The sequence below is a fragment of the Coregonus lavaretus genome (assembly GCF_964263955.1).
Source record: "Coregonus lavaretus genome assembly, chromosome: 33".
Lineage (NCBI taxonomy): Eukaryota > Metazoa > Chordata > Actinopteri > Salmoniformes > Salmonidae > Coregonus > Coregonus lavaretus.
Genome location: NC_140020.1, coordinates 10,682,175 through 10,754,263, shown reverse-complemented (window position 1 = coordinate 10,754,263; position 72,089 = coordinate 10,682,175). Strand labels below are relative to the sequence as shown.

At 43.4% G+C, this 72,089-nt stretch overlaps 1 protein-coding gene across 2 annotated transcripts; it reads left to right on the top strand.

The window, feature by feature from the left end:
• Positions 1 to 32,549: 32,549 nt before the first annotated feature.
• Positions 32,550 to 62,586, top strand: LOC311108597 (mitogen-activated protein kinase kinase kinase 7-like). Of its 2 annotated transcripts, XM_084151254.1 has the most exons (17): positions 33,066 to 33,353; positions 33,916 to 34,026; positions 36,994 to 37,059; positions 37,432 to 37,477; positions 46,355 to 46,493; positions 47,209 to 47,337; positions 48,654 to 48,778; positions 49,618 to 49,748; positions 50,007 to 50,088; positions 50,213 to 50,337; positions 50,633 to 50,780; positions 52,126 to 52,206; positions 56,741 to 56,808; positions 58,025 to 58,127; positions 58,483 to 58,544; positions 59,007 to 59,122; positions 60,284 to 62,586. In XM_084151254.1, exons 1-17 carry the CDS (start codon positions 33,267 to 33,269, stop codon positions 60,462 to 60,464), a joined length of 1,800 nt encoding a protein of 599 aa, XP_084007380.1. In that variant the 5' UTR covers positions 33,066 to 33,266; the 3' UTR covers positions 60,465 to 62,586. The 2 variants fall into 2 exon arrangements, with proteins under 2 accessions (XP_084007381.1, XP_084007380.1); XM_084151255.1 differs by lacking the exon at positions 52,126 to 52,206 and having other exon boundaries at positions 32,550 to 33,353.
• The last annotated feature ends 9,503 nt before the right edge of the window (positions 62,587 to 72,089 follow it).

Sequence of the window (72,089 nt, the reverse complement as noted above, 5' to 3'; positions counted from 1 at the left end):
TCATCAACGCAAACAAAAGTTACACTTTCACAGAAGGTATACCTATTATCAGTTCACAAAAAGCTCTGAAAAGCACTGCCTAAGCGACTAGACGTGACTGTTTAATGTTTATCTGGTGGAATCAATGCTTTAGCAGGTGAGCAGGCAGCTTTGTGGGCACAGAGGGAGGTTGTAGCTAGGTCCCTAGACAGAACTGAAATTTTAATTAGCATTGCTAGCGGTTTGGGTCACCAACACAGACATTCATCTGAGAGTGCTCAATATTTAATTAAATGGCTCTTGCTTTACCCATTTATTCTCCCAGCAACACCTTTTATCCGGCCTCCCAATTAATCAGTGCAAGATAATTAATGAGAAATAGCTCAGTCAAAGCCAGCCCTCAATCCTCCACAAATACTGTGTCAGTGGTTCAATTCAAAAGTATTTTAGCACAGACTTTGTGACGATTGAACAGACAGAACTACCCCGAATGTTGAATACGAGATCAGTAAAGCTGCCAAAAATAGGATTCATTTTGTCAAATTGTTTCGGCAGGTGCCGAAACAGGGGAGGATCATGCTGTAGCACCAACTGTTCATTTGGTCTCCAATCCGCCAATACCCATGTTGCCAGTCTCGCCACATTAATAAAACCTGTCAACGACTGCTGCATGACTTCTGCCCATCACCAATTCTACAGAATTATACATTTTTCCGTCAGAGTTGGATCAAACAGTGTCAACACCCTTTGAAGATCCTTGTCTAAACATTGAGTTTGTTCTGAGCGTAACTCTTCAGTAATTTATTTTACTTGATCACAGGTATTATTTGGTAGGTTGACTCTGCTAAGTTCTATTTCACTCTCTCATTGAACTTTTTTGCATTTAAATGACTTTTTGTAATTGCCTGGGTGAATCATGAAATAACAAACACACTTCTCCTCCTCCATGTTGTCATCCTCCCTCTCCACTCTCAATAACAAGCAAACACAAAGTGTTCCAGATCCCTGTCAGGAATTTAGCTCACTGCAAGTTACTCATGTCACTGTTGGTCGTCTGACTTTGATTCATTTCTCTGTGACACACAGCAATTGAAGTCGGCTAGCCCCTACATCAAGTAAAATATTTACCAATTATTCACACAACCCTTGGGAGTAGGCCTTAAGAAGCACACGGTGTTAGCATGCTGCTCATGAGCTTGCACAGAAGTGTGTGTGGGATGGTGGTGGGGGTATGGTGTGTGTGGGATGGTGGTGGGGCTATGGTGTGTGTGGGGTGGAGGTGTGGGTATGGTGTGTGTGGGATGGTGGTGGGGGTATGGTGTGTGTGGGATGGTGGTGGGGGTATGGTGTGAGTGGGATGGTGGTGGGGGTATGGTGTGTGTGGGGTGGAGGTGGGGGTATGGTGTGTGTGGGATGGTGGTGGGGGTATGGTGTGTGTGAGATGGTGGTGGGGGTATGGTGTGAGTGGGATGGTGGTGGGGGTATGGTGTGTGTGGGATGGTGGTGGGGGTATGGTGTGTGTGGGATGGTGGTGGGGGTATGGTGTGTGTGGGATGGTGGTGGGGGTATGGTGTGTGTGGGGTGGTGGTGGGGGTATGGTGTGTGTGGGATGGTGGTGGGGGTATGGTGTGTGTGGGATGGTGGTGGGGGTATGGTGTGTGTGGGATGGTGGTGGGGCTATGGTGTGTGTGGGATGGTGGTGGGGGTATGGTGTGTGTGGGATGGTGGTGGGGGTATGGTGTGTGTAGGTTGGAGGTGGGGGTATGGTGTGTGTGGGATGGTGGTGGGGGTATGGTGTGTGTGGGATGGTGGTGGGGGTATGGTGTGTGTGGGATGGTGGTGGGGGTATGGTGTGTGTGGGGTGGTGGTGGGGGTATGGTTTGTGTGGGATGGTGGTGGGGGTATGGTGTGTGGGGGGGTTGCAGATAGTTGCTGGCCTTTACGAGTCATCCTGCCTTTGAGTTCCTTATCTTGTATATCCACAAGGACATTCACAGTGTTGGGTCGGGGCATGGCTTCATATTCAATCCTGGAGCCTGAGCACCGGAATGCTATTACAGTTCAATTGGGTGAAGATACACATACGTATGGCTAGATAGGGATCAATGTACAGCAGCACTAAAGGCTTTCTCTTCACAGTACCGCATCATATAGGGATGAATAAAACAACAACCGCAACAACTGACAATGAACACTAAAGGACATTACCATTTATTATGATGACAATTTGCAGAATTCACATTTGTGAACAAAGTTATAAGTTAATACATTTGCCATTAGATATGACCTGCTGAAACAGCAAAAACAATTATCTCTTCAAAGAAAGAATAAGTCACGGAAAATGAACAACGATCCCAGGATATTATTCTCTAATAGAAATGTATTAAATCTTCAAGGAGGTAGAGTTTCAAATAATGCACTGCTTGCATGGAGTATAATAGGCAAAGGGAATGGAGCGGCGATTAAAGCGTTTTACAGGCCCTATGGGTACATTTCACCTTAAATCAGAGCTTTCTAGAGAACACAAAGCCTCTGTTACAATGTCCCTGTGGATTAAAGTGGCATCAAACACTTTCAAAATGGTTTCTGCAGTCCAATGATAAGACGGCAGGCAGTAGCTATGTAAATAGAGTTAACATCAGGCACTTGGCATAAGCTAGTGGAGGGGAAGAGGGCTCTCTCTGTGACGTACATTACAACACTGTGAGAGCGACACACTCTGTGACCGTAATTCTGAAGCCTGCAACATGAATGCAAAGGCCTCTGTGTGTCATAGCAATTATAGGGAAGTATTTAATGAGCCCAGATGTCCTCAGACACTTTGGTATTCAACACCTTAATGATTTTCAGATCACTTTATTAACACAGAAATATAATATTATACTAGTAGTTATACAGTACTGTATAATAACATACAGTATCTGCCATCGGCAGTGATGCCAACTTAGCAATTTTGTTGCTAGGATTAGCAACTTTTCAGACTACACTGGCAACTTTTTTTTCAAACAGCACCTAGCAACAAATTTAGCTACTTTTAAAAATGTATTTGGAACTTATAGCAACTTTTGAAAAGTGACTCAAACGCTAAAATGCACGCACTTTCCCTCTAAATGACACAAAAACTGTCACACACTCAGTCACAACACACGTGCCTGGCTGCAAAAGTGCTTTGTGATTGACGTCAGCAGCAGGCGCTCAGCTCATGCACAGGCAGCAGCAGGCCAGCCAAGCAGCACAACAATCTGGAGAGAGCTGGAGAGCTGGAGAGTTAAGTTGCTTGTTCAATAAGACAGCATTACACCTTGTTATTAGCTTGTACCTATAATTGTTGATCAGTTAGGTAGCATGTTGACTAACTACCAATACACTGCTTAAAACTATAATTGTTCAGAATGTGTAGGTTTACTAGTTAATAGGAACATAAATAAAATGTAATTGTTCAATAATGTGTAATGTGTAATTGTTCAATAATTCAATGGTTTGTGTTTAAAAATAAAAATATCTGATCATATAAAATGTGTTGTGTTTATATTACCTTTACAAATAAAATTATGTGATAATAAGCAAACAAATCTAAACTAACAAATGTCAAATCATATTTGTCGTTGAGATGGCCAGTCAATTTGAGTAATGTTATTGTGTATTCTACGTAATGACGCAGTTTTACGTTATTACGTAATGACGTCATCACGCAATGACATCACAACGTCATTTAGCAACTTTAAGCAACAAATCGACCTGCCTCTAGCAACTTTCCCTGAAAATTAGTTGGCAACACTTGCCATCGGATCCTAGATCTCCATATCTGAATTGTGAAAATAGATTATTTTCATGTAATTTAGCAGACACTCTTATCCAGAGCGATTTACAGTTAGTGCATTCATCTTAACCCTCCCGTTGTCCTAGGGTCAAAATGACCTGCCACTGTGTTGAATCAACTTTATTTAATTTTAATTTTTTGGGGATCATTTGTGAGAAGGAGGCAGTGATACTTTCTTTAAAGCCTCCTTCTCACAAATAATCCAAAAAATATAAAAATTAAATAAAGTTGGTTCAACACAGTGGCGGGTCATTTTGACCCTAGGACAACGGGAGGGTTAAGATAGCTAGGTGAGACAACTGTCACGGTTTCGGCCGAGGCTGCTCCTCCTCCTTGTTCGGGCAGGTTTCGGCGGTCGTCGTCCCCGGAGTACTAGCTGCCACCAATCTATGTTTCATGTTCGTTTGGTTTTGTCTTGATGTTGTACACCTGTGTCTAGTTAGTCCTCATTAGTGTCCTATTTAGTTCTCGTTGTGTGTGTCAGGTGTTGTGTGTGATTGCTCTTCTGTTTGGTGTTCTGAGCTACGTGTTTCCCTCCGTTGTTTTGGAGAGGTTTTCGCACATGTTAGTGCGCCTATTGTTTGACGCCTGTGTGCGCCTTTATTTCGCCTCCGGGCTTGTTGTGCTCGTGTACTACGTGAATATTTCACTAAAGTCTTTTGGACTTAGTTTCTGCGTCCTGCGCTTGATTCCTGCACCACACCCACCTTCAGCACCCCTGACAGAATCACACACCTTTATGAATGGAATCAGCAGGAGCAACAGTCACGCCTGAGTCGCTGGAGGAGCATGTCCGCGGCCAGGATGACCAGATCAGACAACTGGGGACCGCTCTACAGGACGTCAACAACACCCTGCACCGATGGGAGTCCAGAGGGGTACCCACACCTCCACCTACCTTGCCACCCCCATCGGCCGGTCCACCAGTCCCAGGTCCGGAACCCAGTGGGATTCGGCTCTCGCTCCCGAGGGCGTATGACGGCACAGCTGCCGGGTGTCAGGGGTTCCTCCTGCAGGTGGAGCTCTACCTGGCCACTGTACACCCGGTGCCCTCGGGACACGAGAGCGTTTCCGCCCTCATCTCCTGTCTCACGGGCAAGGCGTTGGAATGGGCCAACGCCGAGTGGAGGAGGATGGACGCCACCACCATCTCCTACGCCGAGTTCTCCCGTCGCTTCAAGGCCGTGTTCGACCATCCACCTGAGGGCAAAGCGGCGAGGGAGCGTCTATTCCACCTGAGACAGGGGAGGAGGAGCGCACAGGCGTTCGCACTGGAGTTCCGGACTCTAGCGGCAGACGCAGGGTGGAATGAACGGGCCCTCATCGACCATTTTCGATGTAGCCTACGGGAGGACGTTCAACGTGAGTTGGCCTGCAGGGACACCAATTTCACCTTCGACCAGTTGGTCGACATGTCCATCCGTCTGGACACCCTGCTGGCCACCCGTGGACGTCCCGAGTGGGGTCCGTCCATTCCACCCTCCGGCACCTCCGAGCCGAGCCCTATGGAGCTCGGGGGTGCTGGCGCTAGAGAAAGGAAGAGGAGGAGCCCGAGGGGGCCTGTCCCCTGCACCAATTGCGGTCGTGGAGGGCACACTGCGGCCAGGTGCTGGGGAGGGTTCCCCGAGGGAGGAGACAACAGGCCACGCACTGGGGAGCCTTCCCAGGTGAGTAGACGCCCCACTTACCCAGAGCTCTCTGTTGCGCACTTTTGTATACCTGTTTGTTTTCCACAGGTTGCACCTCATTCCCAGCATAAGGCGCTAGTAGATTCAGGCGCAGCTGGGAATTTTGTTGATCAGAAGTTTTGTTTAGATTTAGGGATCCCTCTCCTGCCTGTCGACACGCCTTTTCCCGTTCATGCTTTAGATAGCCGCCCGTTGGGGTCGGGGTTGATTAGGGAATACACAGCGCCACTTAGGATGTGTGCGCAGGGGGGTCATGAGGAGACTATACAGCTGTATCTGATCGACTCTCCTGCGTACCGGTGGTGCTGGGAATTCCCTGGTTAAGTACCCATAACCCTGCTATTTCGTGGCAACAGAGGGCTCTCAATGGGTGGTCTGCTCAGTGTGAGGGGCGATGTCTGGGTGTTTCCGTAGGGGCGACCTCGGTGGAAAGTCCAAACCAAGTGCCCGCACTGCACATTCCGCCTGAATATGGGGATTTGGCTCTCGTGTTTAGTAAAGCTAGGGTGACGCAGTTGCCTCCTCATAGACAGGGGGATTGTGCGATTGATCTCCAGGCAGGAGCAGCGCTCCCACGGAGCCACGTGTATCCTTTGTCTCAAGAGGAGAGAAAAGCTATGGAAACTTACATAGCCGAATCTTTGAGACAGGGATACATACGGCCCTCCACTTCTCCCGCCTCCTCGAGCTTCTTTTTTGTGAAGAAAAAAGATGGAGGGTTGCGCCCGTGCATCGATTACCGTGGTCTCAATCAGATTACTGTGAAATACAGTTATCCACTCCCTCTGATTGCGACCATGACGGAGTCGTTGCACGGAGCGCGGTTTTTCACAAAACTGGATCTCAGGAGCGCGTATAACTTGGTGCGCATTAGGGAGGGCGACGAATGGAAAACAGCGTTTAGTACCACGTCAGGTCATTTCGAGTATCTCGTCATGCCATACGGGTTGATGAATGCTCCATCAGTCTTCCAATCCTTTGTGGATGAGATTTCCCGGGATATGCAGGGGCAAGGGGTGGTCGTGTACATTGATGACATTCTAGTGTACTCGTCTACCAGAGCCGAGCATATAGCCCTGGTGCGTCGTGTATTGAGGAGGCTGTTGGAGCACGACCTGTATGTCAAGGCAGAGAAATGTCTGTTTTTCCAGGAGTCGGTCTCCTTTTTGGGTTATCGGTTGTCCGCGTCAGGGGTGAGAATGGAGGTGGATCGTGTGTCAGCCGTGCGTAATTGGCAAACCCCAACCACTGTCAATGAGGTGCAGCAGTTCTTGGGCTTTGCGAATTACTACCGGAGGTTTATCCGGGGTTTTGGACAGGTGGCAGCTCCCATCACTTCCCTTCTGAAAGGGGGTCCGGTGCGCCTGCAGTGGTCAGCTGATGCGGACAGGGCCTTTAGGAGACTGAAGGACCTGTTTACGTCGGCTCCGGTGCTGGCGCATCCGGACCCCGCATTACCCTTTCAGGTCGAGGTGGACGCGTCTGAGGCCGGTATAGGGGCCGTACTCTCTCAACGGTCCGGCACGCCACCTAAACTCCGCCCCTGTGCTTTTTACTCTAAAAAGCTCAGCCCGGCGGAGCGAAATTATGACGTCGGGGACAGGGAGCTGTTAGCTGTAGTTCAGGCCCTTAAGGTGTGGAGGCATTGGCTTGAGGGGGCTCAACACCCTTTCCTCATTTTGACTGACCATCGGAACCTGGAGTACATCCGGGCAGCGAGGAGACTGAACCCTCGCCAGGCTCGATGGAGTATGTTTCTCGCCAGGTTCGTATTTAAAATCACGTACATCCCTGGGTCCCAGAACGGTAAGGCAGATGCGCTGTCCCGGCGGTATGACATGGAGGAGAGGTCCGTTGAGCCTACTCCCATTCTACCGGCGTCTTGTCTTGTGGCACCGGTGGTGTGGGAGGTCGATGCTGAAATCGAGCGGGCGTTGCGTACCGACCCCAGCCCTCCACAGTGTCCTGTGGGTCGGAAGTACGTTCCGCTCGAGATTCGGGATCGACTCATTTACTGGGCTCACACGTCACCCTCCTCTGGACATCCGGGTATTGGCCGGACAGTGCATTGTCTTAGCACTAAATACTGGTGGCCCACGTTAGCCAGGGATGTGAGGGTTTATGTCTCCTCCTGCTCGGTGTGCGCCCAGTGTAAGGCGCCCAGACACCTGCCCAGGGGTAAGTTACAACCCCTGCCCGTTCCACAACGACCATGGTCCCACCTCTCAGTGGATTTTGTGACAGACCTTCCCCTCTCTCAGGGGAATACCACCATCCTGGTCGTTGTGGACCGGTTCTCTAAGGCCTGTCGTCTTCTCCCTATGGCGGGTCTTCCTACTGCCCTACAAACCGCAGAGGCACTATTTACCCACGTCTTCCGGCATTACGGGGTACCCGAGGATATAGTGTCTGATCGAGGCCCCCAGTTTACCTCCCGAGTATGGAGAGCGTTCATGGAGCGTTTGGGGGTCTCGGTGAGCCTTACCTCAGGGTACCACCCGGAGAGTAATGGGCAGGTAGAACGAGTCAACCAGGATGTGGGTAGGTTTCTGAGGTCGTATTGCCAGGACCGGCCTGAGGAGTGGGCTCGGTACATTCCCTGGGCCGAGATGGCCCAGAACTCTCTCCGCCACTCCTCTACCAACCTAACCCCCTTCCAATGTGTGTTAGGTTACCAGCCGGTTCTGGCACCTTGGCAGCAGAGCCAGATCGAGGCCCCTGCGGTGGATGATTGGATGAGGCGCTCGGAGGAGACGTGGAACGCTGCACAGGTCCACCTGCAGCGGGCCATCCGTCGACACAAGGCGAGCGCCGATCTCCACCGCAGTGAGGGGCCGGTGTACGCACCCGGAGATCGAGTCTGGCGCTCTACCAGAAACCTACCCCTCCGCCTGCCCTGCCGGAAGCTGGGTCGGCGGTTTGTGGGGCCTTTTAAAGTCCTGAGAAGATTGAACGAGGTGTGTTATAGGTTACATCTGCCTGTTGAATATAAGAATATTAACCCCTCGTTCCATGTGTCTCTTCTCAGGCCGGTGGTAGCTGGTCCACTCCAGGAAGGTGAGATAGGAGAGACTCCTCCGCCCCCACTGGACATCGAGGGGGCTCCGGCGTACACCGTTCGGTCCATCTTGGACTCAAGACGCCGGATGGGGGGTCTCCAGTATCTCGTGGAGTGGGAGGGGTACGGCCTGGCGGTGCTGGGTGCCGCGGAGGGACATCCTAGACCCGTCTCTCCTGTCGGAGTTCCACCGGGACCATCCCGCGAGCCCTGCTCCGCGCCCTCCTGGTCGTCCCCGAGGCCGGGGTCGGTGCACGGCTGGAGCCGCGCATCAAGGGGGGGGTACTGTCACGGTTTCGGCCGAGGCTGCTCCTCCTCCTTGTTCGGGCAGGTTTCGGCGGTCGTCGTCCCCGGAGTACTAGCTGCCACCGATCTATGTTTCATGTTCGTTTGGTTTTGTCTTGATGTTGTACACCTGTGTCTAGTTAGTCCTCATTAGTGTCCTATTTAGTTCTTGTTGTGTGTGTCAGGTGTTGTGTGTGATTGCTCTTCTGTTTGGTGTTCTGAGCTACGTGTTTCCCTCCGTTGTTTTGGAGAGGTTTTCGCACATGTTAGTGCGCCTATTGTTTGACGCCTGTGTGCGCCTTTATTTCGCCTCCGGGCTTGTTGTGCTCGTGTACTACGTGAATATTTCACTAAAGTCTTTTGGACTTAGTTTCTGCGTCCTGCGCTTGATTCCTGCACCACACCCACCTTCAGCACCCCTGACAACAACCACATATCACAGTCATAGTACATTCTTCCTAAATAAAGTAGTTATCAGCAAAGTGCAAGTGTTAGTGTAAAGAAGGCAATGGTGTTGGTGTTTATCTTTTTCTTTCTCATTTCTTTTGTATACATCTTTCTACAATTCTGCCCGGTTTCTTATACATTTTCTATAGGTTGCTACACAGATTAACAAAACAATTTTAACAATTGTATCATCTTTAACATTGTTATACAGTAGATCAATCTATTGAATATACCCAATAACCCACCAAATATCCCCTCCAGCCCCATCTCTCCACTCACTCCTTCCCTGTTTCAAATTTCAAGTTTTAATGTCACATGCACAAGTACAGTGAAATGCCTTTCATGCAAACTCAAAATCCAACAATGCAATAATCAATAACAATGTATTACTAGAAAAAAACATACAAGAAATAAGAATGTGAAATATGAAATACACAATAAAGTAAGTAAATTAGCATACTATATACAATTCCAATACCATATATACAATGTGCAGGGATACTGGAGTGATGTAGGTAGATATGTATAGGGGTAAAGGGACAAGGCAACAGGATGTAAGATAAACAGAGTAGCAGCAGCTTGTATGTGAGTGGGTGTGCAGAGTCAATATAAATGTATGTGCATATTATGTGTAAGTGAGCAGATGATGGAGTGAGTGTTTGTGTGTGTGTTGGAGTGACAGTGTGTGTGAGTGTGTAGGGCCCTGTGAGTGTGCAGAGATTGAAATAAAAGGTCAATAAAGATACAAGGTAAACTCAGGTAGTCCGTGTAGCTATTTATCAGTCGTGTTGCTGGGGGATAGAAGCTGCTCAAGAGCCTGTTGGTGTCAGACTTGATGCACCGGTACCACTTGCCGTGCGGCATCAGACAAAATAGTCTATGGTTTTGGGTTGTTGGAGTCTTTGACGATTTTCCGGGTCTTCTTTTCACACCGCCTGATATAGAGGTCCTGGATGGCAGGGAGCTCGGGCCCAATGATGTACTGGGCTGTCCGCACAACCCTCTGTAGCACCATGCGATCGAAGGCGGTGCTATTGACATAGCAAGCAGTGATGCAGCCAGTCAATATGCTCTCAATGGTACAGCTGTAGAACCTTTTGAGGATTTGAGGGCCCATGCCAAACTTTTTCAACCTCCTGAGGGGGAAGAGGCACTGTCGAGCCCTCTTCACGACTGTGCGTGTGTGTTTGGACCATTTTAAGTCTTTATTCACAGAGAGCTACTTCCCTGAAGCTGTCTATGTTACAAGCCATGTGGAAACAAGTCTTCTCGCTGTTCTCCTGCAGCAGTTCCTCACTTTCCACTGAATTAAATCGTTTCAAATGAGAGCTGCCAGCGCCTCTCCAATCCTCCTCCCTTTTGAATACAAGTCATAAAAAACTAAGGTGACTCAAGGGACTTGTGTGGGAAACCTCAACAAGCTGAGGGTGAGCCAAGTCAACAGGAGGAGTTTGACAAAGGGGGTAAGAGAAAATAAAATGTGACTCATGTAATGTTGACGCAGGCTTTCTTTTAGTGACTGTGGGCTTCCATTTATGAGCTTTGATAAACCATCCCTGAAGTGGAAAAATTTCCTTCCCTTCAATTTACTTGTAACCTCACCACAGTGCTTTATGCAATAAACATCCACACTTAGATTCAGGAGAGTGGGGATATGAAGCATATAACTGAGCACATCTCCTTAATTTCATTACTCAAAACCATACAGTTAATGATAATCGTATGTATGTAATAATCAGATACCAGCATCAGGTCACCTATTGAATGAGACACCTGGACATCCAGATCAAGTCCCTCGAACAGAATTACTTGGCTGCCTTCTGTCACAATGAGCTCCTCTAATGTTAGCTGTTTGATGCCACACAAGCTGAATAGAGCTGGGTCGGAGCAATGAAGACTGACAGACAGGGACGAGGAGAAGTGAGGAGAGGAGTGCTGTCGCCTCATACTCAATTACTGTGAATTCATTTGGCTGAGATGGAGGAAGTCTAATCAGTTTCGCAGGATCTCCTGTGGCTCCTGCTCTATTCACAACAGTAACATCTGCTCCATCCAGCTAGCGCAGTCAGACAGACGCATGGCACTTGCTAGCCTTCTGCTTTAACGTCGGAACAAAAAACTATTTCTGCCATATTTTCCTTCTCTTCTGTCAAAACACTATGTAATTACTGTATGGTGAAAGCAAGTCCCATTTGCAGAAAAGAGGCCGGTGTTTGTTGCCGTCTTTCTAGCCCCAGCTGTACTAGTAATGTTTTTTGTAAAACTTCAGAATTACATTACTTTGAAAACTTCTATCCAGTAAAGACCAAACTCTAGTAGCCCTTTGAATTTTGTCTCAGATGTTTATAAAGAGTTCTATAAGGAATAGCTTTCACTTTTAATGATAACCCAAACTAAAACACTACCTACATATCAACTGAGGGAATATCATCTTAGTATTGCAGCATTGTAGATTTCCATCCAAGAATCTCTTGCATCATAATCAGAATAATAACCTGGTTGAAAATCTCTTCTTCGATAAAAACACTATTAAAACCTTTTACTGCAGTGGGCTAAACACTTTATATACTGTCCATCACAGAAGACTGAAATATAACAAAACTGTTTGACATAGAAACACCGGATGTTTGTCAGATTTTTTAAATAGCCTTTATTAATTATGAAATTATAAAAAATATTAATAGCAATCCACCCACGAGGCCAAAGAGTGCGCTTTTGTTCATTGACTGCAGGAAAGGGTTATATTAGGAATAGGTACCTCACCATGGGTGGGCATACCTGTTGTTTCAATTCAAAACCTCTATATGGGTACACTCATGTCACGTTTCATATCAAAGTCTGGTTGGACACCGTTTTCAATTTTCTCGTCCGAGACATCTTTTTCTCTGCTGGCTGTCTGTTGTACAGTATGATGGACACAGTGGATCGTTGCAGTCAGAGTATTTGAGAATTACCAAAGCTGGGCAAGTAGATTTCCCCCAGAAAACGTGGCCAATCATCTTGTGTGGACCCATGTTATTTTTCACAGAGATAGTGTTTTCATTTCCCGGGGCGAAAATAGTATTATTTACTCCAAAATTGCTTGGCTTGATCCCCATTGGGTGAACTGTGCAAGCTCAGACTAAATATGTCTCCTCTCCATGGCTTCTCACATTGCCTACACCACTTTCAGGTGAGGCTCCATTTTCTACTACATTGCGGCACTCAGTAGCGGAGCAGCACAGCGGTCTTTAAGGCTAAAGAACTGGAGCTCAACCACCTCTCAAACAGATGGTTATATCAAGGAGCTCTCTGGGAATGCTCAGGAACAGCAGGGGTTTAACTACTATGTCTCCTCAAATGAGCTCTTTACATTGGGATGGAACAGGAATGCAATGGTTCATTGCTTCTCATGACTGACCGGCAGTGAGGAAATATACTGCTTTCAAGTGCATATTTTGCCTGGCAACAGACAGATACAGAATTTCATTCCGATTGTTCTTTGCCTCCATCAGAATAACTTTTGTAATCACCAGGCAGAGAAATAAGGCTCCATATTGGTTGATTGCACTTGGAGTGGGAATTTATGAAGGTGTTGCAGTTGGATAATAGGTGTGGGATAAATCATACTGTAGATAATATGGAAGACAGTTTAATAAGACACACAGCGATAACACATCCTGGAATAACTGATAGTGCATCGAAATGTCAAATGCGGTTGGGCGGGCGCACTGGCACATGGCACACACAGACACATTGTTAACCTGTTATATGCACACAAAAGGTTTGCAAGAGGATAGACATAATGACAGCAATGCGCATTTCGTTTCAGTTCGATTAGAGAAAGCCTCAATTCTAGTCAGACTTTATATGAGGGTCACTGCAAGCAGCGCCTGCATTTGCCAGTGTTTTCCTACATTTTTCCTGGCTGTCTCCAAACCTATCATCACTATCCTGTATTATGCCTTTACTGAAGCGCTCTTCTCTTCCCATGACTGAAAACCAAATGGAAGCAATAGGATTCAATATCAGAGTTATTTTTCACAACAGATTACACATAACTTGTTTTGTAGTCAATAATGACACAAAGATGTGGAACCATTACACTACTGAAGCTAAAATAAAACATTATAAAGCAAGTAGCTTGAAAACATCCAACAGTTGGGTCACCATTCACTGAAACAGTTTTAGATATGAAAATATAAAAGTCTGCTTCAAAATGTCTTGACAAAAGACATTCACAAAGCAATTGGCCCGCAATTAGGAACCGTTTAGATGAAATGAAACTGCTGGGGAGACAGTCGCATAAAGTCATTTGTGGAGGATATGACCATAATTTAAGAACAGTACAGCACAAATTGCCTCGGTACACTGTCTGTCGAGGCTCATTTCCTGACGTGCTACCTATGTTAAAACTTGAATTCCTCTGAAAGGTAGTATTGCATTTGTATTTAACTATTCATAGGCATAAACCCTCATACGATTGAATACCAATTAGCTAAGAAATAAATTAAACTCACTTTAAACCAGGACGATATTGAGCAATACAGAGATTTGAATTTATATGTAATTACCTTTCCAGCAATGCAAATATCAAGCATCTTCCGTGTGGGAGAAACAGCACTGAATCTCCAATGACAAAGCATTAACTGTAAATAAGCAATGTCAGAGGTCATGTCAGAGATAAGCTATAACCATCAACTCAACCTCTTTAATAATCAATGCCAATAAACCAGGCCAATACCCCTTATTCCATACTTAATAGGTTGAACACTTCTTCTCCTTTTTAACATTCCACCCTTGGAAATCAAATGGTAATTCATTCATAATATGTGTTAGAAATGGCCTAATTGCTTCATATGCCCGGTTCTCTCAGTCAGCCACCAGTCGCTTGTAGCAGCTAGGGGATGAATGAGGCGTTAATGATGCTCGGTACACTACAGTGATGCTTGCTGTTGTAGCCCAGCCCAGGCAGTGTTCCTCTAATTAAATGCTGCATACTGTATGCCATCATTACTGCTGGGAGAGGGAGCTAGTTCATCTGCTCCCACTGAGGGCCCTGAGATCAGGACAGCAGGGACGTTCTCCACTCCTCTAACTTTCAACTAGGTACTTCACACAGAACACTGAACACAAGCCACAACAATCATCTTTCTGTCTTCTAACAGCTCGAAAGCACTATTAGTGTCTAATGGTTTGAAATGTGCTGCTTGTTAAGCTTCTTTAGGATATCATGACCACAGATCAGATATTAACTATTGGATGATTGCTGGCCGCCCGGTCCTTTAGGGGTAATTGTTTATTTTTGTCTGATAGTCCTCCGTAGTTTTCTGAACCTTACTTATGTGCTTCAGACAGACGTTGTCTGGAACATCACGAGTCAAGATCCACAGATCCTATTTTTTCCCATTTGGCCTATCATCATCTCCATCTCTGTATAAAATATCAGTGACACCTGGGGAATGAGAAGCAGACAAAATAGATAATATTATTCATGAGGAGTTGCTGCCCTCTGAGCTACATCGTTTATGAGAGAAAAGGGACGCTCGTTCTTGATGGTGCACTTCAATGAACATCAGAAATCCTCTAGGCCAATTGTCCTAATGCAGGGGAAAGAGTGGGAGGATTATTTTCTCTCATTCTCTCATCATGATGGCCGCCTCACACGGCTGTCATTGGTGTTCTTCTTATTAAAGACTAACAGGATTGTGTCCCTGGCGGTGTACACAGGTTGCCTCTTATGACTGTTCCAGATGAATCCCAGGCTGTGTCATTGTGTTCCTTTCACGTTCCCCGAGACCAAAAGCCTGGATAGGACCCACTGGCTCCGTCTCCCTCACTCTCCCTGTCATTCCCTTTGTGGCTAGATAATGAAAAGTGTCTCAGCGCTGTGAAATATGAGATGTAACAAACTAAGTCGCCGGGTCTCCTTTTTTGGCACTATCTCCTTCAGCCCTAAGAGGATAAAAAGGGAGGATTAACGTTTTAAAAGATTTAAACAGCAGTGTTTCTTCTCAGCCATATTTGATCTAATCCCCCGTTTGAGTATCAGTTTCAGCCTTGCTCGTCAAGTCATTATTTTCAGACCAACAGCACATGCTGAAACTTTCTTTCACTCCTTCTCTCTCACTCCCTCTCTCACTCCCTCTCTCTCACTCCTTCTCTCTCACTCCCTCTCTCTCACTCCCTCTCTCTCACTCCTTCTCTCTCACTTCCTCTCTCACTCCCTCCCTCTCTCTCACTCCTTCTCTCTCACTCCCTCTCTCACTCCCTCTCTCTCACTCCTTCTCTCTCACTCCGTCTCTCACTCCCTCTCTCTCACTCCCTCTCTCTCACTCCTTCTCTCTCACTCCCTCTCTCACTCCCTCTCTCTCACTCCTTTTCTCTCACTCGCTCTCTCACTCCCTCTCTCTAACCATCTTTCAATCCCTGAATGAAGTTGATGTTGGTGCTCTAAAATGGTTAGGTTTTTTTTGTAAAACTAGAAATGCAGAGTTCTTTTTCACAGCCAAACTAATAAAACTGCCAATGTCAACCTTGTCACAGTGACTTGAAGGTAAATTGCTCCTCCTTCGCATTGGCATGAAAGGAAGGCGCATATGTCTTGATAATGCTTGTTTTTCACAGCACTCTGGGATATAACAACAGCAACTCAGCTGGCAACTTTCACAAATAAACACATCTAAAATGCTGGGAGGAACATGTTTTCACATTGACTATGACAGCACATTAATAGCATTGACATGCAAATATGTCAATGACATCGTTCTGCTGGTTGCCAGTGGGCATATTTCAATTGCTATTCACTGTCTGAGATGGTGTATGTTTTACATAGGGATGAGACACGGGTTGGTCCGTTATACTACATCTATCCAACCATATCACATAACATAAATCGTTTCAGATAGTCTCATTATGGAAATGCCCATGTAGTAAAACAGATGATAATGTTACATTTAAAGTCTGGGAGAGAGGCTCCATAGAAACACTATGTCTCCTGCCCTAAGAACTGTCACTTTAACAGACCAATAAAGACCCTCCAAGCAGAGAGGGAGAAGGCATTCGGCCAGGCAACTGCTTGTCAGCCGACACCTACAGTATGTGGCATTCAGGAAATTGACAAACACTGATTTACATAGTCTCCATTTCTCAACCTGGGCCCGGGAATAATTTGAGAAAAAGTTTCCTGTGCACACCCATGGAGGGCCTGCTCTGTGGTGTTCCCAAACCACTGTCTGACAGCTACGGAGCTAGTATTAAAAACACAAGTGGCCCATCTGAAAGAGACACTCAGTCGGGTGGGTTGATGGATACGCTAGCCGCACCCTGAAAATGCTCTGGAGAGAATAATTTAGCCCAGCTAGCTGTGAATTGTGCTGCGGCACATTTCTATCCAAATGTAGTGAATTGTGAGTGGCTGTGCTAGATTGCCTTGGATATAATGTCTCTGCTGTGTTTGAAGGCTCCAGAACATGGGCTGATGGAGAGACAGGTCCCTGTTCTAGACCCTGTGGTGCATTGATTAGGAGGGTACAGTCAGGCATTCCACCACCACGACTCAGGCTCCCTGTGCTGGACCATTCTATGGTAGATTCTCAATTGCGTACTCCTCACGTCCTCTCTCCTCTCTCCTCACCTCCTTCAAAAAACCCATTGGATGAGAACATGACCTTCTCCTCCAATGGGGTTTGAGAAGTAGGAGAGAGTAGAGAGGATGCAAGGAGTATGCAATTGAGATTCTCCCAAGGTGATCACATCTTGAAAGCATCTCAAAATCAATCAATTAATCAAGTATTCAATCAAGGAGCTGATGACATGAGCTCAGATGTGCCATGCATATCAATTCCAATAGTTAAGAGGGAAGGAGGTACTGCACTTTTGAAGGCTTAGTTACCACTGTTCACAAAATGTATAATTCAATGGACATCACGATGACACTCATGATGACTTTCATGCATCAACATAATTTGTCACTTAAAAGGTTTTATACTGATTCAAACAATCAGCCTCCAGAAGACAAGCACACAAGTCATGTTTTGCTGGAACGAGAATCCATCTGGGATAATTGACATTTATTCCATCTGAGCACCAGGGCGTCAGTTCTTGTTGGTGGAGGACCATATTGTGCCAATGGTGTGTGGAGATAACGGCTGTCTGCTTTGTGTGTGCGTGTGTGTGTTTGTGTGTGTGTGTGTGTGTGTGTGTGTGTTTGTGTGTTTGTTTGTGTGTGTGTGTGTTTGTGTGTGTGTGTGTGCATGCGCGCGTGCGCGCGTGTGTGTGTGTTTGTGTGTGTGTGTGTGTGTGTGTGTGTGTGTGTGTGTGTGTGTGTGTGTGTGTGTGCATCAATGTGAGCATGCAGCATAGGACTTTGGGGAGTAGAGCACCACAACTCCTCTCGTTCCAAATTAGATTCCTAGCTCTAATTGAATCCCAAAACAGCTTTTTTGACCGAATTACTCTGTCCTTATTCTCAAAACAATTGTAAGTTGGATCTACGGGAGTCCCACTAGCAGTGAACTAGCCACACTAGCCATTTGGAACACAGTCCCATGAGGTTCATGAAAAATGGGAATCCACATCGATGTCAGAGGATCTGAAAGACATACTATAAGCCCAAATAGCCAAAGAAAACGTCCATTAGATGGGGCATTATGACAAATGATACATCACAATACTCACTAGGTTCAATTGATTTGATATTTGCTTAGCTATCACAGAGTTGTTTTCCCATGATGACACTGTGGGTTGGAATTCTACCAGCTGCATATTGACTGACAAGGCCTGACAGGTCATCTTAAAACAGCTGATTTGTTGCTTTTACATGTGGAAAAGATGTATGCTGCCAACACTGACTGCATCGTAGGCAAATCTGGAAAATTAGCCATTTTGAACTTGGCTAGGGCCCTCCATAGAGGAACTGGCTGTATGTGACCTCTGCTTGACAGTTTTGATGATGTGCCTGCTGAGGTTGGCATGTATAAATGAATCTCAATTTCCTTTATTAATTTTAAGTGTCACTATAAATCTGTTTCTAAGTGGACGTGTCCTGGCATTTAAGCTTGCTGCAGTACATTGGGATGTCCATACTTCATTCTCAATCGCACGGCAGCATACACAACATTTTCTAAATGACATTGCCGATATTCACCTTTAACCCATAGCATTGTAGTAGCTGCAAATAAATGCCGATCTTTAAACATCAAGTTGGAATTACACAACTAATTTCACTTTTACATACAGACTTTGCAAGACCTTAACTTTTCAAACAATATATAGCAATGGGAGGTAAATGAACCCTCTGTCTGAGGACAGAGCCTTAGCTAATAAACAATCTTAGCATCCATGTAATTTTTACAGACACCTCGCCACCCATTCCCATCCTTATTTTATTTATTATTTCAAAATAAACAAAAACTGGATCTCAGAATAGCTTCCCAAGTGGCAGCCACCGGCATGCATATATTCTGGCTGTCAGAGTCTGTATTCTAAAAGGAGAGCAGGGGAATAACTTTATCTGAGATATGATGGCATCTGTCTCTCAGGCAGCAGACTCCTCATTACAGGCAGTTACTTTGACTGGTTGTTCAGACATCAGCTGTCACAGTTCATCAACCATGCCAAGGTAAGGGCAAAATAAACAGCTGCCAGAAGAATGGTCAGTAGCACTGGAGCTGCAGACAGGTGAACACCGAGGCACTGTTATTTAGAAAATTATTAAAACGCCTGACTATTATGTAATAAGATACTGTTTCAATTTAGGATTATTTTGCACCATACTGTTGGGAAATATGTTGGAAACCAGTAAATAAAATTAATACAAAGAATAAAGAGGCATACAATGACCAGAATCTTTATGTAAATCCCTACCTCAAGCACAGTAGTAGTGAGACCTGAGACCTGAAGACCACCAGATGGCCCAACATAGGCCTTTAAAGGTCCAATGCAGCCGTTTCTATCTCAATGTCAAATCATTTCTGGGTAACAATTATGTACATTACTGTGATTGGTCAAAAATAAACAAAAAATAGCTTCTTAGCAAGAGCAATTTCTCAAGCAAGAATTTTGCTAGGACAGTCTGGGAGTGGTCTGAGCTGAAAACTAGCTGTTATTGGCAGAGAGGTTTGGAACGCTTTCTTATTGGTCTATTAACTCATTTACTGCCGGGTGATGTCACCAAAACTCCATCCCAACAAAACAGGCTGAAATTACAGACAGTCTTTTCAAACAGCTCTTACACTAAAAGGGCATTATCATCATATTCACAATTTCACAGTATTATTCCAACATCATTGTGTGAAAAAAATATACAAAACAGAGGAAAATCACGTTTTTGACTGCACTGGGCATTTAAAGCTGAAATCTGCACGAGATGAAACAGTGTCACTGGCCGCCCCAGGCGCATTTGTTATTGTTTTTGTTTTGTTTTTGAAACGGGGCAGAGGGGCATCCTGCATCGTGGTAAAAAAAATAATCATAGTACATACTCTTCTGTTGTATTGCGTGTACAATGAAGTGCAATGATGTCCAATGATGTGCAATGGTGTTTGTTGTTTGAAGTAACGTCTTTGTTGTTGTAATATTGCAAACGGGCGTGGCAGTTTCACCTCTACAAATTCCAACTTTAATAAATACTGTAAATAGCAAAAACATTTCATGAAACATATGACCTGCCAAGGGCAAGTGGGCGTGTAGATGGTGGTGGGAGGGGCATGTAGAGGGTGGTGGGAGGGGCATGTAGAGCGCGAACCACCGCATTTAACCATGGCAAGGTGACTGGGAATATGGCAGAATACAAACAGTGTAGCTACTCACTCCGCAAGGCAATTAAACTGGCAAAACATCAGTATAGAGACAAAGTGGAGTCGCAATTCAACGGCTCAGACACAAGACGTATGTGGCAGGGTCTACAGACAATCGTGGCCCAGACGGCATCCCTAGCCGCGTCCTCAGAGCATGCGCAGACCAGCTGGCTGGCGTGTTTACAGACATATTCAATCTCTCCCTTTCCCAGTCTGCTGTTCCCACATGCTTCAAGATGGCCACCATTGTTCCTGTACCCAAGAAAGCAAAGGTAACGGAACTAAATGACTATCGCCCTGTAGTACTCACCTCTGTCATCATGAAGTGCTTTGAGAGACTAGTCAAGGATCATATCACCTCTACCTTACCTGTCACCCTAGACCCACTCCAATTTGCATACCGCCCCAATAGATCCTCAGACGATGCAATCGCCATCACACTGCACACTACCCTATCCCATCTGGACAAGAGGAATACCTATGTAAGAATGCTATTCATTGACTATAGCTCAGCATTCAACACCATAGTACCCTCCAAGCTCATCATTAAGCTCGAGGCCCTGGGTCTGAAACCCGCCCTGTGCAACTGGGTCCTGGACTTCCTGACGGGCCGCCCCCAGGTGGTGAAGGTAGGAAACAACATCTCCACTTCGCTGATCTTCAACACTGGGGCCCCACAAGGGTGCGTGCTCAGCCCCCTCCTGTACTCCCTGTTCACCCATGACTGCGTGGCCAAGCACGCCTCCAACTCAATCATCAAGTTTGCAGACAACACAACAGTCGTAAGCTTGATTACCAACAATGACGAGACCGCCTACAGGGAGGAGGTGAGGGCTCTGGGAGTGTGGTGCCAGGAAAATAACTTCTCACTCAACATTAACAAAACAAAGGAGATGATCGTGGACTTCAGGAATCAGCAGAGGGTGCACCCCCCTATCCTCATCGACGGGACCGCTGTGGAGAAGGTGGAAAGCTTCAAGTTCCTTGGCGTACACATCACCGACAAACTGAAATGGTCCACCCATGCAGACAGTGTGGTGAAGAAGGCACAACAGAGCCTCTTCAACCTCAGGAGGCTGAAGAAATGTGGCTTAGCACCTAAAACCCTCACAAACTTTTACAGATGCACAATTGAGAGCATCCTGTCAGAATGTATCACCCCCTGGTACGGCAACTGCACTGTCCACAACCGCAGGGCTCTCCAGAGGGTGGTGCGGTCTGCCGAATGCATTACCGGGGGCAAACTACCCGCCCTCCAAGACACATACATTTACATTTGAGTCATTTAGCAGACGCTCTTATCCAGAGCGACTTACAGGAGCAATTAGGGTTAAGTGGCTTGCTCAAGGGCACATCGACAGATTTTTCACCTAGTCGGCTCAGGGATTAGAACCAGCGACCTTTCGGTTACTGGCACAACGCTCTTAACCACTAAGCTACCTGCCGCCCCTATACATACAGCACCTGATGTCACAGGAAGGCCAAAAATATCATCAAGGACATCAACCACCCGAGCCACTGCCTGTTCACCCCGCTATCATCCAGAAGGCGAGGTCAGTACAGGTGCATCAAAGCTGGGACCGAGAGAATGAAAAACAGCTTCTATCTCAAGGCCATCAGACTGTTAAATAGCCATCACTAGCACATTAGAGGCTGCTTCTATCTATTGAAATCATTAGTCACTTTAATAATGTTTACAAATCTTGCACTACTCATCTCATATGTATATACTGCATTCTATTCTATAATATTCTACTGCATCGTAGTCCATTCCGCTCTGTCATTGCTTGTCCATATGTATATATTCTTTAAATCCCATTCCTTACTAGTTTTGTGTGTATTGGGTATATGTTGTGAAATTGTTAGATATTACTTGTTAGATATTACTGCACTGTCAGAGCTAGAAGCACAAGCATTTCGCTACACCCGCTATAACATCTGCTAAACACGTGTATGTGACAAATAACATTTGATTTGATTTGATTTAGAGTGGGGTGGTGGGTGGTGGGTGGTGGGAGGGGCGTGTAAAGGGTGATGGGAGGGGCCTGTAGAGGGTGGTAGGAGGGGCCTGAAAAGGGTGGTGAGAGGGGTAGCCTTTATTTAAGAGGTGCTGTGAAAAGGTACAATACCCTGGCAGGTAGTGAGACCTAGCAGTCTGCCATGTCCTCCTGTCTGACTCCACTCTGCCTATATCTTAGGGCCAATCTGATACAGCCCTCATCTCTGCAGGGCTTTCCTATTCTTCCATCCTATCACCGTGGAGCATGGCGGTTCCCCCCCCCCCCACACTCCAAACGCTTCCCAGTGATCCCACAGCCACATTCCGAGAGTGCGGAAAGGGAAAAAGCTGAGGCTTTGCTCAGACCGCTGTCATTAAAGTCAGTGGTCAGATGGAGAGCTGGTGCTAAGGGGTGGTCATAATCCTCCTAAATCCCTGGGAGCTTGTATACCTGACCCGATGACACTGAAAATAAATTAGTTCCCTACGCTGTACAGTTCCAACTTGGCCATGAGCCGCTCTCTAAGAGTCTTTTTACTTTTCAGGCTTTTTCTTATCACTTCAAAAAGGGATTGCTGCAGACACTCAGAGGAATCATCACAAATAACAAGGATGTCCTTTATCCCTGCCTGACCACCCTCTGGAGGCTGGCCATGTGTCAAGACACCCTCTGGAGGCTGACCGTGTGTCTGACACACTCTGGAGGCTGGCCGTGTGTCTGACACACTCTGGAGGCTGGCCGTGTGTCTGACACCCTCTGGAGGCTGGCCGTGTGTCTGACACCCTCTGGAGGCTGGCCGTGTGTCTGCACACTCTGGAGGCTGGCCGTGTGTCTGACACCCTCTGGAGGTTGGCTGTGTGTCTGACACCCTCTGGAGACTGGCCGTGTGTCTGACACCCTCTGGAGGCTGGCCGTGTGTCTGACACCCTCTGGAGGCTGACCATGTGTCTGACACACTCTGGAGGCTGGCCATGTGTCTCACACACTCTGGAGGCTGGCCGTGTGTCTGACACCCTCTGGAGGCTGCCCGTGTGTCTGACACCCTCTGGAGGCTGCCCGTGTGTCTGACACCCTCTGGAGGCTGGCCGTGTGTCTGACACACTCTGGAGGCTGGCCGTGTGTCTGACACACTCTGGAGGCTGGCCGTGTGTCTGATACCCTCTGGAGGCTGGCCGTGTGTCTGACACCCTCTGGAGGCTGGCCGTGTGTCTGACACACTCTGGAGGCTGGCCGTGTGTCTGACACACTCTGGAGGCTGGCCGTGTGTCTGACACCCTCTGGAGGCTGGCCGTGTGTCTGACACACTCTGGAGGCTGGCCGTGTGTCTGACACACTCTGGAGGCTGGCCGTGTGTCTGACACCCTCTGGAGGCTGGCCGTGTGTCTGACACACTCTGGAGGCTGGCCGTGTGTCTGACACACTCTGGAGGCTGGCCGTGTGTCTGACACCCTCTGGAGGCTGGCCGTGTGTCTGACACCCTCTGGAGGCTGGCCGTGTGTCTGACACCCTCTGGAGGCTGGCCGTGTGTCTGCACACTCTGGAGGCTGGCCGTGTGTCTGACACCCTCTGGAGGTTGGCTGTGTGTCTGACACCCTCTGGAGACTGGCCGTGTGTCTGACACCCTCTGGAGGCTGGCCGTGTGTCTGACACCCTCTGGAGGCTGCCCGTGTGTCTGACACCCTCTGGAGGCTGCCCGTGTGTCTGACACCCTCTGGAGGCTGGCCGTGTGTCTGACACACTCTGGAGGCTGGCCGTGTGTCTGACACACTCTGGAGGCTGGCCGTGTGTCTGATACCCTCTGGAGGCTGGCCGTGTGTCTGACACCCTCTGGAGGCTGGCCGTGTGTCTGACACACTCTGGAGGCTGGCCGTGTGTCTGACACACTCTGGAGGCTGGCCGTGTGTCTGACACCCTCTGGAGGCTGGCCGTGTGTCTGACACACTCTGGAGGCTGGCCGTGTGTCTGACACACTCTGGAGGCTGGCCGTGTGTCTGACACCCTCTGGAGGCTGGCCGTGTGTCTGACACACTCTGGAGGCTGGCCGTGTGTCTGACACCCTCTGGAGGCTGGCCGTGTGTCTGACACCCTCTGGAGGCTGGCCGTGTGTCTGACACCCTCTGGAGGCTGGCCGTGTGTCTGACACCCTCTGGAGGCTGGCCGTGTGTCTGACACACTCTGGAGGCTGGCCGTGTGTCTGACACCCTCTGGAGGCTGGCCGTGTGTCTGACACACTCTGTCCCTCTGTATTCTAGCGGTGAGACTGTCCGCCTCCTCCAACACTGGCATAGGTGAGACTGTCCGCCTCCTCCAACACTGGCGTAGGTGAGACTGTCCGCCTTATCCCAGTCCTCCAACACTGGCGTAGCACACACCCCCGCAATCCCCGTAAGGCGGAGGGGCCCACGAGCTTTGGAGGTTGGGCCCCCCAGATAACATATGAACATGTAATATGCCATAAAATAAATGTTTAGAATTACAGGAAATGTTCTCTAAGCCTCATGGCAAAATGTGTAGAATAGCAGAGATTCTTGAAAGTCGTGACAATCCTTGTCCGGCAGTGAAACTTTATTTTTATAATTGAAAATAATGGATTTTGTTGCATTAATTGAGCTTAAAATGTACATTTAGGGGAATTTGATAAGGGAAATGTATTTGTTTTGGGAATTTTCTAAATACTTCAATATTATTAATTTCCATGTCAGCTGGAAGATTTGTATTACATATTTGAGTAATCTAATGTTAGAATTAAACAATCAAGGCCTTTTCTGCAGTCAAATGACCTAGTGGCCTCATGGGTAGAATGTTATTCATGTTTTTCATCATTTCATAATATTCATTTAAAAAGATTTAACACAGAAAATCTGTTGTTTCTATGTCAAACGGTTTTGTTATATTTCAGTCTTCTGTGATGTATATAAAGTGCAATTTTGGGATGCAAACACAAAATGGAATACATTTCAACTCTACATCTGACATGGTACAGGTGTCTTCTTTTTTTAAAGCCCATAACCATGTGTGTGAGGTGTACCGTATACCTTCATTTCAAAGTAGATTTATTTAAGACTACCAAGCAACACTCTGTGTGACCCTGATTTAGCCCACTGCAGTAAAAGGTTAAACACTTGTCGGACAATAATTGTACAAATTAAATTCCTTTTATGGTGTCTGACAAAGTTAACATAAATCCAGTTAGTTGCGGGGGCCCCTCTGTCCTCCAGGCATCTGACACAACACTGAAATGTCTGAGGTTGTGTCCCAAATGGCACCCTATTCCTTTATAGTGCACTACTTTTGACCAGAGTCCTATAAGTAGTGCACTATATAAGGAGTAGGGTGCCATTTGGGATGCGACCTATGTGTATCTTCGAAACCTCAGAAAAGCCACAGCGATAGTTCCAAAAGGAAAATTCTCATGAAATGAAAAACCAGTATATCTTATTCAGAGCGCATATATTCATGCAATTCTTGGAAATAGACAAGTCAACAAATATGTGATAAATTGCTCTTTATCAGAGGCTCTGGAAATGTAATCTTGATCTCATCTCATGACTCAATTATACACAATTATTTCAGGCAATGAAATCAACGAGGCCTGAAAGAACTGCACCGTACATTTCCAATGAAAACACAAAGCATGGATTCTGAACCAGTATTCCACATTGAAGGTAATGAGTAATTTGTTTCAGTTATCATCACATATATAGCCTAAATAAAAATCACAGAGATATGTTGACCTGCATGGCTCCGAATGAAATGGCGGTTTACTGAGATGGGTCCCAGGGGAGAATTTTAGAAAGCTAATCTACAACTCCTGACACTATCAATCAATCTGAAATCACTTTAAACATGATTGATTCTCTTTGAAATCAGATATATGTACTCTGAACTAAACAGAGGAAATAAGCAAGAAAATAAGCAAATTATTTCACAAAGACCAGTGCACCATGCATAGATATTCAACAGGCGCATGTTTCCTACATGTGGCTGATAATGGTGATACCCAGACTGTTGGAATCTGGGCACTAATGTGGTTTCCTTAACATGGTAACAGAGCGCATTCTTCCTAGTCTACATTCTATTCTATAATTTCTCCTGTGGTATTACATTCCAATAAATCGTTAACATTCTGTGAGCAGAAACAGTGAGCTAGATTTTTGTCTATTACCTCGTAACATGCCTCCATGGATAGGCCTAACTCAAAAGCCAAGCACTTTTCAATCAAAACCTACAACCACATTTTTTTAGTGAAGTGAAGAAAAATTAAACTTTTTTCTTGAGCTGCAAGACTGTGCTTATGCCATTTGGATTAATGTGGTAAACGACAACACAATGCTTACTGAGTGAATCATGAAACAAAACAGTAGGCCTATACTACTTCAAACATGCTGTGAAGGAAACTGAAGTGGTATGGATTTAATATAGAGAACGACGACTACAATGACACATATTTCCCTCATCAAAAAATGAATTTTCCCAACTTGTCAGAGGATAAACAATTAGCCGCGTGTCGGAGGCCCTCTCCTCTCTGAGAGATGAGGCCGTGTCCAAAAAGTCAATGTCACTTGCGTCAAAATGATAAAGGTCACTCGCTCCCGTCAGTTCTAACCTCTTTAAGCCTGAGCTGAGGCATTATCACAGAGAGACAATGGATGGAGGCCTTATCACCGGGATCGGGGAGGTGGCGGCATGACGTGGGGTGGTGCAGAGAGAATAGAGGCTGCTGCTGCGCTGCTCCCTCAGCCCACACGCTCAGCACCACCACTTATCAAGTGTGATGTATCTGAGCCTGCATGGAACAATCGGGAAAGGTCACTCTCAGCTGGTCCCCTGTGCACAGCAGTCAATCTGTGAGGAAGAAACAGCAGTCACCAGCTGTGCAGGGGGAGAGCAGCTTTGTCACTTGTCGGCCAGGAGGGCCTACCAGTCTGATTCAAATCAGCTCGCTGAACGAGAATGGAGGGCAGGCACTTTAAATAACATGGTCTACGATGCCGGCTTCAAATAAAACCCTGAAGTTACCTATAAGTATAGACCATATTATTCCCTGGCCCATTCTTTAACCTGCTTTAATCAAACATCTCCACTCACTGGTCTAGACTACAGCTTTAGGCTCCCATTCAGGAGGTCCTCTGACTCACAGAGGCTACTATTCTAGTAGGGGTTCAGTCACTGCAAACTGCAGGCAGACTACCTCAGACTAATAATAATTAGGCTGCAGGATTATTTTTCAGCTGATTTATTTAGTCTGTCACATAAATTCAGCGTAAATGACTGGAGCGTTTAGATCAAGTTAAAATGATTTAGCAAAATGACTGCATAGTGGTCCCTGGTGCCAGCACTGTTTACTTGTCGGGGTGCAGCCCTGGGAATTGCTCTACTTACACAAAATGATTAGTGGGAATATTTGCAAAGAGTGGTCTTTTTTTCTCACCACTCTAATTAAACAATGTAAGTTCTTATTTAGGACATAGATATTCGTAATGCCAACCTAGGAGAGCTGGTGGCAACTAAAAGCCATAAACATAAGACAAATGTTCATCAGCTGCAAGAGTGTTATGTCATCAGTCTTATGACTTTATTAATGAACAATATTAATGAAGGCCTTCTAATTGTATAAGATATATTCTTATACACAAATGCTTGAAATATGTTGTCCTTTTCTTCACTGATAACGCCATAAAGGGAGTAGCACATCACCCTCAGCAAAGACCCAGGAGAGACCAAGGCCTCCTCTCAGAAGTACACCAGCATCACCCTGTGGTGATGAGAAAACCACATGACACCAACCACAGGAGCTCCACCACAATGCCTTCTGAAGGATTCCCAAGTGCATATCGTAAGTCCATGACCTTTTCGCTTCAGTTGAATTCATGCTCCATGATCATGAATGCTATGCCTAATTAGCATCAGCAAGACAGCAAGACAATAATGCTCCAAAAAGTGATACCAACTCAAGGGCAGACCTTTCAAAAGGGCCAAATTCAACATGATTAAATACCTCATAAACTCTACAAATATAAACTAATTGACTGTGATGGATGACTAAATGTGATAAGTTAATATAGTTGGTCAACCTTTACAGGTATGCTACAGAGAGCAAACAAACCTGCTAGATTTTGAAGAGCACAGATCCCCAGCTATATGGAAATGTTGGTAGTCTCACATAACACACATTTGCATACTTCCAGTTCAGTATACAACAAATAATGTATGCTCTTTATAGTGAGTTATGGTGGCCTTGTGGTTGTGGTGTACCAAGCTTCCTGTGGGAACTCCTTTTATTACTTTGTCCTCCCGAGTGGCGCAGTGGTCTAAATTACTCTTTGTGCCACCAGAGATCCTGGTTCGAATCCAGGCTCTGTCGTAGCCGGCCGCGACCGGGAGACCCAAGGGGCGGCACACAATTGGCCCAGCGTCGTCCAGGGTAGGGGAGGGAATGGCCGGCAGGGATGTAGCTCAGTTGGTAGAGTGTGGCATTTGCAACGCCAGGGTTGTGGGTTCGATGTGCCACTAGAGATCCTGGTTCGAATCCAGGCTCTGTCGTAGCCGGCCGCGACCAGGAGACCCAAGGGGCGGCACACAATTGGCCCAGCGTCGTCCAGGGTAGGGGAGGGAATGGCCGGCAGGGATGTAGCTCAGTTGGTAGAGTGTGGCATTTGCAACGCCAGGGTTGTGGGTTCGATTCCAGTATGAAAAATAAATAAAAATGTATGCACTCACTAACTGTAAGTCGCTCTGGATAAGAGCGTCTGCTAAATGACGTAAATGTAAATTACTCTTTGTAAATAGGGAATGTGTTACTGTTTCATCATGCACTGTGTTTCTTATAATACATTGCCTAATTTATTTTTTACAAAGTGTTGCTGCTCAAATTCATATTAAAGCAGAGTTAGGATATTGGTTGTTAAAACGTTAGTACAATGTTATCTATATTACTTCTATGAAATATTGTTCTTATGGAGAAGCACTGATTCACTTATATGTGGAAAGTATTCTCGTGACCTGTACTGCTGTCTGCCTCAGCTGATAAAGTAGTTGGAAGGGACATCAGCTGAATCCTTTTTCAGACTTGCATTTGTTCTCATGGTCCTTCTGAAAGTGACATGGAGAACATCTGTTGGTTGGCCCACTTACTAGTAGATGTACTATAGATATTAGATAGATATCAGAATAGTATGTTAAAAAGCAGTCTCTTTCAAAGGAACTCCTATCGATGCTTCACCGATATTGAAATAAACAGTGTATTGTATTGAGTGTATTGTAGTGGCTCACTACATTCAGTGGTTAGCCCTGAACGTTTAAGCAAACACAGCAGTTAATCCAACCAATATAATAGTATTATACATTTGGGTTAAGGACTTGAGCATCTGATACATTCCAATCCTAGACTCAATCTGTAGTGGATTTACCCTTTCTTTCACTTTTTGAATCCCTGACACACACAGAGATCTTGGTTGAATATAAAACATCTGTCTTCCCCTTCCCCAAATTAGAGCTTAAATCAGACCTTATGTCAGAGAAGACAAAACATAGTGTTATGACGCTGATTGCTGATCAACAGTCTACTGAAGTTTGTGCCCCTCACCACTAAAGTAAGATGACAAACTTGATCAAAAATAGGTTTGATATACAGTACCAGTCAAAAGTTTGGACACACCTACTCATTCCAGGGTTTTTCTTTATTTTTACTATTTTCTACATTGTAGAATAATAACTGGCTCTCATGAGGACCACCACAGGAAAGGAAGACCCAGAGTTACCTCTGCTGCAGAGGATAAGGTCATTAGAGTTAACTGCACCTCAGATTGCAGCCTAAATAAATGCTTCAAGTAACATACACATCTCAACATCAACTGTTCAGAGGGGATTGTGTGAATCAGGCCTTCATGGTCGAATTGCTGCAAAGAAACCACTACTAAAGGACACCAATAATAAGAAGAGACCTGCTTGGACCAAGAAACACAAGCAATGGACATTAGACCAGTGGACATTTGTCCTTTGGTCTGGAATCCAAATTTGAGATTTTTGATTCCAACCGCCATGTATTTGTGAGACGCCGTGTGGGTGAACGGATGATCTCCGCATGTGTATTTCCCACCGTAAAGCATGGAGGAGGAGGTGTGATGGTGTGGGGGTGCTTTGCTGGTGACACTGTCTGTGATTTATTTAGAATTCAAGGCACACTTAACCAGCATGGCTACCACAGCATTATACAGCGATACGCCATCCTATCTGGTTTGGGCTTAGTGGGACTATTATTTGTTTTTCAACAGGACAATGACCCAACACACCTCCAGGCTGTGTAAGGGCTATTTGACCAAGAAGGAGGGTGATGGAGTGCTGCATCAGATGACCTGAACTCCACAATCCCCTGAGCTCAACCCAATTGAGATGGTTTGGGATGAGTCGGACGGCTGAGTGAAGGAAAAGCAGCCAACAAGTGCTCAGCATATGTGGGAACTTGCTTACTACATGATTCCATATGTGTTATTTAATTGTTTTGATTTCTTCACTATTATTCTACAATGTAAAAAAATGTAAAAAAACAAAACAAAACTTGAATGAGTAGGTGTGTCCAAACTTTTGGGGTGGAAACATCATGCTTTGGGGCTGTTTTTCTGCAAAGGGACCAGGACGACTGATCCGTGTAAAGGAAAGAATGAATGGGGCCATGTATCGTGAGATTTTGAGTGAAAACCTCCTTCCATCAGCAAGGGCATTGAAGATGAAACGTGGCTGGGTCTTTCAGCATGACAATGATCCCAAACACACCGCCCGGGCAACGAAGGAGTGGCTTCGTAAGAAGCATTTCAAGGTCCTGGAGTGGCCTAGCCAGTCTCCAGATCTCAACCCCATAGAAAATCTTTGGAGGGAGTTGAAAGTCCGTGTTGCCCAGCGACAGCCCCAAAACATCACTGCTCTAGAGGAGATCTGCATGGAGGAATGGGCCAAAATACCAGCAACAGTGTGTGAAAACCTTGTGAAGACTTACAGAAAACGTTTGACCTGTGTCATTGCCAACAAAGGGTATATAACTAAGTATTGAGAAACTTTTGTTATTGACCAAATACTTATTTTCCACCATAATTTGCAAATAAATTCATTAAAAATCCTACAATGTGATTTTCTGGATTTTTTTTTCTCATTTTGTCTGTCATAGTTGACGTGTACCTATGATGAAAATCACAGACCTCTCTCATCTTTTTAAGTGGGAGAACTTGCACAATTGGTGGCTGACTAAATACTTTTTCCCCCCACTGTAGACCAGACCCAGCTGCTATTGCTTTGGTGTCTATGGGAGACTGACCCCGTTAAGTAGTCCAGAACTGACATTGTTTTTCAATGGTAAAGTGCCTGAGTGAACTATCTTCATTTACCCACCATCTTTGGCGCTTTTATACCTTTTGAACTATTCGCGCCCTAATTAGGCTCCCCTGCGAAATGCTGACCAAAACTATGGTTCCTACTCTGTCACACTTGTTTCGAGGATGAAGAGGGAATTTACAGATTTAAATGACATATGGGCAACAGGTGAATTATATTTTCTCCAGACTACCAGACAAACCATGATTGATGGATCATGATTGATGGTCCATTTGATAAATGGACAATTTTATTTTGAAACACTAAAGCACTAAAATGAATAGCATTTTATTATACCTGTGTTAGTCTAATTAACAAAGTTTACATTCAGTCAGTCACAGTCACTTACGTTTTTCAACTGTAGGCTACCAGTGGTGTGAAAAGTACCCAATTGTCATACTTGAATAAAAGTAAAGATAGGCCTACCTTAATAGAAAATGACTCAAGCAAAAGTGAAAGTCACCCAGTAAAATACTACTTAAGTAAAAGTCTAAAAGTATTTGGTTTTAAATATACTTAAGTATCAAAGTTAATTGTAATTGCAAAGTATACTAAAGTATCAAAAGTAAAATTAAAAATATTAATAATTTCAATTTGCTTTATTAAGCAAACCAGAAGGCACACTTTCTTGTTTTTTTACTTAACGGATAGCCAGGGGCACACTTCAGCATTTGTGTTTAGTGAGTCTGCCAGATCAGAGACAGTAGGGATGACCAGGGATGTTATCTTGATAAGTGCATGAATTAGATAATTTTCCTGTCCTGCTAAGCATTTAAAATGTAACGAGTAGCCTACTTTTGGGTGTCAGGGAAAATGTTGGGAGTAAAAAGTGCATAATTTTCTTTAAGAATGTAGTGAAGTAAAAGTAAAAGTTTTCAAAAATATAAATAGTAAAGTGCATATACCCCCAAAAACGACTTAAGTAGTAGACATACTACTTTAAATTATTTTTAGTTAAGTACTTTACACTGTAGGCTACGTATACTATTGACATATAAGAGGCTAATAACGTTACTTATAAGCACACACTTATGCATGCATTTATTGTAATGATATAGTTAACAATAACCTCGCATCCTTTTTATTATAGCGTCTTTATTTACGAAGTTGCATCTGCATGCCATTCCGGGCACAAAGCTGGTGGGGCAGAATTCAGGGGAGCACACACTTTCTGGAGCTGCTGCCTGCAACAACTGCGGAAAAAAACAAAAGTCGTATATAATGGAAGCAAAGTCGTAATTATAAAGTGATGTACGCGTGTCAGATGTTTAGATAAACGCATGGCAAAACGGTGGACACTTTTCTTTGATTATTTTGAGTTTGAAATGTTAAGGAAATCAATCACCCCATGTCTTGAGCCACTACGCCGGTTGTGCACAGTCTACGGCGGCGAAGGGCTGGCGTAATTAGGCCAGCAATTGGCCTAGTCAAGTGCATCCCAAAGTGTCAGATATAGCTTGCTGAATTACTTTTGTCAACAAACGTCGTTGACGTCCCTGATATGGCAATTGAAAGTTGCTGTTTGCAAATTGTGGCTACTACTAGCCATTGTTACTCATCGACTTTTTAGCTAACGTTAGCAAACTGCCTTACTAGCTGGCTAGCTAGCTCAGCTACCATCTGGCTATGTTGGACTGAGCTAGCTAGCTAGCCAGCTAACACAGCTTGCGAGTTTCAGTTTTTAAACTATATTTATTAACGTTTTAGGTCCGCCAGTGTCTTGGCAAGTTGTGTCATGTAATAATATTTTTATGATTCTTTGAGTGCGCGTGTCTAGCATGTTTTAGCGATTTTTTTATTTTATTTTAACATCTTGGTTTTAATGAATAGCTAGTTAGCCAGTTAGCAATGTCTCTGCCATCCGCCGATATGATCGAAACTCCCCCTGGATATCCCTTTGAAGAAATAGATTATGTGGATATTGAAGTTGAGGAGGTAAGTAACAAGCTAGCTATCTCAACATTCCATTTGATTGGAACATGAGGGATCCTCTGATATTAGTGTCATGACGCAGAAGTTGCCACAGTACGTGATATCTCAATTGTCATGCTAGTTAGCTCTACCATGCATTGAATGTTTGTTTATTATGGTTTTGAAAAGGCCTGGGAATTAAAAGTTACCATAACTATGTCACTAATAGCTATGCCATTCATCAATGATTTTAGACGTTATAGAGAATGGTCAGTTAGCTATTCTCCAAATCTATTAGGCAGTTCTTGTTTTGATTGTAGCTAGCTAACTAGATGCAGTTCTCACAGGTGGGACATCAGACCCCTCTCCATCAGATCAGATGACGTTGACTGTCTGTACACAGTTTGATTGATATGCTGGATTGTGTAATGGAACTTGCCCACAACAAATAACAACAACAGTGTTAGCTTGGCTAAGTCCTAAAATACCCAGATGGAAAGTGGCTTTAGTAGGGTCATGATAATAAAGGACGAATAACTATGCATCCAACACACTTGGCTTATGTCGTCTACCTGTTCTCTTTCAGGTCGTGGGGAGAGGTGCATTTGGTGTTGTCTGCAAGGCCAAATGGAAAGGCAAAGACGTCGCAATCAAGACAATAGAGAGTGAATCTGAAAGGAAAGCGTTCATAGTTGAGGTATTGTTATATTGTACTGGGATACTAGTAGAGATCAAATCACATGTTATTTGTCACATGCGCCGAATACAACAGCTGTAGGTAGACCTTACTGTGAAATGCTTACTTACAAGCCCTTAACCAACAATGCAGTTTTAAGAAAATAGAGTTAAGAAAATATTTACTAAACAAACTAGAGTAAAACATATATATATACAGTACCAGTCAAAGGTTTGGACACACCTACTAATTCCAGGGTTTTTATTAATTTTTACTATTTTCTACATTGTAGAATAATAGTGAAGACATCAAAACTATGAAATAACACATATGGAATCATGTAGTAACCAAAAAAGTGTTAAACAAATCAAAATATATTTTATATTTCAGATTCTTCAAAGTAGCCACCCTTTGTCTTGATGACAGCTTTGCACGCTCTTGGCATTCTCTCAACCAGCTTCATGATGTAGTCACCTGGAATGCATTTTGTTAAAAGTTAATTTGTGGAATTTCTTTCCTTCTTAATGCATTTGAGCAAAACAGTTGGGTTCTGACAAGGTAGGGGTGGTATACAGAAGATAGCCCCATTTGGTAAAAGGCCAAGTCCATATTATGACAAGAAGAGTTCAAATAAGCAAAGAGAAACGACAGTCCATCATTACTTTAAGACATGAAGGTTAGTAAATCCGGAAAATGTAAAGAACTTTGAACGTTTCTTCAAGTGCAGTCGCAAAACCATCAAGCGCTATGATGAAACTGGCTCATGAGGACCGCCACAGGAAAGGAAGACCCAGAGTTACTGTCATTTGTTTTACAACAGGACAATGACCCAAAACACACCTCCAGGCTGTGTAAGGGCTATTTGACCAAGAAGGAGAGTGATGGAGTGCTGCATCAGATGACTTGGCCTCCACAATCCCCCGACCTCAACCCAATTGAGATGGTTTGGGATGAGTTGGACCGCAGAGTGAAGGAAAAGCAGCCAACAAGTGCTCAGCATATGTGGGAACTCCTTCAAGACTGTTGGAAAAGCATTCCTCATGAAGCTGGTTGAGAGAATGCCAAGAGTGTGCAAAGCTGTCATCAAGGCAAATGGTGGCTACTTTGAAGAATATAAAATATATTTTAATTTCTTTAACACTTTTTTTGGTTACTACATGATTCCATATGTGTTATTTCATAGTTTTGATGTCTTCACTATTATTCTACAATGTAGAAAATAGTAAAAAATTAAGAAAAACCCATAAATGAGTATGTGTGTCCAAACTTTTGACTGGTACTGTGTATATATACACTACTGTTCAAAAGTTTGGGGTCACTTAGAAGTCCTTGTTTTTCAAAATAAAATCTTTTTTTTTTTAAATAACATCAAATTGATCAGAAATACAGTGTAGACATTGTTAATGTTGTAAATGGTTATTGTAGCTGGAAACGGATGATTTTTTATGGAATATCTACATAGGCCCATTATCAGCAACCATCAGTCCTGTGTTCCAATGGTACGTTGTGTTTGCTAATCCAAGTTTATCATTTTAAAAGGCTAATTGATCATTAGAAAACCCTTTGCAATTATGTTAGCACAGCTGAAAACTGTTGTGCTGATTAAAGAAGCAATAAAACTGGCCTTCTTGAGACTAGTTGAGTATCTGGAGCATCAGCAATTGTGGGTTCGATTACAGGATCAAAATGCACAGAAACAAATAACTTTCTTCTGAAACTCGTCGGTCTATTCTTGTTCTGAGAAATGAAGGCTATTCCATGTGAGAAATTGCCAAGAAACTGAAGATCTCGTACAACAGTGTGTACTACTCCCTTCACAGAACAGTGCAAACTGGCTCTAACCAGAATAGAAAGAGGAGTGGGAGGCCTCGGTGCACAACTGAGAAAGAGGACAAATACATTACAGTGTCTAGTTTGAGAAACAGACGCCTCACAGGTCCTCAACTGGCAGCTTAATTAAATAGTACCCGCAAAACACCAGTCTCAACGTCAACAGTGAAGAGGCGACTCTGGGATGTTGACCTTCTAGGCAGAGTTGCAAAGAAAAAGCCATATCTCAGACTGGCCAATAAAAAGAAAAGATTAAGATGGGCAAAAGAACACAGACACCCGACAGAGGAAGATTGGAAAAAAGTGTTATGGACAGACAAATTGAAGTTTGAGGTGTTCGGATCACAAAGAAGAACATTTGTGAGACGCAGACCAAATGAAAAGATGCTGGAGGAGTGCTTGATGCCGTCTGTCAAGCATGGTGGAGGCAATGTGATGGTCTGGGGGTGCTTAGGTGGTGGTAAAGTGGGAGATTTGTACATGGTAAAAGGGATCTTGATGAAGGAAGGCTATCACTCCATTTTGTAACGCCTTGCCATACCCTGTGGACGGCGCTTGATTGGAGCCAATTTCCTCCTACAACAGGACAATGACCCAAAGCACAGCTCCAAACTATGCAATAACTATTTAGGGAAGAAGCAGTCAGCTGGTATTCTGTCTATAATGGAGTGGCCAGCACAGTCACCGGATCTCAACCCTATTGAGCTGTTGTGGGAGCAGCTTGACCGTATGGTACGTAAGAAGTGCCCATCAAGCCAATTCAACTTGTGGGAGGTGCTTCGGGAAGCATGGGGTGAAATCTCTTCAGATTTCCTCAACAAATTGACAACTAGAATGCCAAAGGTCTGCAAGGCTGTAATTGCTGCAAATTGAGGATTATTTGACGAACGCAAAGTTTGAAGGACACAATTATTATTTCAATTAAAAATAATTATTTCTAACCTTGTCAATGACTACATTTCCTATGCATTTTGCTATATTTCCTATTCAAACTCATTTAATGTATGTTTTCATGGAAAACAAGGACATTTCTAAGTGACCCCAAACTTTTGAACGGTAGTGTATATGTATATATTCTGTAAAGTTATGGCAGGGCTGTTTATTAAAACCCAAAGAGATCCCTCTTGATCCTCTTCCCTCCTCCTCTCCCGTCCCAAGCTGCGACAACTTTCGCGTGTGAATCACCCCAACATTGTGAAGTTGTATGGCTCATGCAATAATCCGGTAAGTCAGCTTACAGTGAGGGGAAAAAAGTATTTGATCCCCTGCTGATTTTGTACGTTTGCCCACTTACAAAGACATGATCAGTCTATAATTTTAATGGTAGGTTTATTTGAACAGTGAGAGACAGAATAACAACAACAACAATCCAGAAAAATGCATGTAAAAAATGTTATAAATTGATTTGCATTTTAATGAGGGAAATAAGTATTGGTTTTTGCCAGTTGTTGTAAATTCCTTGGAACAGTGGGTTGTTACTGATATTATAGAAACACCAATAGCAAGGTTGACAAATGACCAGAACATCATGGGAAACTGTATAGCCTAATAGCTTGATTTATTTTCAATTTTGACGGCACAACTTTTCCGATCTAGGTCTGCCTGGTGATGGAATATGCTGAAGGGGGGTCTCTGTACAATGGTGAGTCTCTGGGCAACGATCTAGGCAAGCCAACTGCTAGGCATGGGCAGTATCCAGATTGTCATACCTTCATACCGACCTTGTGCCATCCTGGGATATCCGGTAATACCGGCACTGAACACAGAGTGCTATTTTCAAGCCCCACTGAGTCTGTAATCCGAAGGTTAGCAATGCTAATAAGTACACTATATATACAAAAGTATGTGGACAACCCAAATTAGTGGATTTGGCTATTTCAGCCACACCGGTTGCAGACAGATGTATAAAATCGAGCACACAGCCATGCAATCTCCATAGACAAACATTGGCAGTAGAATGGCCCATACTGAAGAGCCCAGTGACTTTCAACGTGGCACCGTCATAGGATGCTACCTTTCCAACAAGTCAGTTCGTCAAATTTCTGCCCAGCTAGAGCTGCCCCTGTCAACTGTAAATGCTGTTATTTTGAAGTGGAAACGTCTAATAGCAACAACGGCTCAGCCGCGAAGTGGTCGCCACACAAAATCACAGAACGGGACCGCCAAGTGCTGAAGCGCGTAGCGCATAAAATTAGTCTGTCCTCAGTTGCAACACCCACTACCGAGTTCCAAACTGACTCTGGAAGCAACGTTAGCACAATAAATGTTTGTCGGGAGCTTCATGAAATGGGTTTCCATGGCCGAGCAGCCGCGCACAAGCTTAAGATCACCATGCACAATGCCAAGCGTCGGCTGGAGTGGTGTAAAACTCACTGCCATTGGACTCTGGAGCAGTGGAAACGCGTTCTCTGGAGTGATGAATCACGCTTCACCATCTGGCAGTCCAGATGAATCTGGGTTTGGCAGATGCCAGGAGAACACTACCTGCCCCAATGCATAGTGCCAACAGTAAAGTTTGGTGGAGGAGGAATAATGGTCTGGGGTTGTTTTTCATGGTTCGGGCTAGGCCCCTTAGTTCCAGTGAAGGGAAATCTTAACGCTACAGCATACAATGACATTCTAGACGATTCTGTACTTCCAACTTTGTGGCAACAGTTTGGGGAAGGCCCTTTCCTGTTTCAGCATGACAATGCCCCCCGTGCACAAAGCGAGGTCCATACAGAAATGGTTTGTCAAGATCGGTGTGGAAGAACTTGACTGGCCTGCACAGAGCCCTGACCTCAACCCCGTCGAACACCTTTGGGATGAATTGGAATGCCGACTGCGAGCCAGGCCTAATCGCCCAACATCAGTGCCCGACCTCAATATAATATAATAATAATAATAATATGCCATTTAGCAGACGCTTTTATCCAAAGCGACTTACAGTCATGCGTGCATACATTTTTTGTGTATGGGTGGTCCCGGGGATCGAACCCACTACCTTGGCGTTACAAGCGCCGTGCTCTACCAGCTGAGCTACAGAGGACCACAATAATGCTCTTGTGACTGAATGGAAGCAAGTCCACGCAGCAATGTTCCAACAGCTAGTGGAAAGCCTTCACAGAAGAATGGAGGCTGTTATAGCAGCAAAGGGGAACCAACTCCATATTCATGCACATGATTTTGGAATGAGATGTTCGACGAGCAGGTGTCCACATACTTTTGGTCATTTGTGTACATGAAAAACCCTATGCGAATGCTAACTGAATGCTAACAAGCGCATGAAAATATTTTATACAGTCTCTGACAAACTATTTGCAGGACAGACATCCCAGCTCATAATGTTATACAAGTAAATCAAAAATGGTACTCAGTTTGCTGCACGCACAAAACCAATATTGGACAGCAAGGCTCTTGATCCAGGAGGGGATTCTCTGCTGTTACCAAGAAGCTTGATGTTGCAAGAAGCTAACCACTTAGCTAGATAACTAGCTACTAAGTTAGCAAGCCAATTGCACAACTGCAGAGCATTTAGTACATTTTAGACGGTTAACATAATAGTTATAAGATATCTAGCTGGCAAACATTTCGTTTTGAATTCCATACTGTAACTAGATCACCTGGCGCATGCTGCACAACAGTGAGTGACTCAAAAGCCTCCGGTCTCTCTTCGTTGTGTACTTGAGTGTGCATAACTATTCACCCCCCCAAAGTCAATACTCTGTAGAGCCACCTTTTGCAGCAATTACAGCTGCAAGTCTCTTGGGGTATGTCTCTATAAGCTTGGCACATCTAGCCACTGGGATTTTTTGCCCATTCTTCAATGCAAAACTGCTCCAGCTCCTTCAAGTTGGATGGGTTCCATTGGTGTACAGCAATCTTTAAGTCATACCACAGATTCACAATTGGATTGAGGTCTGGGCTTTGACTAGGCCATTCCAAGACATTCAAATATTTCCCCTTAAACCACTCGAGTTTTGCTTTAGCCATATGCTTAGGGTCATTGTCCTGCTGGAAGGTGAAAATCTCTGGAAGACTGAAACAGGTTTCCCTCAAGAATTCTGACCAGTTTCCCAGTCCCTGCCGATGAAAAACATCCCCACAGCATGATGCTGCCACCACCATGCTTCACTTTGGGGATGGTGTTCTCGGGGTGATGAGAGGTGTTGGGTTTGCGCCAGACATAGCGTTTTCGTTGATGGCCAAAAAGCTCAATTTTAGTCTCATCTGACCAGAGTACCTTCTTCCATATGTTTGGGGAGTCTCCCACATGCCTTTTGGTGAACACCAAACGTGTTTGCTTACTTTTTTCTTTAAACAATGGCTTTTTTCTGCCCACTCTTCCGTAAAGCCCAGCTCTGTGGAGTGTACGGCTTAAAGTGGTCCTATGGACAGATACTCCAATCTCCGCTGTGGAGGTTTGCAGGTTATCTTTGGTCTCTTTGTTGCCTCTGATTAACGCCATCCTTGCCTGGTCTGTGAGTTTTGGTGGGCGGCCCTCTCTTTGCAGGTTTGTTGTGGTGCTATATTCTTTCGATTTTTTTAAATAATGGATTTAATGGTGCTCCGTGGGATGTTCAAAGTTTCAGATATTTTTTTATAACCCAACCCTGATCTGTACTTCTCCACAACTTTGTCCCTGACCTGTTTGGAGAGCTCCTTGGTCTTCATGGTGCCGCTTGCTTGGTGGTGCCCCTTGCTTAGTGGTGTTGCAGACTCTGGGGCTTTTCAGAACAGGTGTATATATAGATCATGTGACACTTAGACTGCACACAGGTGGACTTTATTTAACTAATTATGTGACTTCTGAAGGTAATTGGTTGCACCAGATCTTATTTAGGGGCTTCATAGCAAAGGGGGTGAATACATATGCACGCACCACTTTTCTGTTATTTATTTTAGAATGTTTTTAAACAAGTTATTTTTTTCTTTCACTTTCACATGAAATCCAAATAAAAATCCATTTAAATTACAGGTTGTAATGCAACAAAATAGGAAAAACGCCAGGGGGATGAATACTTTTGCAAGGCACTGTAGCTACAAATATTAAAATATATAAAAAAAGATTCAAAGAAATGGTTTCAACGGTATTGACGGTTTTGAAAAACCATCCTGTGGCTATTTCCAAATACCCTGGTATACAGACTAAGCCTATCTACCACTCTACCACACTAGAAATGCAAATTATGCTCTTGTTAACCCTTTACATTCGTACCCGTATATACGGGTTAAAGGTGGCAGATTTGGGCACTAATAAGCGCCTAAATTGGAACGTAGTGGCTGTACAGTGACATTCTATAAGTTACGTCAGAGATCAGGGTCTCTGCTTCACAGCATTGTATGGGTTTTGACTGATAGCCGTTCTGATCTTGAGCACAGCTCGCAACATTTTTTGTTGTCTGAGTGAGGGAAATGCTGTAAATTTAAGAAGACCTGATGTATTTTGAAAGATGTGACTTTGAGGATTATAATAAATACCGCTTTGAATAACGCTTTGATTTCGTCCAAATGTGCACATCACATTTCCAAATCATAACTCATGTCATATACAGTATCAACATTTATGATCACTATGTTTAATGTACAGTACCAGTCAAAAGTTTGGACACACCTACTCATTCCAGGTTTTTTTTACTACACTGCTCAAAAAAATAAAGGGAACACTAAAATAACACATCCTAGATCTGAATGAATGAAATAATCTTATTAAATACTTTTTTCTTTACATAGTTGAATGTGCTGACAACAAAATCACACAAATTATCAATGGAAATCACATTTATCAACCCATGGAGGTCTGGATTTGGAGTCACCCTCAAAATTAAAGTGGAAAACCACACTATAGGCTGATCCAACTTTGATGTAATGTCCTTTAAAACAAGTCAAAATGAGGCTCAGTAGTGTGTGTGGCCTCCACGTGTCTGTATGACCTCCCTACAACGCCTGGGCATGCTCCTGATGAGGTGGCGGATGGTCTCTTGAGGGATCTCCTCCCAGACCTGGACTAAAGCATCCGCCAACTCCTGGACAGTCTGTGGTGCAACGTGGCGTTGGTGGATGGAGCGAGACATGATGTCCCAGATGTGCTCAATTGGATTCAGGTCTGGGGAACGGGCGGTCCATAGCATCAATGCCTTCCTCTTGCAGGAACTGCTGACACACTCCAGCCACATGAGGTCTAGCATTGTCTTGCATTAGGAGGAACCCAGGGCCAACCGCACCAGCATATGGTCTCACAAGGGGTCTGAGGATCTCATCTCGGTACCTAATGGCAGTCAGGCTACCTCTGGCGAGCACATGGAGGGCTGTGCGGCCCCCCAAAGAAATGCCACCGCACACCATGACTGACCCACCGCCAAACCGGTCATGCTGGAGGATGTTGCAGGCAGCAGAACGTTCTCCACGGCGTCTCCAGACTCTGTCACGTCTTTCACATGTGCTCAGTGTGAACCTGCTTTCATCTATGAAGAGCACAGGGCGCCAGTGGCGAATTTGCCAATCTTGGTGTTCTCTGGCAAATGACAAACGTCCTGCACGGTGTTGGGCTGTAAGCACAACCCCCACCTGTGGACGTCGGGCCCTCATACCACCCTCATGGAGTCTGTTTCTGACCGTTTGAGCAGACACATGCACATTTGTGGCCTACTGGAGGTCGTTTTGCAGGGCTCTGGCAGTGCTCCTCCTGCTCCTCCTTGCACAAAGGCGGAGGTAGCAGTCCTGCTGCTGGGTTGTTGCCCTCCTACGGCCTCCTCCACGTCTCCTGATGTACTGGCCTGTCTCCTGGTAGCGCCTCCATGCTCTGGACACCACGCTGACAGACACAGCAAACCTTCTTGCCACAGCTCGCATTGATGTGCCATCCTGGATGAGCTGCACTACCTGAGCCACTTGTGTGGGTTGTAGACTCCGTCTCATGCTACCACTAGAGTGAAAGCACCGCCAGCATTCAAAAGTGACCAAAACATCAGCCAGGAAGCATAGGAACTGAGAAGTGGTCTGTGGTCACCACCTGCAAAACCAGTCCTTTATTGGGGGTGTCTTGCTAATTGCCTATAATTTCCACCTGTTGTCTATTCCATTTGCACAACAGCATGTGAAATTTATTGTCAATCAGTGTTGCTTCCTAAGTGGACAGTTTGATTTCACAGAAGTGTGATTGACTTGGAGTTACATTGTGTTGTTTAAGTGTTCCCTTTATTTTTTTGAGCAGTGTATTTTCTACATTGTAGAATAATAGTGAAGACATCAAAACTATGAAATAACACATGGAATTTAGTAACCAAAATAGTGTTTAACAAATCAAAATATATTTGAAATTCTTCAAATAGCCACCCTTTGCCTTGATGACCTCTGTAGCTCAATTGGTAGAGCATGGCGCTTGTAATGCCAGGGTAGTGGGTTCGATCCCCGGGACCACCCATACGTAAAAATGTATGCACACATGACTAAGTCGCTTTGGATAAACGCGTCTGCTAAATGGCATATTATTATTATGACAGCTTTGCACACACTCTTGGCATTCTCTCAACCAGCTTCATGATGTAGTCACCTGGAATACATTTCAATTAACAGTTGTGCCTTGTTAAAAGTTAATTTGTGGAATTTCTTTCCTTCTTAATGCGTTTGAGCCAATCAGTTGTGTTGTGACAAGGTAGGGGTGGTATACAGAAGATAGCCCTATTTGGTAAAAGACCAAGTCCATATTATGGCCAGAACCGCTCAAATAAGTAAAGAGAAACGACAGTCCATCGTTACTTTTAAGACATGGTCAGTCAATACGGAACATTTCAAGAACGTTGAAAGTTTCTTCAAGTGCAGTTGCAAAAACCATCAAGATCTTTGATGAAACTGGCTCTCATGAGGACCGCCACAGGAATGGAAGACCCAGAGTTACCTCTGCTGCAGAGGATAACTTAATTAGAGTTAACTACACTTCAGATTGCAGCCCAAATAAATGCTTCACAGAGTTCAGTAACAGACACATCACAACATCAACTGTTCAGAGGAGACTGCGTGAATCAGGCCTTCATGGTCGAATTGCTGCAAAGAAACCACTAAAGGACACCAATAATAAGAAGAGACTTGCTTGGGCCAAGAAACACGAGCAATGGACATTAGACTGGTGGAAATCTGTCCTTTGGTTTGATGAGTCCAAATTTGCGATTTTTGGTTCCAACCGCGTGTCTTTTGTGAGACGCAGAGTAGGTGAACGGATGATCTCCCCATGTGTGGTTCCCACCGTGAAGCATGGAGGAGGAGGTGTTATAGTGTGGGGGTGCTTTGCTGGTGACACAGTCTGTGATTTATTTAGAATTCAAGGCACACTTAACCAGCATGGCTACCACAGCATTCTGCAGCGATACGCCATCCCATCTTGTTTGCGCTTAGTGGGACTATCATTTGTTTTTCAACAGGATAATGAACCAACACACCTCCAGGCTGTGTAAGGGCTATTTTACCAAGAAGGAGAGTGATGGAGTGCTGCATCAGATGACCTGGCCTCCACAATCCCCCAAGCTCAACCCAGTTGAGATGGTTTGGGATGAGTCGGACAGCAGAGTGAAGGAAAAGCAGCCAACAATTGCTCAGCATATGTGGGAACTCCTTCAAGACGGTTGGAAAAGCATTCCAGGTGATGCTGGTTGAGAGAATGCCAAGAGTGTGCAAAGCTGTCATCAAGGCAAAGGGTGGCTATTTGAAGAATCTCAAATATAAAATATATTTTGATTTGTTTAACACTTTTTTGCTTACTACATGATTCCATATGTGTTATTTAATTGTTTTGATTTCTTCACTATTATTCTACAATGTAGAAAATAGTAAAAATAAAGAAAAACCCTGGAATGAGTAGGTGTCCAAACTTTTGACTGGTACTGTATGTCGTCATATCCTGGGTTGTTCTGAACAGAATGAGCCTATGTTTGTTTGTGTAGAAAATTAGTTGCAGCACACGCACCTGAATGCAATCATGACTCCTTTCTATGCACACCAAAATGTTGATCTGTTTCTCTGAATTGCCTTGTGGAAAGCCTACCACTGTAAGATCGTATTGTATAACTTAGCTAGTCAAGTTGGCAATGGAACAAGCTTTCAAATCATGCCCACCTGACCCAGATTGCTATTTTTATAATGGATCGTTTTTGGATTGCATAAACAACAGTCATTGTGTGATGGAGGGGAAGTGTGCTTGCTCTAGTTCTGCACTGGCACAGCTAGGAGAGCTAAAAAAAAGTACCTTATTGTTGAAGACTCTTCTTTGAGTCATAAAAGGGCATTGAAATTGCTTAGAACCTGTGCACATTTTTGGATAGGTGTGTGGCCACTTGGAGACACTAGTTTTCCCTCTCACTCAAATGTATGTTGTCTTATGTTGCACCTACCCCACATTTTCCAGGAATAGTCCTATCATGTTACTGAATGTATCCAGAGTATTTTCAGATTTCATTATCAACAGATATGGCTAAAAGTACAGTAAATGTAAAATGCACATAAAATCAACAGTGTAATGTTTGGATTCAGTCTTGTGTCAGGTTAACTGTTGTGTCCTCACCTTTGGTCTGATAATTTCTCTGTTATCTCCTAAGTGTTCCCTTTCAATTTAGCCCTATCCATATAGGCCAATTCCCACGAGTGTAAAGGGTTATCAGGCTCACTATTGGCATGATTCCTTAAATTGGTCAGTCCTTTCACAATGACCTGTTATGGAGTATTGCAGAGTTAGGAAGTGTTCATGGAATCCTTACCAGACATGGGTTCAAATACATGTGTATTTGAGTGTGTGATATTTTTGAAATATACAGCCCTTAACAAGGACTTTTTAATTGAATGGTTATTTTCAAATACTTATTTCAAATACCTGGGTTAAATGCATTGGAGTGTATTTGAGTCAGTGTATTTGAGTATTTTCAAATACTTTCCAAGTGTATTTCCAAATATATACATTAAAATATTAAACTACTTGTCTTTTCAAAAATATCTGAATACTTACTTTGAATGTATATGAAAGTAATTGAGATATTCAAAATAGTATTTCAACCCAGGTCTGACTCTTACCTGTACAAGCACTTTACCCCCTTGTATGCTTTTATACCTCTGAATCTCTATGAAAGTTATTTAAAGTAGGCGTTCTTAGTTGTGGTCGTCAAAACTTTGTTGAATGCTTGAAACTATAATTTTGATGGTTTTCTGTGTGTGTGTGTGTGTGCGCGCATTAGTATCCTCGTGGGTCCCAGAAGTCCCCACAAGGGTAGTAAAAGAAGGACAATTCTCCCTAGTGGGGACATTTCCCAGGTCCCCACGAGGACAAAGGCTATTTTAGGCTTAGGGGTTAGAGTTAGGGAAAATAGGATTTTTAATGGCAATCAATTTTAGGGCCCCACAAGGATAGTAAAACATATGGTGTGTGTGTGTGTGTCATGTGAAAGTGTGTTTGCACTTCTGGACCTTTATGGCTATGGAAATGTGCGTGTGTGCATGCAGGTATGTTTTGTGTTTATTTCGAGGTGTCAGTGGTAGTGACTGTGTTCTCTGTCCACAGTGCTGCATGGTACTGAACCCCTCCCCTATTACACTGCTTCCCATGCCATGAGCTGGTGTTTTCAGTGTTCCCAAGGGGTCGCCTATCTCCATGGCATGAAACCAAAGGCTCTCATTCACAGGGACCTCAAGCCACCCAAGTATGCTCCTCCTCACCTCCTCCCCCTCTCTCTTGTTTCACTGCTGATAAAGTGCCTTGCTCCCCCACTCAAGGTGTCATTTAATAGTTGTGTGTGATATATTATATTATGCAATAGCGTAAGAATACTTTATCTGACTTTATTAACCAAAATAGCATTAAAAAATATATAAATAATGAAGTGCATAGTCAACAGACGGGCTCCAGTCGTCTAGGTATATAAGTATTTTGTTTGTGTTTTTGTTCCATTTCTATTTGATCTGGCTTCAGTAGTAAGGCCTTAGTGTTTTCAAAGTGTGCCTCTGACTGAAATGCTTAGAGTAGCTGTATCGGCTCCAGAGGTTATATATTTGGCTCTGACGGAAAAGACTGGAACCTAACCTTCACGCTCTTTGTGTGACACAGTGGGTGTTGCCAGACTGTGTGGTTGTAAAGTTATTTACTGTAAGGGATCTGACTTCCCTTTGTATGTATAAAAATAATCTGACTAGCTATAGTCCCCTCTTCATGTTTATTTTAATGATTAGAAATGTTTGCTTTGAATTTAAAGTGGATTTATTATGTGTTTGTAACCCAGTTAGACCTCAGCAGCCTTTAGTAGTTACCCTTACGTAGTCTCACACGTCACTCAAGTTCACACGTCACTCAAGTTCACACGTCACTCAAGTTCACACGTCTAGCATTTGAGTGGATCTTTGTTTACTTGTTTGTTTCAGCCTGCTCCTTGTTGCCGGTGGCACCGTGCTGAAGATATGTGACTTTGGGACAGCGTGTGACATTCAGACACACATGACCAACAACAAAGGAAGTGCTGCTTGGATGGCCCCAGAGGTGTTTGAAGGCAAGTATGAACAGCATGGCAAATGTTTGAAACACGCCAATGGATGTCTGTCCCATCGGTCTTAGAAAGCGCAAATCGGACTGACTCTTTAAGAACAAGGGTATCTAAACAAGTGTAGCCGTTCACAAATGTGTTTACCTAATGTGCATTGATTGTCAGCGTTTGTTTATGTGATGCTACTGTTGAGAGCAGTGTTTATACAGGAGGGCTTATGTTTAGTGGTGTAAGTGCTCATTAATTGTAATGGTGCTCCATTTAGGCTTTGTCACTTATTTGATCACTGGAAGTCACCCCAAACACGTAGACTCCACCATTTCTCAAAGCCTGATTAATCAAACTCTTATTAGCATTCTGTTAATTTACAGTCATTCATATCTTGAGTGGTATTTATTATTGTGATTGTACACACAGACATTTAGAAGGTGAATGGAGGGAAAGATGCAGCATATTGCAGAGACGCTTTCATCCCCAAGAGAATGTAGCATTTTAGTCTATGCTCTCAGCCGGTAGTCTAATGCAGGGTTTTCCAAACTCCGTCCTGGGGCCTCCCTTGGGCGCACGTTTTGGTTTTTGCCCTAGCACTATACAAATAACCAACTCATCAAGCTTTGATTATTTGAATCAGCTGTGAAGTGCTAGGGCAAAAACCAAAACGTGCACCCAGCGGGGCCCCAGGTCCGAGTTTGGGAAACCCTGGCCTAATTCACTTTCTTTTACAAAACACATTAAGAGGCAGCCTCTTGTCAGGAGGAAACATAAATGAGGCATTATCTTGTTTAAGGGAGTAACATGACTTCCATGCAATTAAACAGCTCACATTTGCCCCCAGAATGACCTCTTTAAAGCTAATTTGTATCACAGGGAGAAATGTTTTGAAAAGGCCTCATCAGCAAAGCAACTGTAAGTCTGAGTCCCAAATTACACCCTATTCCTTATATAGGGCATTATGGGCCCTGGTCAAAAGAAGTGCACTAAATAGGGAATAGGGTGCCATTTGGGACACAGTCCAAAACGTCTGTGTGCAGAGTAGTTTAATTCCACAACAATAGCCACAGTAATTAAGCATCTCAGGAGTGGCCCTGAACTAAAATGACCTCCTTATTGTCATTACACATGTGTTCTTAAGGTGCGGACAAGATGGATGCTCCTGTGCTTTCCCAAGCACATCCCCCTTCCCCCCAACACTCCTCACACATATTAACCACGCTTTTTAGAGAATTACCTATCATCAGTCAATCAGAGCTATGTCAAGCCCAGTGTTTTTTTCCCCAATCTGAAAGGTCCTGAGGAGCTGTTTCTCTCCCATGTGCTTTCAGGCAGCAATTACAGCGAGAAGTGTGATGTGTTCAGCTGGGGCATCATTCTCTGGGAGGTGATCACACGCAGGAAGCCCTTTGATGAGATCGGGGGGCCGGCCTTCCGCATCATGTGGGCTGTGCATAATGGTGAGTCTGAGAGGAAGGAGGTGGGGGAGCTGAATGAGTTCATCTCTGTGCTGACATGTCAATCACCCTTGCGTCTCAGAGCCAGCTGCCCAGTGAGACCTGCTGTGAGATTAAATGAGTTACGAGGCTGACGGGGAAGAGCAATTAAAAGACAGACTCACCTGTGTAGCGCTCCCTGCTGTTCCCTCCGTTGCACAGTAGAGTGATGGAGCAGAATGCTAACGGAACACTGACTGTCTGAGAACAGGAGCACACCTGGGGACACGACACTGCTGCGTCTGTCATTCTGACAAATTAGGAGTGCCACCACAGCAGGGGCTTTCATTTGCATTAGATTGAAAGTGTTTGCTTGTACTGAAATTAACTTTCTGGAACTTGCTCACAGTTTTTACAGATTGAGTTTGTATAACCTTTGACCTCTACGTCCATTTTACTGTGACTGTTTGGCGCAGTGGTCTAAGGCACTGCATCGCAGTGCTAACTGTGCCACTAGAGATCCTGGTTCGAATCCAGGCTCTGTCGCAGCCGGCCGCGACCGGGAGACTCATGGGCGGTGCACAATTGGCCCAGCATCGTCCAGGGTAGGGGAGGGAATGGCCGGCAGGGATGTAGCTAAGTTGATAGAGCATGGCGTTTGCAACGCCAGGGTTGTGGGTTCGATTCCCACGGGGGCCAGTATAAAAAAAATATATATATATATATGTATTCACTAACTGTAAGTCGCTCTGGATAAGAGCGTCTGCTAAATGACTAAAATGTAAATGTAATGTGTTTGTATTCATAGTGATAAATATTGATGTAGTGTGTCTTGTCTCTCTGTTTGTATTGATAATGTCCAGGCACCCGGCCACCGCTCATCAAGAGCCTTCCCAAACCCATTGAGAGCCTGATGACCCGCTGCTGGTCTAAAGACCCCTCCCAGAGGCCCTCCATGGAGGAGATAGTCAAGATCATGACTCATCTTATGCGAGTAAGGCCCTCCTAGATACAAACACTAATTCTTATAGAGATGCATTAAATGAAAGATTGCCTTACCGAGATGGCCGTCCTGCAGTCAAGTGGCCTCCACAGTGTCCATTCCAGTGTTCCCTTTAATTCTATGCCGACACCGACCCTGGATGCAAGGAGGACTCTTTCCATGGTGTCCTGTTCTCAGACTGCTTGCCTGGTCAGATGGTCAGTGTTGGGAATGTCACTCTTACATTTTCTGTCAACCTCTCTTTTCCAGTGCTTCCCAGGATCTGATGAACCCTTGCAATACCCGTACCAGTATTCAGATGAAGGACAGAGTAGCTCTGCCACCAGTACAGGTAGCTACATCTATATTGTTGAAATAGTGGAAGCTTTTATTATCCGCACTAGAGTTTTACCTACATAAAACATAATTGAGGTAATGTGGAAATATCTCTTCCACCCCTCTATTGGGTATTACAGGTTCCTATGTGGATAACACTTGCACCAGCAACAAGAGTGACACAACCATGGAGCATGAGGACTCTCAAGGGAGCAACGACACCATCAACATCACACCTCAGTTTGCACATCAGTTCAGGCCAAAGGTAACGCAGCAACCTGTACTGGTACCTGGCTAGCCATGTCTATCACAACAATTAAACCTGAACAATTTACTTTGTCAGGTGACTAGAAAGAAAAGGTAGACAAATTAATGCAATTAGCTACATTTGTGTGGATATGAACAAAATGATTTACACAAGCCTCATATGAAAGTAATCACTGTCATTTTGAAGTAAATCATCAGTACACAAAATGTAATTGAGACTTTTTGACCATACTGAATAAGTAGTAAAGTGTACTGTAGGCCAACAGCATGCATTGTTTTGTCTGTGCTCTCAGGTTGACCCGTTGCGGAGCCTGCCTCTGTCCAGAGGGGGCAGTGTGGAGAGCCTGTCGGGGCGAAACCACAGCCTGCTGTCCTCAGAGAGCAAGAGAATGAGCGCAGACCTGTCAGAGCTGGAGCACAGGGTGCCTTTCGCTCCCGCAGGTAACATCAGAATCGACACCCTACACACACACACCCCACAATGGATTATACAAATATAGGACTACATATTTTCGACATCACACACTTCTAGAAGAGATGCATACAGTTCATACATACAGCAATGTTACGTCAGCTACTGAAGTGAGTTTTATTTCAATACGAGAGCGAGAGAAAGGCATTCTATGCCATTAGAAGCTACTATCAGGTCAGCAGGTAGCCTAGCAGTTAAGAGCGTTGGGCCAGTAACCAAAAGGTCACTGGTTCAAATCCCCAAGCTGACTAGGTGTGGGAAAAAATCTGCCGGTGACCTTGAGCACAGCACTTAACCCTAATTGCTCATGTAAGTCACTCTGGATAAGAGCACCTGCTAAAATGACTTCAATGTAAATCATGTCTCCTTGTCTGCCAAGATGCATTTCATCCGCTTTCATGTCTTAGGTGATGTCTCACTCCTCATGTAAGCTCCTCCATATGCCCCTCAGCACTGGTGCCAATCATCTCCCCTCCTTCACACAGATCTAAGGCTCAGAGGCTGGGTTTATAGACAGGAAGCCCAGTTCTGATCTTTCTTCCACTATAGACCAATCACATCAGATCTTTTCACATCAGCTCTTTTTCAGAGCTGATTTGATTGGTCAAAAGACCAATTAGTGAAGAAAAAAAAGATGAGAATTGGGCTGCCTGTCTAAATGCAGCCAGAGAGAATGACTTGTATTGATCATCAGCCCTGTCAAAATGAAGCTTCCGAGGCAGTCATTAAGGCATGAGGAAGCTACAGCCTTAGCCTCTATTTGTCAGGATTTGTCCTCACGCTTTCTTTTCAGCTTACTTTGAGAGACTGTTTTCTGTGAAATATTTTCAGTTGTCTGTCTTATTGTTTAGAATAATTTCACATTGTTGATGTTGTCCATGGTATATCATATGAATATTAGTTTAAAATGTCATAAGTCATATATTTAGCTTTAATATCATCTGTATATCCTCAGTGCTCCTCAATAGTTACTATATATTACAATATTCATCTATTTATTTTATTCTATTTATCATACATATTCTATTGGTACAGTCAAACTGCTTGTTAACTGAATGCCTGTTATGTCTGTGTTCTGAGACTTCCTATGCTGTGGCTAAAGCAGCATCGCTAGCACTGTGTTGTCAAACTAACCAACCAACCTCAGGACAGGACGCATGTTGCCCGTGCAATGTGCATGTATGTGTTCTGCAGGCCAGTATAGTCCAGAGGGGAGCGAGGACAGAGCACCGTCTGACATGTCTGCTCCAGCTCTGGGCCCTCACTCTTCCTCTGCATGCATGTGTACGCCAGCTGTGTGTGTATTTGTTGCAGCACGTCCCCAGTATAAACGAGGCCACCGTAAAACGGCATCATTTGGCACCATTCTGGACGTTCCCAAGATCGTCGTCACAGGTACCAGTGCGGACCACCAGGCTACCTGGTACCCTGGGTATAGCTGGCTTGGCTGAACTGAATCAGCGGGATGCTCTGACACTGCTGGGCCTTTAGTGTCTGTTACTCCAGATCTCACAGGCTACAGGGGCCACTTGTAGTCATATGAGTCCCAAATGGCACCCTATTCCCTATAGAGCCCTATGGGCCCTGGTCAGAAGTAGTGTACTAAATATGGAATAGGGTGCCATTTGGGATGCTGCCCTTATATTCTGCCTTGGCACTTTACATTTCAATTGGAATAGGGGATATTATTTCCAAATATTTCCTCTCTCTTAGGAACCTGACTCACAACCAGTGATGACCCAATACAAATCAGTATTGAGGCTATGAATGATGATAAACCTGGAGTAACACACACAGTTGTCTTTTTCCTCTGTCTTTTGTGGTTTTGTTAGACGTTAAGAGGGACATGAGTTACACGTGGTGGCTGTCTTATCTGTGTTTCACCCTCCAGGCACAAGATGCTGATCAAGCCATTTCAATTCCCACAGATCCATCTTTTTTTCGACATATCTAATCCAGATTCATGGATGAATCCAAACTTGAGTTAGCCTGGTGTGCAAAAACAATAGAATAGACTTGATTAAGTGGCACGTCATCAGGTTATTTTGATCAGCATCATGCCATCAGAAGGGGGGGTGAAATGGATGTGATAAGATTCATAACTCATGGCCCTGTCTCTCTCTCTCAATGTCCTTCTGGCTTTGCTTCAGGCAGGCAGGGAGTAAATCGGTTGGCTTGGCTTGCTCTGTCTGGAGTTGAGCTCCGCTCTCAGCTCGTCTTTGTCTTTCGTGCATAGAGAACGTCTGTTAAAAGCTTGACACATTTTTTTTTTTTTCTCTTTGCATCCATTAACTTTGTAAAAGTCATTTTGATTCATTTACCTCACATTGAGGGTCACAGCTATTATTACCACCCGAGATAAGGATGAACGAAATGGGGACAGCAGCTATCTTGACTGATGGATATCACACAAAAAAGTTGTTTCTATTTAGGAAGTAGGAGCTGCGTGAGACATGTTGAATGAGTAGTTAATTAAACAGTGTGACTAAAGGAGACGGCTGACGTAAGGGGATATTAAAGGTATGACAGGGTTGTTATCACTATATGTGGCACACCTAGATGTCACTCATTTATTCAGTTCATTTGAACCCAGTCTCCATTTAGTAGTTCAATTAGTATGAAGCGGTACTAGATTTTTAGAAGTTCTGGATTGGCATTCTAATTAAAATGTCTATTCAGCGGTCTAAGGCACTGCATCGCAGTGCTTGAGGCGTCACTACAGACCCGGGTTCGATCCCAGGCTGTGTCACTGCCGGCCATGATTGGGAGACCCATGTGGCGGTGCACAATTGGCCCAGCGTCATCCGGGTTAGGGGAGGGTTTTCACGCCCCTTGACCTTTTCCACATTTTGTGTTACAGCCTGAATTTAAAATGGATTAAATTGAGATTTTGTGTCACTGCCCTACACACAATACCCCATAATGTCAATGTGGAATTATGTTTTTAGACATTTTTACAAATTAATTAAAAATTAAAAGCTGAAATGTCTTAAGTCTAAGTATTCAACTCATTTGTTATGGCAAGCCTAAATAATGTCATGAGTAAAAATGTGCTTAACAAGTCACATAAGTTGCATGGCCTCTGTGTGCAATAATAGTGTTTAACATGATTTTTTAAATGACTACCTCATCGCTGTACCCCACACATCTGTAAGATCCCTCCGTCTATCAGTGAATTTCAAACACAGATTCAACCAGAAAGACCAGGGAGGTTTTCCAATGCCTCGCAAAGAAGGGCACCTATTAGTAGATGGGTAAAAATAAAAACATTGAATATCCCTTTTTCCACATGGTGAAGTTGTTAATTACACTTTGGATGGTGTATCAATACACCCAGTGACTACAAAGATACAGGCGTCCTTCCTAACTCAGTTGCCGGAGAGGAAGGAAACCGCTCAGGGATTTCACAATGAGGCCAATGGTGACATTAAAATAGTTACAGGGTTTTTAATGGCTGTGATAGGAGAAAACTGAGGATGGATCAACAACATTGTAGTTACTCAACAATACTAACCTAAATGACAGAGTGAAAAGAAGTAAGCCTGTACAGAATAAAAATATTCCAAAACATGCATCCTGTATGCAATAAGGCACTTCAGTAAAACTGCAAAAAATGTGGCAAAGAAATTAGCTATGTATTGAACACAAAGTGTTATGTTTGGAGCAAAAACAACACGTCACTGAGTACCACTCTTCACATTTTCAAGCATGGTGGTGGCTGTGTTATGGGTATGCTTGTCATCGACAAGGACTTAGGAGTTTTTTTAAGATAAAAAGAAACGGAATAGAGTTAAGCACAGGCAAAATCCTTGAGGAGAACATGGTTCAGTCTGCTTTCCAACAGACACTGGGAGACAAATTCACCTTTCAGCAGGACAATACCCTAAAACAGAAGGCCAAATATACACTGGAATTGCTTGCCAAGACAACGTTGAATGTTCCTGAGTGGCCTAGTTACAGTTTTAACTTACATCTGCTTGGAAATCTATGGCAAGACTTAAATGGCTGTCATGCAATGATCAACAACCAACTTGACAGAGCTTGAATAATTTTTTTAAAGAATAATGTGCAAATATTGTACAATCCAGGTGTGCAAAGCTCTTAGAGATTTACCCAGAAAGACTCACAGCTGTAATCACTGCCAAAGGTGATTCTAACATGTATTGACTCGGGTGTGAATACTTACGTAAATTAGATATTTCTGTGTTTCGTTGTCAATACATTTGATAACTTTTCTTAAAAACAAGTTTTCACTTTTTCATTATGGGATATTGTGTGTAGAAGGGTAAGAAACATATATTTAATCAATTTTGAATTCAGGCTGTAACACAACAAAATATAGGATACGTCAAGGGGTATGAATACTTTCTGAAGGCACTGTATAGGCCTAGAACAACAATCACTGCAGTGACAGATGAGCATTTTTCTCAATCCAACATTCAGTGTATTGTTTGTTTCTGTGTGTGTGTGTGTGTGTGTGTGTGTGTGGATCTGCCTGTGTGTAGTTTGTCTATTTGTTACAGAGTTTTGTGCAATAGGAGAGGTCAAGTTAAAAGGGTTAGACCATTACACCAGTGCTTAGACCTACTTTACCAAAAAATAGATGGGCAATTTCCTCCATCCATTTTCCCTGTGGTGCCACATCTTGCGAACATTCTACATTCCAGGTAGTTTTAGATGTTAGGTTTCATGTAAAAAGTTATGCATTCACAATTTTGTAGTTTTTAGAAATAAAAAAATAATCCGTTTTGAGGGTATTGTTGAGTCACGTTTCTAACAACTTACTTCAATTGTCCCAAATTGTTTATTTTAATGGTTTCCACCTTAAATATTTCCCTTATTGCAGTAGTTCAAATGTTGTATGGGTCTGGGATTGACGGTAAGGAGTGTGCGGATGCTCCCATCGCCAAATAATTCCCAGCAGCTGGATGTTCCGACAGTAAAACGTGACTCTGAAGACATTGTTCATAATTCTACAGCATAGATGGAACTAATAATACTTCTAACTGCCAGATTGCTGGAATTTCACCTGTTATTCTGAAGACACCAGGCAGGTCAGAGCCAACCTCATGTTTACTTTGGCTGGGGATGAAGGAGTGGAGGCAGGTCAGAGGCAACCTCATGTTTACCTTGGTTGGGGATGAAGGATTGGAGGCAGAGTAAGAGCCAACCTCATGTTTACCTTGGCTTGGGATGAAGGATTGGAGGCAGAGTAAGAGCCAACCTCATGTTTACCTTCGCTTGGGATGAAGGATTGGAGGCAGAGTAAGAGACAACCTCATGTTTACCTTCGCTTGGGATGAAGGATTGGAGGCAGAGTAAGAGCCAACCTCATGTTTACCTTCGCTTGGGATGAAGGATTGGAGGCAGGTCAGAGACAACCTCAGGTTTACCTTGGCTGGGGATGAAGACGTGGAGGCAGGGTGCAGATCAGGGCCAGGCCAGACCTGATAGTGCTGTTCAGCCCAGGACCCCCTGCCCGTTGGCCTTGTCTTGTCTGAGGCCCAGTAATGTGCTGTGAGCCCTGAAGTACCCTAGTTCCCCATCACCAGCAACCCTTACTCACAGCCCGCCCCCCCAACCCAAACAAGCAGATCTGCACAAACGTGACACAATGAGGCTTAGCTATTCATGTGGTAGGTGTGGTTTTTGGTGGTGTATGTGTGTGTGTGTGTTGTGCCGTGTTAGTGTGGGGGTTGAGGGGGACGACTGCTGCGCTATGGTCACGTTATGGCCATGCCAGAGCACATGTGACATGCCAGGGAGTCAGGGGTTAAATCTGTGCAGCTGTCCCATCTCTGTGTGGCTCTGTGGATTGGATACCCCACTTTTCACAGACCTCAGGCAGACACGGACAGACGACAGACAATTTCCCCTGGAACTGTCTCTAGGTTTTAACGGTTCCTCTATCTCTCCATCCTGTCCACAGCCACCTGTGAGGCACAGAGACGTAGATCTGTACAGGACCTCCCGGGAGTCGGCACAGAGTCCAGCCAGGTAAGATGTTCTACTGTAGTCCAGCCAGGTAAGATGTTCTACTGTAGGACAGCCAGGTAAGATACTCTACAGGAGTCCAGCCAGGTAAGATACTATACAGTAGTCCAGCCAGGTAAGATGCTCTACAGTAGGACAAGGCCTGGATTGACTAGTGTAGCACAGAGGAGGAAATGCATGTTATGAAAGCATTCTCAAAAGCTTCTTGTTTTATCACCTTTCATTTGGTTTCCTTCTAAAGTAGTATAGTATCTTCACTCTCCCTCTGTGAATTGCATTGCATTGCATTGCATTTGAGCTGATCATGTTTTGCTTCCTCAGAGGATTTGATAGATGCTTGGTCAAACAAGGTGTCCCATGGGGGAAATGCTACATGACTTAATGGAGAATGTCACTGTTGAGAAGATGAAGATATTCCAGGTGTAGGAAGAACATTCTCTTTTTCCCCCCACAGACAACTGTCAAATAAGCCCCCTTCCCAGAGAGTCCCTACATCCTCGCATTCCTAAACATTGGTTTCTACAGTATATTTTGTTAAAAGGCATGTGTCTCCCTGTGCATTTTTTGCAGTAGCAAAATTCCCGTTTACTTTAATGAGAAACTAGACTCTCGACATGGATTGATTTATTTTTATATTGTTCTTGTCTTATACCTTTTTGCGCAAGGTTATCTGTGGAGGTCAACTTGTGAATTCCCAGTAGTGTGACGGAGTGTTCTCCCGTGTACATAAGTGTGTACATAACCCCAGACAGACTTAAGACCTTGTTTTTCACACTTTTTACTTGACAAACTATACGTTGTTTCACCCCACTGAAAGAGGCTTAGGATTGCCATGTGGGATTCTGTTGCCGTCTGAAGCCATGGGATGACAGCCATAGTCATTGTTGACTTTGCTTGAGGTTCTGGTGTTATGTGCTCCGTGGACAAAAACAAAAGCGGTCCTGTATGGCTCAGTTGATAGAGCATGGCACTTGTAACGGCCAGATTGTGGGTTTGATTCCCGAGGCCACCCACTCGTAAAATGTATGCATGCACGACTGTAAGTCACTTAAGATAAAAGCTTCTGCTAAATGGCATACATTATTATTAAAAGGGCCATTTTGTGAACATGTATTTCCACCTCTGATCTTCTATGATTGGCTGTATGAGTAATTGACAGTGTTGTTGGCCTGTTACAGGGGCTGTATGAGTGATTGACAGTGTAGTTGGCCTGTTACAGGGGAGCCGGAACAGCAGCAGGTCCTCCAGTCCAAGTGTGAGGATGATGCCGCCTGATAAGACCAGCAGCAGAGGGTACAGTTTCTCTCCCGATGACCCCACAGGTATAGTAGTATGTGCGGCAGGTAGTCTAGCGGTTAGAGCGCTGGGCCAGTAACAGAAAGGTCGCTAGTTCGAATCCCTGAGCCGACAAGGTGAAAAATCTGTTGATGTGCCCTTGAGCAAGGCCTTAACCCTAATTGCTCCAGGGTCACCGTTGATCATGGCAGACCCTGGCCATGACCCCACTCTCCGAAGGGGGAGTTGGGATATGTAAAAAGACAAGGGTCTATTTCTGTTGAAGGACTTCTGGTGTCTATTGATAACTGTGTGCCTGCCCAGTGGACTCGGCTTGCACCGAGTCCACTGCTGTCACTGTCAGAGCAAAAACAAACACAAATCTTGCTCTCTCCTGCCCAGATACCAACGGCTCAGACAACTCCATTCCCATGGCATATCTCACTCTGGACCACCAGCTGCAGGTAGGGAATCATTTCATACCGGACCTCCCCTGTCCTGCTAATGTTAAGCATTCTTTTATTTTATACCACGATACATCTTGTTCCCACTCTCATCCCATTCAACTGTTTTTGTGGACCTGTCAAAAAACAATATGGTGTCACAGTGAATCTTGATTATTTTTATTTTGTTGAGTTGCTATTTTGTTTTAATTGAAATGTTGATGTTTTCCCTCTCAAAGATGATTTCAAGGACACTGCAAATTGACTGTTAACTCAATTAGGGCAGGATAACCTCTGTCAAAGTGAGAAAATTATTCTATCTAAAAAGAGGAATGTCTATAAATACCCACTGGCAACGGCGGTGAGACATTTTGTGTATTTTTAAAAGCGCAGATGAATCTGAGAGACTATTGCTAAATGTATTTTTATCAGCTAACTGGGTATATGCTCCCTAAATCAATGAATCACATGGTTTATTTTCAGCCCCTCGCTCCTTGCCCAAACTCCAAAGAGTCCATGGCTGTGTTTGAGCAGCACTGTAAAATGGCCCAGGAGTACCTGAAAGTGCAGACAGAAATTGCCTTGCTGATCCAGAGAAGGTAAGTGGTGAACCTTTACTGTACCTCTCCATCTTGTAGGGCAAGCGTTCAGCCACCACCAAAGGGCTGAGGTAATGTGCTGTTCTTTCATTCTGTTAGCACTACAGAGTTCAGTGTAATTAACTCTAGTCTGTACTGTAGGCCCTGCTGAATGTGACCGTACACATCTGGGCGATCCAAGCAGACAAAAACGTCTCCCCATTTAAAGGGGTGGGCTGTCTTGTGACTAACAGAAGAAGCAGCTCCGTCAGATGTGAAACATGCATTTAGACTTGGGCATATGACTATGCTGAGGGCAGAGGTCCACCCAAAGGCAATTACTAATTTAGATGACAAATGCAATTCAAACAGCCCTGCTAAGCTGTGGAAGTTGAGCGTAGTGGAACAACTGACTGTGTTTGGATAAAGAGCTAATCTCCTATTCATAGACCATGACTTTAGCGAGGAATTACCACATTTGTGGAATCAGCGGTTCTCTCACAGAAGCGATTCGATGCTTTGGTGCTCCGTCATCCACCAGCCTCTCAGCTGTGCTTATTGCATGTGATGTTATTCCTCTGTCAAGCACAGAGTAATTCACAGTTGTCTTAATCAATGGCGTCGCAATATGCAGAAATTTAGCCGCCATTTCCTGGTTGTTAAAATTGTAATAGTTCGCCTAATTTCAGTTTAGGTGACAAAATAAGCAATGGATAGTGTAGAGAATCATTGTACCATCTAAACAGCTATGAAATATATTTTAATTAAACCAAAAATATTGTATTTTCAGCTGTTTGAAGCTGGTGTACAAAACCAAAATTAGAAGACTCAAAAACGAAACTTAAAGAACGGGAAGCATAGAAATGGAGCATATAGAACAGAACTACCGCTTCTTAGACTTGCTTTCAATGACAGATCTATAACTCACATTTCTATGTGTATTTGGTCGGGTCACCCAGAAAGTTAGATATTGCAGCTTTAATGTCATATCCCTTTCCTATTTTTCTTGCGCTCATTCTGTACGCTTTTCTCTCTTCTCTTATCCGATGCATTTCTCTTTTGAATCTTAGTCATGTTTGTATTTTCTCATGTAATCTACACTGCAATTAGGTTTTCTGTATTGTAAAGTGCACCATTGTGGCACATGTTGTATGTGTAAATAAAACCAATCTATATCTACAGGAAGGAGTTGATCGCTGAACTGGACCAAGATGAGAAGGACCAGCAGAACACGTCCCGCCTGGTCCAGGAGCACAAGAAGCTGCAGGAGGAGAATAAGTCTCTGTCTACCTACTACCAGAAGTGCAAAAAGCAGCTGGAACTGATCCGCGCCCAACAACCGAAGAGACAGGGCACCTCATGATGAGCCACAAGCTGGCCCCTACCTGGATTATGCTGCAGAGACACACAAACAAAATGTCCCCATGTCATATCACCTGCTCTCGTCCTCTTCCTCTCCTCTACTGTCCTGGGTCACCTGTAGTCTGGTCTGAAACCCAAATCTCTCCTCCTCCCTCTGCCCCATGACAACTATGATCTCAGCCTATGTGCCCCCTCCCACTAGCGTCTGGGCCCTGTAGGTTCCAGTGGATCTTGTTTTACCTTGTACTGTAAAGAGACCTGTGTTTTACTGTATACATGCATGTTGCGTCATAGACACACTGCTGATTAACATGGAATGGACAATGAGGTGTGCACTCAAGCAGGCTGTTATGGAAAGTCTCTCTCTCTGTGTCTATACGTTTGCACATGTTTACAGTATATTCTTTGATAGCAGACCAAAACAATCAGCATCCATCTACCCTCTCTGTCCATAAAGAGCTGTTATCCCGAGGTTGTGATTGCCCTAGGTTCAGTGAACACAGAGGGCAGAGGGGTGGGCTTCTAGCCCTCGATGGTCAGCCATCCTTTGGGTCAGGAAGGATGCTTCTTGAGGTGTGAGTACTGTACAGTAAACTGCTATTGCCTTGTGTTCCACTGAGCCTGATGGGAGGGGAGGCCAGTGAGGGGTATGAAATATGTTTGTCTCTATTGTTCTCAGGGCCCCTCGGACCCTCCCCTGGGCTGCCTGGTCAGTGTGTGGCCTCCCCTCCTCACATTGGTTAGTCTGACCCTGACCTGTCTTCCTTACTGGCTAATGGCCATGTGTCCTTGAGAATGTGAAAAACAAAGATGGTCTAGACAAAAAGTGTGAATTACATTCAGAATTTTGTGTTTTTAATTAATTACGAGCAGAATGTATTTCAGACTGTTTGATCACTAAGTTCTAAGTGTGTTTTTTAACCCTCTAATGAAAAAATAGCCACCCTTGTATCCATATAATGTAGGCGTCTCTGTTCTTGCCCCTAGTTTTTATGGCAGCGTGACCCATTACAGAAGAAATCCACCACAACCTGACAACCTATCTGAAAGTATTTAATGTAGGTTGCATTCATTTTAACGAGGGATGTATTTTAGATATGCCTTGTACATCCAGGATGTGTTTGTGGATAAAAAAGGAATGCCTTGGCTTGTTAAAGTACCTGTATAGAAACGTGGGTTGGGTCTCAAACAGAGATGCAATATTTATAGTCTGCTTTCAACAACAAAAGCAAAATATGAGACTTATTTTCTCAACCTGCTTAAGTAAAATAAACTATGTATGAGGTTTATTGTGACTTCAGTATTTTATGTTTGTTTCTTTCTTTGTTTTTATTCTATAGTTTTACTTTGTATAAGTAAGACACTGTTTTTGTGCTAGGAATTATACTTTTATCTGGTATGGGAATATATAAAAGAATGAGAGACCTATCCCTCTCCTAAATGTTTGTTTTTAGTTCACATGTTGCCTTAGAATTTGATTGCTAGCTTTTGAAGTACTTGACTTGTTTTTCTTTGCTTTATTGAGGGGGGAGAAGTTGTTCAATTGCGCCTCATTTTAATGTAGTCAGTGAGAATGATGTGACTGTGTTTTGGGGGAGGATTGTATATTATGCTAATGTTTCCCAGGAGGCTGATTGTCTGGTCAAATGAATGATGTTAATATGCTGCAAAGGAAATCATGATGAAATCTGTCACTGCTTTTCCCAATGAATAGAATTCATCCCAGTAGCTTTAAGTATCCATGCAAAAAGAAAGTTGATAAAATAACTATACTTAAAAGGAGAAATAATCTTACTTTAAAAAGTTGTCTTGCTGTTTCATTTGAGCAGACCTGTCTTAGGTACAGTCCTTCAAATGTTTTGCACAATCTGGTTTTACTGATCACATGTAACGAACAGTTTGGTTCTGGTACTTTGAAATACACATTCTGATGTACGAGAGATGATAGGTGAAATTGTGGGTTCATTTGCTGCAGTGAGTGTATATACCTAGTTTTTCAGTTTAAAGTTATGTTCACTATATCGTTTCATTTACCATTTATAAAATGTTTCTTAAGCTATTGGGAACAGGTATGTGCCTAGGAGGGAGGCATCATTAAATAAACTAAACAGGGACAAATTGTATTATTTGAACATGTTTCATATTTTTGTATGAACCAGAGCAGGTGCACATTTACACACCCAGACACTCAAATAATTCATCAAACATATTGATCCACATAGCTCATGATTACTAAAAATGCCAGAAAATAGTCCCTAATTATTATGATTAGAAGGTGGGCTAAATGAATCTGCATGTGTGTATTTTCATGTTAGGTCTCAAAGCTGCCAGTAACACCCTCAAAACAATGACTGTTGTGTGGGCTGGGGTAAGGCGTTTACATCTGTACTGGCAACACAAAACAGTCTGGTAAAGGATGGACGACTGATGACTCGCATCACATCAGTCAAGGACATTACTGTATTCTTTGTGTCTTTTATCTTTTCTAGTGGTTCATTGTCTTATACAGTGAGTGTATAAAACATTAAGAACAACTTCCTAATATTGAGTTACACCCCCCCCCCCCCCCCCCTCCTTTTGGCCTCAGAAAAGACTCAATTCATCGGGGCATGGACTCTACAAGGTGTCGAAGCGTTCCACAGGGATGCTGGCCCATGTTGACTCCAATGCTTCCCACAGTTGTGTCAAGTTTGCTGGATATCCTTTGCGGTATTTTTTTTTTTTTATGTATTATTTTTTACATTATTAGCTCAGAAAGTGTTTTGTATCATTACATACAGCCGGGGAAAACTGTTGGATTAGATTTGTGTGTATTGGGTATATGTTGTGAAATTGTTAGATATTACTGCACTGTCGGAGCTAGAAGCACAAGCATTTCGCTACACCCGCAATAACATCTGCTAAACACGTGTATGTGACAAATAAAATGTGATTTGATTTGACACGTGTCAAATTGTCTCTAGGCTTAAACATCCTTCTCTAATCTGTCTCTCCTTTATCTACACAGATTGAAGTGGATTCAACAAGTGACATCAATAAGGGATCATAGCTTTCACCTGGTCCGTCTATGTCATGGAAAGAGCAGGTGTTCCTAATGTACACGGTTTATTGGAGATATCTGGGTGTCATATTGTATTCGGCCAGGAGGTGGCGTACAAGATCTAGACCTGGTATAGTCGCAGCGTTTCGTACTGTAGTCTTTTTGGTGTAGTTGTTCACTGTCCAGGAACTGAGGCCATTTTTCACAGACATAGAAACCAAGCATTGCCACTGCGGTGTAACAATTGAGGGGATCAAACCTGCTTTTTACATTGTGTGTAATGATACAATACCCAGGGTAACCTAATGTACTGATTGTATGAATGATAAACTTTTTATATTGGGCAAAAGTTACACAAGTCCCTAACAATGCTGGTCAGATTTGCCTTTGATATTGAAGTCAGCAAAAAACAATGATCTGTTTTCTCTTTTCTAGGGCGAAACTTACGTAAGACAGGGTTTATATTTCATGTTAAAATGATCTCTCTTCCGCTTACAAAGGCTTTGTTTTCACCCTCACAATAAAGTTGATCTTGTGTGTTTGAAGTTGACTGCTAAAGAGAAGACAATACATCATTTCATTGAGGAGAAATGATGTCATCTTCCTTCTGCAGCCAGGTATTGTGTTGTGTGCTCTGGCTGGCCTGCATGTCCTTGTTGAGCGCTGATGGAAATAAGGATATTGTTAGCAGGCCTATCCTGTGCTGCTTTGTTCTCACAGGGACATTCACTTCTCTTCCTGTCTCTGCAGACTAGGTCGAAAATATACAGGTAAGATAACGTCGTCACAAATCTAAGACCAGCGCAGTTGCTAACTAGCTTAGCTGGTCCCTGGTCCCATTGTTGCAAAGAGTTGTGGGATATTAGGATGATGTTTTACGTTATCTTATCACAGCACTAGCAACCCATGGTTGACCAACTCGCTGACCAAAATGGCTGACGTTTGGACCATCATAAGAAGGTTCATGTCCATTCTAGTATTCTAAATCTATGGGTGAAGGTCTGTGTGGCCAAGAAAACAAGAGAACCATCTTTGGAGTGCGTTCCAAATGCACATTCTATTCACTTCATAGCACACTACTTAATATTGCACTTCACTCTAGGGTGTCATTTGGGACGCTCATAAAAAAGTCTTAATACGCAGTGTATCTCATTTCCTAGATCATCATGTGTCTTTCTGTGTTAGCAACTGTGAAGGTGTGATTGTGTTCACACATTGATTCTGGTTGCATGCATGAATCCAATATTTTACATTCTTGATAGGGGATTAGTTCCATTTGTAAGAACTATTGTGCATGTGTTGTAGGAAGAAATGGCATACTGCATTACATGGCTAGAGCCAAAAAGACCAGTGTTGCTATGAGCATAGATGTAGCCTCAATCACTAGGCTCTCACACAAGGCCTTTCCTCTGGTCTTTGTCTGACAATGATGTTAGCAGTTGGCATGAATGGCAATATGAATTCCTATAGTATGAGAAGATATTGCACAATGATATTGTTCATTACTGCTATTTGTAGACACGACTGTTGAGGTGAAATTACTGCTTGCGCTGAAGTCCATTATAACAATGTGCGGAGGCAGAATTATCATCTTCTCTCTGATAAGGGAAGTTGCACTTGAAATGTGCATTCGATTTTATCTATCTTGTGGTAGCCATGGAAACTGTGGGACATAAGTAGGTTAGAAACGGTCGGCGAGATGCAGTTTTTAATAATGGAAAGAATGTGGGTTATAATATTTTACCGGTAAGTTGGTCTATAAATTGCGCTGTGTGCCAGATACGTATTCCATTAATCTGTATGAATCCCTGGTTGGCCTTCAAAGAGGCTGCGGGTGATTTATTTAAGTTCTCATCTGCAGAGTCAAATACATCACACAGAAAATGACTCCTGTTCCAGCTCTGTGTTGTCAGTTTACTTGCTGTACATCATATCAGGCGTAGTATTGCATGTAAGGCTCTATCATATATTTGGACAGTAGTAAATCATTAACTTTGACAGACATTGTAATATTTTATTACCATAAAAATAAACAATCTGTAATTTTCTAAAATTATTTACTGGATCAGAAACAGTTAGCAACCAAAACAGAAAATTGATTACCCATTAATGAAAAATATCAAAAAATATTGGGTAGTAAACGATTGCAAGTACTGCCTCACTCCCTAGAAGTTCAAAAGTATCCTCATTAGCATCCGTCTAAAGATAGCCTGGCTGAAATTCTCAACAGAAATAATTAGATGTAATGGCAATTAAGCTAAGCCACCCTATTGTATAATTTTGTCCTGGAATTAACAGTTGTAATGTTCACACATTTTGATGACGTGAAAGGTCCAAGCTCTATGCAAATCCTGCAGAGGAAAGGACTGAGAGGATACATGACGCCATTTCTAGTCCTGTTGAGGGTGACAGTGACAACCTCCCACCAAGACAGAGGCGGGGATATATGAACAAGAGGTCTCCAATGTGTGTGTATGACAGACAAGATGTAATGGGTTGTGATAGAAAGACTAATACTAGGAAAATGTCTGTTGACATGTTATATTTTGTATTGATGTGTTCCCATATCACAGACGCTGACCCCATTGAGATGACTCATTGTCTCCTGCACTGTACTCTGTACTGGATAGGTGAGAGGGGATGTGTGTATCTTTAATCATGAGAGCTGCATACCACATCTTCTCCCCAGATGGCCCTGGGTCTGGTGTGGGGAGAGGACAGGACAGAAGAGAGGACTGGCTGTAGAATACAGAGAGATAACAATGAACCATTCCTTTGCACATTTCAATCTGCACATTGCCCTCCACAAAGCTAACAGCAATAAAATGGCAATCAGATTCAAAATATGTATATGTGTACACTGTACACATGTGTTTATGCACTGGCTGTGTTGTGAATGGGACAGTGCGACAGGCTGTTATTTCAGGCTCATGTGTCTGACAGTGTGTGGGCGAAAGGTAAATGCTGAAGTATGCCTGTGGTGATGACGGGGCCCTTTAGAGGAGCGGATGTGTAGCAGACTGAGATAGGCACGCCGATAGAGAGAGGGGAGAGAGAGAGAGAGAGAGAGAGAGGGGGAGAGAGAGAGGCACAGAGACAAACGGAGACAGAGAGAGAGGCACAGAGAAGGACAGAGGCACAAAGAGAGAGAGGTACAGAAAGAGAGAGAGAGAGAGATGGAGCGGCACAGATAGAGAGAGGGCGGGAAGAGCGCGAGAGAGAGGGAGCTCAAAATGTGATGACTCATATCGCACACCACATTCACTCTGTTTACTCCGTCCGTTCATCGACAGATCAGGAGACTGTCTCATACACTCTGGTGGCCCATCTTAAAGGATTTCACCTGTTTAGCCACACGACAAGCAGCTTAGAGCACAGAGCACAGAGGTCCACTTCCCATGTAAACAGCCCATGCAACCCCGCTGAGTCTAGACTAAACAGAGAGATCTGCTCTTTACTGCACTATCCAGTCAACCAGTGAGTTCTTCAAAAGCAGCTGTGTATAAATTCATCATCAACACAATAATTGTGGCACTGTCATGGCTATTCCTTTTCCAGCTTATCCTGATCAGATATTGTTTCCTGGGTGGAAGTGGCAGCCACTGCTTCTCCTCCCCTCACTGGCCAGAACCCACACATCAGTGGCTCAAACTGGCAGTAAACAAAGCTCTGTTTTTGTTTGACTGTTTGGGTTTTTCTACACCATGTGGGTGATTGAGGGTTATGCTTATGTAGCAACGCATTCGTTTGCCATTGGTTTGAAATCCTGCAACCCCAGCCTCGCCGCCCACGCACATACACACACCTGTCCACACTTGACGAACATAAAATAACAACCTGTCAGCTGTGCAAATTCTGGCTTTTATCTTTCAATCTCAAAGGTAAAGGGGAAAAATGTGAACTAGTTAAAACTGCCAGACAAGTATTGTAGGAGACCTGAGGCAGGGATTGACCCGAAGTCATCTCACGTCAACCAGTCAAACAGTAGTGTTCTGGAAAAAGAAACGCAAGAAGTGTAGCTGTGATAGCTTTGTGAGGTGTGTGTGTTTGTCTGTTTGTTATTGTGTCTGTGTGTTTGTGTGTCTGTGTGTTTGGTGTGTGTTTGCCTGTTTGTTATTGTGCGTGTGTGTGTGTGTGTGTGTGTGTACTCTATACTGTGTGTGTGTGTGTGTGTGTGTGTGTGTGTGTGTGTGTGTGTGTGTGTGTGTGTGTGTGTGTGTGTGTGTGTGTGTGTGTGTGTGTGTGTGTGTGTGTACTCTATACTGTGTGTGTGTGTGTGTGTTACCTGTCCTGAAGTTAACCTGAGCCAGGGAAGTTATTCTGTGGCAGGCTTTGTTATGAATGGCGGTTAGAATGGTCCCTGGGGTGCTGTTAGAGCTACAGTAATTGACGTAATCAAGGTATTTGGCTTTGGGTCTCATGCTGGCTGCTGGCTGACAACAAGGCTGCATTTACGTCTTTGTGCCTCTGCCTGGACTTGCCGAACTCCTTAGCTAGCAAATTCATGGATGTTTTCCTGCTCTGGGTCCTATCGCTCAGACCGCAAAACCCAATGATTCATTTTGAAATGAGTCATCCCTCCACGCTCTAAGATGTGACTCTTTGACCGACTTGTCTCTCTCTCAGTTTGTGCAGGGCTTTTGTTTTTGTTTTTACTCCCAACACTTTTGCTAAGTGTCACTCATTTCGGCAAATGCAGGATTATACATGTGCCGGCTATGCTTGCAGTGCATTGTGGTAGTGTATATAACTTAAATATACAGTGTATAAATGAAGTATACACTAAGTATAACACGTTGCAATTAATAAACATCAAAATACATTAGATCTGTGTATGTTCTACTCTTTCCAAGAACTGAATTGTCAAGATGGCATTTCTAGGTGAAGCTCCCTCAATGTAGATAGAAAACTCCTGTGTGGTCTGCCTGGATTGCTATGGGGTAGCTCAGTTAATCTAAATCAAATCAAAGTTTACTGGTCGCGTACACAGTTTAGCAGATGTTATAGCGGGTGCAGAGAAATGCTTACGCTACTATTTTTTTAGTGATCCAATTGACATTTTAGTCATTTAGCAGACACTCTTATCCAGAGCGATTTACAATTAGTGAGTGCATACATTTTTCATACTGGCTCCTAACAATGCAGTATAATGTCAAACAAGTACACAAATTATCAACAAATAAAAATGTTTTACACAAGAAATCAAGAAATATCGGAACGAATCCAATGAACAACCCAAATAGCACTGTAACAGTAATCCAAATGCAATCTATACGTATATACACCGGATGAATTTACACAAGATATACTAAGAATGATATGTATAAAATGGGTCAAAATCATGTATAGTAACCCTAGGTGTAAAATAGTAAATAATGGCTATTTCTCAGAAAGTTTTAAACTGTCAAGAGGAGTGAAACAAGGTTGTCCACTATCGGCATATCTATTTATTGTGGCCATCGAGATGTTAGCTATTAAAATCAGATCCAATAATAATATCAGAGGATTAGAAATACAGGGCTTAAAAACAAAGGTGTCATTGTACGCTGATGATTCATGTTTTATTTTAAATCCACAACTAGAATCCCTCCACAGCCTCATAGAGGATCTAGATACATGTTCTAACCTCTCTGGATTACAACCAAATTATGACAAATGTACTATATTACGTATTGGATCACTAAAAAATACAATTTTTACATTACCATGTAGTTTACCAATAAAATGGTCTGATGGTGATGTGGATATACTCGGAATACATATCCCAAAGGAAATAAATGATCTCACTTCAATAAATTTTAATAGAAAGTTAGCAAAAATAGATAAGATCTTACTACCATGGAAAGGAAAATACCAGTCAATTTGTGGAAAAATCACCCTGATTAACTCTTTAGTATTATCCCAGTTTACCTATTTGCTTATGGTCTTGCCTACGCCTAGCGAACAGTTTTATAAATTATATGAGAAAAAAATATTCAATTTTATTTGGAACGGCAAGCCAGACAAAATTAAAAGGGCATATTTATATAATGAATATGAATTCGGAGGACAGAAATTATTAAATATTAAAGCATTAGACCTATCACTAAAAGCTTCAGTCATACAAAAGTTATACTTAAATCCGAACTGGTTCTCAAGCAAATTAGTAAGATTGTCTCACCCAATGTTCAAGAAAGGCCTTTTTCCCTTTATTCAGATTACAACCTCTCACTTTCAGTTATTTGAAAAGGAAATAATCTCCCAAATATCACTATTTCTAAAACAAGCCATAGAAAGTTGGTTGCAATTTCAATTTAATCCTCCAGAAACGACAGAACAAATAATGCAACAAATATTGTGGTTAAATTCAAATATACTAATTGACAAAAAACCTTTATTTTTTGACAGAATGTTTAAAAAAGGTATAATCTTCGTAAATGATATCATCGGTAGGACTGGTGGAGTATTGTCGCACATGCAGCTAACAAAAACATATGGAAACGTCTGCTCTACCCAAAATTACAACCAAATAATTGCAGCCTTACCGCAAAAGTGGAAGAGGAAAGTGGAAGGGGGAGAAAGTAAGGAACTTGTCTGTCAGCCTTGCATTAAAGAACATAATTGGTTAAGGAAAACTGTGATAAATAAAAAAGTATATCAGTTTCACTTAAGGACCAAAGGATTGACAGCCGTCCCATATAGATTGCAAAATAGTTGGGAAGAGATCTTTGACGTACCGATCCCATGGCATAGTGTTTATGAACTGACACGCAAAACGACACCGGATTCAAAAATTAGAATCTTTCAATTTAAATTATTATATAAAATTCTTGCTACCAATATAATGTTATTTATATGGGGGATACAATCTTCCCAGCTCTGCAGATTTTGCTGTGAAGAGACAGAATCATTAGATCATTTGTTTTGGTTCTGTCCATTTGTAGCTTGTTTTTGGACACAGGTCCAGGAATGGCTAAAGGATTGCAATATTTACCTGGAGCTAATCTTGCAGATAGCATTACTGGGTGATCTGAAATGTCATAGTCAATCAATCAATAATATAATAATACTTTTAGCAAAAATGTTTATTTTTAATTCACAATCTGTAGAAGCAATGAGAATAGAAAGGTTCAGAACTTTTGTAAAACATCACAGTACGGTTGAAATATATATGGCAAATAGAAATCCTATATGGATGGTGTTAAGAGATAGATGGGAGGTATTGAATAGAGTTGAAGGATGGGACTAATAACAAGTAACAACAAATAATAACAAAGATAGCTAATAATGTAAGCATACTGTGTCCATAATAAGTATATAGGTTGTATGTTGGGAGCTTTTGGGAAAGAGCACAGTTAGAAAGATATGGCATATAGAAGCAAACCGGATGGACATCATGAAAATGATTGGAGAGGTTGAGAGTAGAAGAAGTTCAGGAGCAAAATATATATATATATATATATATATATATATATATATATATATATATATATATATATATATATATATATATATATATTATAATTATTGTAAAATTAACTCTGTCCATAAGGTGTAGATAGTAAGTATAGACCGGAAGTAGAGGCCTGGGCATTGTTGTTCACTAATTTACTCCAAGTAGGGAAAGGATGGTGGGGTTGAAAAGTAATAAAGGGGAGTATATATATAAAAAAAAAACATGGGGGATTGGAAGTGATGCAGACAATTACATTGATAGAAGATACAATCTATCTGCAATATTAAGCTGATCCATTCCCCAATAAAAATAAAATAAAAAAATTAAACAAAAATAAAAAAATAATTAAAAAAATAAAAATAAAAGAATGATATGTATAGAAGTAGATATATTAGAGTGAGCTATGTTGAGAATACAGTATATACAGTTGAAGTCGGAAGTTTACATACACCTTAGCCAAATACATTTAAACTCAGTCTTTCACAATTCCTGACATTTAATCCTAGTAAAATATCCATGTCTTAGGTCAGTTAGGATCACCACTTTATTTTAAGAATGTGAAATGTCTGAATAATAGTAGAGAGAATGATTTATTTAAGCTTTTATTTCTTTCATCACATTCCCAGTGGGTCAAAAGTTTACATACGCTCAATTAATATTTGGTAGCATTGCCTTTAAATAGTTTAACTTGGGTCAAACGTTTCGGGTAGCCTTCCACAAGCTTCCCACAATATGTTGGGTGAATTGTGGCCCATTCCTCCTGACAGAGCTGGTGTAACTGAGTCAGGTTTGTAGGCCTACTTGCTCGCACACGCTTTTTCAGTTCTGCCCACAAATGTTCTATAGGATTGAGGTCAGGGCTTTGTGATGGCCACTCCAATATCTTGACTTTGTTGTCCTTAAGCCATTTTGCCACAACTTTGGAAGTATGCTTGGGGTCATTGTCCATTTGGAAGACCCATTTGCGACCAAGCGTTAACTTCCTGACTGATGTCTTGAGATGTTGCTTCAATATATCCACATAATTTTCCTTCCTCATGATGCCATCTATTTTGTGAAGTGCACCAGTCCCTCCTGCAGCAAAGCACCCCCACAGCATGATGCTGCCACCCCCGTGCTTCACGGTTGGGATGGTGTTCTTCGGATTGCAA

Bases quoted from the DNA above. Each gene is read 5' to 3' on its own strand.
- LOC311108597 (XM_084151254.1), top strand. From the start codon at position 33,267: ATGTCTCTGCCATCCGCCGATATGATCGAAACTCCCCCTGGATATCCC. The intron at 48,779-49,617 runs GTGAGTCTGAGA...GATAATGTCCAG, and splicing joins CATGTGGGCTGTGCATAATG to GCACCCGGCCACCGCTCATC. The intron at 58,545-59,006 runs GTAGGGAATCAT...GTTTATTTTCAG, and splicing joins CTCTGGACCACCAGCTGCAG to CCCCTCGCTCCTTGCCCAAA.